Raw genomic sequence first — 72089 nt, 5'->3', positions numbered from 1 at the left:
ATAAATAAAACGTTTAACATTTAATTAATTTTTAATTTTTTAAAACATTTAAAATGTATTTTATATTTTTAATAATTTTAAGAATTTTTAATTTTAAAAATATTTTTTTATAAATTTTATAAAATTAAGTTTAAAATTTTAATTAAATGCTTACATACAATCCAAATGGCAATTCACATGTATGTCACATCAACAAAGTTAACAAACGTTGACTTTTCTATCCATCTTGTAGTGAGTTGATAAAAAAATGCAAGTTTAAAGATTAAAATAGACGAAAAATTAAAAAAGAGGTTTAAATGACCTTTTTTTTTGTAAAGTTGAAGGGTCAAAAAAGTTATTATGCCAATGAAAATATATAAAACTTATAAAAATAAATTTTGGTTAAGTGGTAAATTTAAGGTTTTATCAACACAATTAGGTGGGTTCAAATCTCACCATATGGATTTTTATTTTATTTTATTGATTTTTCTATAATTTTCCTGACTGAGTTATTGTTCGATTGACTCGTGACAACAATTTAGTGAGAGGCTTAAATAATAATGTATATAATTTTTTAGAATTAACAATATAAATAATTAAATAGGTGTAATAGTGTCAATAAACTATTGTCCAGTTTTGTTACTTAAATAATAACATAAAGAAAAGCTTATTTATTACATTATAATTAAATTACCTCTTAATACAAAAGGAATAATTAACCCAATGTTACTTCTATTTTTTATAGAGCTGGTAATCGATTGGAATCTCTTAATCAAATTTCTGCAAATATTTTGGGGTTTTATTAGAATCTTCTTGGCGCAATTGAGTCCAATGTTGTTGAGTGCCCAAATTCTTTGTTTCAAGAGTTACTGCCTAAACTATCTAACAATGTTCATTGTATGTTGACTAGCCCTATTACCAATGAGGAGATAAAGATAGCTATTTTTGGGCAAGGGAAAGAGAAATCTCCTGGTCTTGACAGTTTCATAGCTTTCTTCTTCAAAATTGCATGGGGTATAATGAGGCCTGATTTTCTTGAGGTTGTTCAGTATTTTTTTTTGTTTTGCATCCTCCACTCTATTGGCTTCCTTTAATGCTACTTCTGTAATGACCCAAAATTTACGGGTACCGAAAAAGTGAGTTATAGGGCATTCGTCTTAGTGAAATAAGTTTGAAAATAATTATTAGAAATATTTATGAGTTTAGTGGTGTGTCTAATTACGTTTTAATTAGGTGAAATTAACTTAATCTAGAGTAATTAGTAAAAATGGACTAAATTGAATAAGGGGTAAAAATTTAATTATAAAATAATAGAAAGTAGAAAGGCTAAAATGGCAATTGAGCCATTTGCAAAAGATGAGGCGGTATATGTGTTAAAAAAATTCTAAGATTTTATTATTATTATTATTAATTATTAGTATGGTTTTATATTAAATTATTATTATTATTATTATTATTATTATTATTATTATTATGGTTTCATATTAAGTTATAATTATTTAATTGGTATTATTATTAAATAAATTAAATAGTAGACAATTGTATGGTAACAAAAATATATATGTGTAATAATATGTATATGTACAAATGTAATATATTTAATTGATATTAAAATAGATATTTATTATTATTTTATATTAAGTTAAAGATATTTATTAATTAAATAATTAATTTATGAGATTTTTGTTTGACAAACAAATTGGATAATGACAATTGTAATAAAAATATTGGTACATTTGTAATAAATAGATATGTACACTTGTAATAAAAAACTAATTTACTTAATATTAAAGTAAAAGATATTTGTTAATTAAATAATTAAATTATTAGATTTTTGTGTGAAAAATAAAATAAATGGTGACAAATGTATGGGATTGATGGTGTACACTTGTGTATATATGATTAAATACTTAATAGATATTTAAAACAAATATATGTTAATATATGTTAATTAAATAAACAAAGTAAATAAAAGAATAAAAGAATGAAATAAAAAGAAACAAAGAAAAGAAAGAATCAGAGACATTCGAAATAGAGCAGGAAAAAGAGGGGAAAGACAAGAAAATGGAAAAACTAACAGCATGTTTGGTTGGCTGTAATGGAATAGGGCTGTAATTGAATAGATCTGTAATCAGTAATTCAATTGTTTGGTTGAATGGAATGGAATAGAACTGTAATAGTATTCTTGTGTTTAGTTGAATGGAATGATGTTGTAATAGCATAAGAAAAAAAACTGAAATGACCAGAATACCTTTAGCAGAATTTTTTTTAGGTAGATGATTATTGTTATTTTTATTAAATTTTAATAAGATTATTGTTAAAAAATTAATAAAAATAAATATTTTAACCATATTTTAACATAATTATTATTAAATATAATTTAATAAAATAATATATAATTTAATAAAATTCTTAATATAATTATTATTATATGAATTAAAAATCATAATATATAATACTATAAAAATAATATATAATCTACTTTCTTATTTTTAAACGCAATACATATTTAATATGCTAAAATATGATTAGTGAAACAAATAATTTAATTATTCTACAATAATAATAAAAACTAAAGTATTAGAAGTAATAAATAGCTTGTGATTAAAAAAATTAGACACTAAAATAGAAATAATGATAGAATTTAAATGCTAATTTATTAGTTAAGTAATAATTTTAATCGATACTTTGTTACATATAACAAACATTATAATGTTACATTTCACATTTTCATTTCATTTAATTGTGACAGAAAAAATGTTAAACACCACATACATATAAACTATTCTTGAAAGCTAGGCTGTTAAGTAATAAGCTTTTCACAGCTAATCTATTAAGCAATTAACTTTTCACAAACATAACTAAGTTTGTTAGAGTTAGAACAAAAAACATGGAAGCTAGACCGTTAAAATACTAGCTTTTCACATGCAGCAAAGACGCCTCAATAACATTAGCATTTTTGCTTTCATTGACCATACCATATTTAAGATGGTCCAAGAAATTGATCCACCTTACATATTCGAACTTGTGGCATTAATTAGATGATGAAACATGATCGTGCAGTATAGCACCACATGAAGTATGAAGTAGTGGATCCTAATGAACACATTCTCCTTGAAGATCATCCATTTAGATCTCAAACACAGTGCATGTGAATCCTTCTAAAGCAATCTTGGCACCTTTAAGTAACAATAAGCTTCAAAGAAACAAACTATCGAGCAGATAGAGACCAATAGAAAATAATTCAATAGCTACTCTGATCAAAGACAGTAGATTCCACAGCAGATCAAATCCATTTACCAAACTGAATTTACTCAAGAGCATCAATAATTAACAGATCAAACTATTTTACTAATCCACTAGCAGCAAAGAAATAACTAACTACATTTACATCACCTCAAACTTAGATTAACAGAGTTAATGTATTGAAACTAGAAGTAGCAAAAATGAACAGACTGAAACTCACTCATCAGACTAGATCATCAAGCAGCTGGCAGCAGATATCTAAGTAATTCTTCAGTTGCACTTAACAAAGACATAAAGCATTAAAGTTCTTTTACTTTTCTCCAAGCTCAAGCACGTTGAATATTAAACTACAACAAAAATTAATAAACATCAAATGACAAGAAGGAAATAGCATCACCATTGTCAATGGAGATTCCCATTATTTTGTAGTTTTTAAAGGTCACTTTCTCAATACAGGAAAATTCTCAGGACATGTATTATTCTTGTGATTTCATACCAACTCAGCTCCACCAAATCTCTAAACTTGTATCTACAATAGGTATCTTGGAGAAGTACTCACATGCATATCTGATTATGCACTTATCAGCCATCAAGTTGAATTTTTATCAGTATTGCCTTCTTGATATGCTTTAGAAGAATCTTCCTTTTTTATCCATGATCTGCTGGATACCTTCTTGATATCCTTCTATGAAACTCTTAAGAGCATCTCTATATGCAGAAGCCCTTGTCATGTATAACCTCTGTAAAGCAGACCTCAAAGTCTCCATCCCTCCTATTGCAGCAATTACTATTAAATCATTTCCATAGAAAACATCAAAACAATGTAAAATTCAACAAAATAAACTATAATACCAGGAAAATAAGAGAGGGAAAAATGTGAGAGGAGAGAAATTTAGCCTAAAAAATTTTAGTTGAAAATTTAATATCTTCCTTAACAACTGAACCTTGGCCTGGTGCCAACAACAAAATAAAACAAAATGCAGTCACAGATGACTCTGAGCAGCAAGAGGAAAAAGAAATCAAAGAATAAATTCCATGCTACCTCCAGACAAGTTCTACTAAAAAGGGAAATTGAAATGAAAACCTAACTGAACTCAAACATTACGGGACTTTGTTCCTTGACCTCCATAAGATGTCTCAAGCACGAATCTAACGTAAACCATCAAAAAATACAGTTCTACAATCCAATTCTAATATAGCTTCTCCATCATATAAACCATCCAAAAATACAATACTATTTAATCAAAATGCAATACTACTTCAAAAGGATTGCCTGATGGCTTAACCAAAATGCAATACTACTTAATCAATGTAGACTTAGGTTTAATAGTTGAAATGTAAATACTTCTAAGTTGTTCTCTAGCTTATTCTATAAATTGTTTTTCTCTATTATTCTCTTTCTTTGTTTTCCTTCTTTCACTCATATTTCTTCTCCCTTTTCACTCTAAGGTGCTTCCATCTATCTTTCTTCCTCTGTTGCTCACCATTAACAGTTTGTTTCCTTTTATAAGTTACAATGATTAAGCTCATATCTAGAAGAGATGATTATCATCCAAATTCAACCGTGATAAACTAATAATAAGAAATGGAGTTCATATAGAATGTTCACATGGCAAACCAAAATTTAATCTTATATTAACTTAAGCATGATATCTCAAGTCACCAAGGAATCTGCATAGCAGTCACAAAAATGAAAATCAAAAGACAAAATCTATGATACTAATATATGTGAGCATTGGATATGAGTACGTGTCTTACACAGGTATACTCATTTTTTTCCAAGTTTTTCCATATATTTGGACGATGATACTACATATTTGTGTCCATATATGTGTCAAACACAGGCATAAAGAGTTGGTAACACAAGACAAGATTTATAAACCGACTAAAGCATCTACATTCTTTTCAACTTGCAACAATCCCTATCCTATTCATTTTGATTTCCATAACAACAAATATGCATTTATAAGTATAAAAGCTATCAAACCTGTGGTCAAAGAAATCATTACCTTCCAAGGCCATAATGTAGTTATAGCAGTCTCGCCATCGAGAAGAAAGTGAAAGACCCAAAAGAGTGTCAAAACCGGACCTTGTTCCTTAAACACTTTAAGAATCATAGATGCCTTAGGCCAAGCATTCCTCAACAACAATATGCACTGCCCAATAACTCTATAACCAGCATTAGTGTAACGCCCCTAACCCGAATCTGTCACCGAAATAGAGTTACGGAGCATTACCGGAGTTACCGATTCATTTATCTGATATTTCATTAATCCGATATCTTTTCTTTCCCACGTTCAAGTCTCGTATTCAAGTCATCCGGATCTTTATAAAGAAATTTGATCGTCATTTTCATTTATTTCATGTTATAATACATTCAACTAATGCTCTAAACAAAATTATCATTTTACCCCTAAACTTTTAATTAATGACGATTTCATCCTTAGGTTAAAATAAAATAAAATTATTGCAATTTAATCCTTATTTCCAGCCGTTATTCTCACACAACCTATGAATTCTATATAAATGTCAGAATTTTTCATAATTTCAACACTTTTCAATTTAATCCTTAAAACATGTTTTTCCCTGATCTTGAGCTAAATTAATAATTTCATTCAATTTTGTAATTTAAATAATAAAATAATCCATTTCATGCAAATTGGTCATTTCTAACATTTTTTTTACAAAATTGCCCATAAAATTTTACTTTTATTCAATTTAGCCCATGAGCCTAAAACATACAAATTAGCCATGCTAGCTGAATATTCATACATATTTTCCTCCTCCTCCTCTCCATTCCACATCCTTAATTTATATAACATGCAACAAGTAACATTATCAATAATTTCACTATTTACTTATGTATATTCAAAACTGTCCATTTGCGTCATAGTCACTAAATTATTTATATCTTAAGCTACAGAACTCGAAATTAAGATCCGCTAATTTTACCTAAAACTAGACTTACTTATCTTATTACCATAAAATTTTCAGAATTTTTTGTTTAGCCAATAAATACATTTTATTCTTTAAAGTTGCCTTTGTTCTGCTATCTGACAGTTCCGACCCTTCTTCATTAAGAATTAATTATCTCATCGTACGAGATTCGGATGATGTTCCCGCTTATTTCTATTGAAAATAGACTCTTTAAGGATTTTAAACATATAAATGTAATCCCTTAATTATTTTTCTCCAATTTTTGATGATTTTCCAAGTTTAGAACAGGGGAACCCGAAATCATTCTGACATTGTCTCACAAAATTTATTATATCTCATGATTACAATTCCATTGCTTACACCGTTTCTTCTATAAGAAACTAGACTCAATAAGCTTTAATTTAATATTTTATTCATCCTCTAATTAGATATCTACAATTTTTGGAGATTTTTCAAAGTTAGACTATTGCTTCTGTCCAAAACTATTTTAGTGCAAAATGTTGATTTTCATTTTGCCCCAAATTTCACAGTTCATACAATTCAGTCCTTACTTAATTAACCCCTCAATTAAACTAATTTTCTCAATTAATACTTTTCCTAGACATTATAAGTTATTTCATAACTATTGAAATTCAGAATTTCCACATAAAACTCTAACTTCAAACTCTTTTACAATTTAGGTCCCAAACATTCACTTTTTATTCAATTCTTTCAATAAAATCAGCATATAAACAATTTAAAGCTCTAATTCTATATCAAATCATCATATAATTACAGCACATATTCATAGAAACTTTCAATTTCTTTCATAGAATCAAGAACTAATGAATTCAACAAATGGACCTAGTTGTAAAAGTCACAAAAACACAAAAATTTCAAGAAATAATCAAGAATTGAACTTACTTGTAGTAAAAATATGAAAAACCAGTTTAAGGGAACTCTTCCATGGTGTTTTTGCTGATGAGAATGCAGAAAAATAAAGAGAAATCTAGATAATTCCACTTTAGTCCTAGCTTTATTAAGTAAATTTTCCAATTTTCCAATTTTGCCCTTATTTTCTTGGCGATTCATGCTCTTGCCGTCCAGTACAAATAGACCTTGGGTCTATTTGCCTTTTAAACCCTCTTTCTTTTATCATTTAAGCTATTTAATCATTTCTCACAATTTTGCATTTGATACAATTTAGTCCTTTTGTTCAATTAGCTATCAAGATTTTAAAATTTCTTGTGAAACTTTAATACTAACTTATTAACACTCCTTAAATATTTATAAAAATATTTATGGCTCGATTTAAAATTTCGAGGTCTCGATACCTCGTTTTCAATTCTAATTATTTTAAAATATATATATTTTGTACATTTCACTATTTCAAAATTTTTCCTAACTTCACATTTAACTTATACTCACTAAATTAATAATATTTCCTACTCATTTGTCGGATTTAGTGATCTCAAATCACTGTTCCGACACCACTGAAAATTAGGCTGTTACAATTAGCCACTTCATCTATAGCAAAAACTCTTTTGCATCCAAACACCAATACACCACAAACCATTGCCACCAAAATACACTTTTTCACCAAAACCATTTTTTGATCATTCCCCACACCTTCATTTTCTTCCCTCAACGATCCCACGTGACCAAAACTACCATTTTTGGGGAATCCAAAAGCTTTCAAAGCTTGGGGATTTGAACAGGTGGAGATAACAGGAGATGGGTAGTGATTGGTTTTGGGTAAAAACTTTGATTGGTTCTTCAAATTTTGATTAAAAAAATGAAATATGAGGAATTTTTTGAATAAATGAAAGTGGGTCGGTTGAAAATTGGGTATTCAAGTGCCATTTTTATCAATAAGAATAAATCAATAATTAAAAAAAAAGAGATCGAAACTTGTTGAAGCAAAAAAAAAAAAAGAAGAAGAAGAAGAAGAAGGGATTTTTAGGTTTCAAAGGAAAAGTCGTTTGGTGAAGGAAAGATTCTAGTTAGTTGCAAGTGAGATGGCAATATATTGAAGAGAGAAAGAGTTGAAGAAGAAGAGAAAATGCAGATTGAGTTCAGAGGAAATGGGATTAAAAAAAGGTTTAAATTGATAAATTGGGAATTTGTTGATATTACAATGGAAGGAAGAAGCAAGAAAAAGAAAGGAAAATATGTCAGACGCGAGAAAGAAAGGATATGGTGAGGGTAAAATTGAAAGCTTCAGCTAATTTCTTACCCACCCATTCTCCGAATCGTCATTCCGTGGGGAGGCCACTGAATGCTAAACAGCATTTTTGCCCTGAATAAGCCTGTAACGAATAGGACTGTAATAGCTTATTACTGCCAACCAAACAATGGTTTAATAATGGGCCCACTGAATTGAGCTGTAATGCATAGGTATTACAGCCAACCAAACATGCCGTAAGAGTTTAAGGTTTAAAGTTTTGATTGGTAAGTCATTTAAGTCATTTCTATTTAATTTTGATGTTTTAGAAGCTTTAAAACAAGATTTTGGTGAAATTAAGTTGATAGTTCAAGAGTTCACATGTTTCCAAATAGGGTTCATGTTGGACAAATTATGGAATTAGGGATTTAATTGAATGAATTCTAAGTTAGAATCGATTAAGGGATTAAATTGAAAACTAGGCTATAAGTTTTATGTTGTAGGGACTAAATTAAAGAAAATTCGAAATTAGGAAAATATGCTGGAAATTTTATAGTTAAATATGAGTTTAGACAAAATTTGAATAGAAAAAGAGAGTGAATTGGATTAAGAAAGTAAGTAAGTTTAGTTAGGATTAAATTGGGAATAAGGTAGGAATTGTTTAGAAATTTAATTATTTATTTTAATTAATGTTGTAAATAATAATGTAAATTACTATTATCTTCGTAGCCAACAAAAAACCTGAAGTATTGGCACGAAAAGGGAAGAAGAAAGCTATCGAGGAGTAATCGCAAAATTCAGGTTCGTATTACTATAATTCAAATTATTTATTTATTCATTAAATGTTTGATTTAATTTATGTATATGGTAAGTAAATTATAAGGTAAGTATATTTGTTGAATTGTATAAAAATTTAATTGAATGATGAATATGTATTGAAATTGAATTGCTTGTGGATTGAAATGGAAAAGTGTATTGAATTGAGTTGAAATTGAAATTGAAAAGTGATATGGAATACCCTATTAACTAGTCGGGCTGAGTTGGATATAATTGGCATGCCATAGGATTTGGAAGAGTACAGGAATTATCGGCTTTGTCGATCAGACACTTTATGTGTCGTATTAGGCATCTTGTGTGTCGTTTTATGCACTTTTTGTGTCGTATTCTGATCAGGTACTATGTACCATTTTAGGCACAATGTGCCGCACCGATGTGTTTGGGTTGGAATCCGTGTATCTGTCAAAGTCCGGGTCTGTTAATAGGGTGAACATCTAAAATGAGAAATTTAAAATAAATTGATTGATTATATTATTGAAATATTGAAAGAAATGAGAAAGTTGAATTATGAATTGAAATGAAGATTGAAAATGAAAGGCATGAATTTAATATTCATGTAGTGATTGAAATTGTTACATGTGATATGTAATGGAAATTGAAGAATAGTTAAAAATTGTATTGTTATTATTAATTAATGAAGTTTAAGAATGATTTGATATTTGAGAAATTGGATAGTTACATGTTCGGTAATAATAATTCTTTATTGCTATTATAATTTGAATTATGGTAATACCACTGAGTATATTCATACTCAGTGTACGGTTGTTTCTGTGCGTAGGTTAGTAAAAGTCAAGTGTCTTGGCTCAGCATCTAGAGCATTCCCGACTCCAAGACAACTTGGTGATGTATTTTTTTCTTTTGAGTAAAAGTGGCATGTACATAGGTGTTGTGTGATCACTTGAATATGTATATTATTTTGGTTGTGACGGATGAATTATAAGGTTTAGATTGTTAAATGAAATGGTAGAAAGGTATATGATATTTTGACACATGAACATTAAGTTGTTAAATAATGAAGTTTTCAATCAATTTTGAATGATGCTATGATAGTTATTTAAGTTAAAATTATGTTAATGATATAAATATTAGTTAGGTGAATTTGAAACATTGGTATTGGTTGTTTTTGGTTTGAAATTGCAGGGGGTTTTAGGTAAGAATAAGCAGAAATAATGTCGAAATTTTTATAAAATAAAAAAAAAAATATTTACGAAAATTTTCCAGAATAATCGAACAAATCCCGTTCTACTTTTAATACGTGTTTTGGGCTTCGAGAGTCCAATATAGGGACTTATTTATTAAATTATACTATGAAAGTTGTATTAACTGTAAATTATTCGTAAATTATTCGATATGTTCGGTAATGCCTCGTAACCCCATTCCGGTGATGGTTTAGGGTTAGGGGGTGTTACAACTTCAATTTCCTTGATTCCCAAGTGTGATTATACTAGCTATGTAAAGGATTTTCGGCCTATTTCTTGTTGCAGTGCAGTTTATAAGTGCATAACCAAGGTTATGGTTAATAAAATAACTCATTTTTTGTTTGCTTTGATTTCTAATAGTCAGAGTGCCTTTGTTAAAGGACATTGTATCAATGATAATACCATGTTGGCTTATAAGCTAATGTGAGGGTATAATAGAAGACATATTTCTCCTAGATGTACCTTTAAGGTTTATCTTCAAAAGGCGTTTGATTCTTTGCACTAGGGCTTTTTGTTTTTAGTACTTCGAGGTCAAGAGCTCCTTGAAAAAGTTCTTGAACTGGATTAAAGTTTGTTTAACTACTCATCGGTTCTCCATCTCCTTTAATAGAAGCCTTGTGGTGTTCTTTCGAGGGAGGAAAGGTATTAGGCAAGGAGATCCTCTCTCTCTCTACCTCTTTGTGATTGCAATAGAGGTGTTATTTAGGTTATAGGATGTTGTTGTCATAAATGCTCTCTTCAAGTATTATCTTAAGTGCCTTTGAGTGTGGTTGACTCATCAAATGTTTGCCGATAATTTTCTTACTTTTCTAAGGGTACTGCTAATTCAATGGCTAGTGTTTATTGTGTTTTTCAGCAGTTTTACTTACTTTCTGGGTTGCAACTCAATGCCTCCAAATGTGAATTGTTTGTTGCTAGGGTGCCTCAAGAGGAGTTGGCTCTCATGACTACTTGCACATGATTTAAAGTTGATCAGCTACCGATGAGGTACCTTGGTGTTCCTCTTGTTTCTCAAAATTTGTCTCAATCTGACTATGCTGCTTTAACCAATAGGATTCAATGGTGGTCTACTAAGCACTTGAGTTATGCTTGTAGACTACAACTCATTAAGGTTGTGATATTTAGTGTGCAAGCCTATTGGAGTCATTAATTTCTAATGCCTAAAAGTGTTCTAAGAAGGTTTATCAATACTATCTTAACTTCTTTTGGAAATGGAAGGTTGGTTTGGGTTGAGGAGCTTGTGTTTGTTGGAAGGTGATTTGTTTACCTAAATCTGATAGGGGTTTGGGACTAAAAAATGTGGTAGAATGAAATCAAGCTTGTATTTTGTAGCTTATCTGTTCCTTGCTTGCAGGAGAGGGGTCTCTTTGGATCACTTAGGTTAGTAAATATATGTTAAAGGGTAACAGTTTTTAGGACGTGGCTCCTACTTCAATGAGTAGCTGGAATTGGCGAAGGATGCTTAAGTTGAAGCCTTTGGTTACTGTCACTTCTCAACAAATTGCTAATGCTAAAGTGAGTACTTCTCGATTACTGGAGGCAATTAGAACTCGTGGTATAAAGGTGGAATGACATTGTTTGCTATGGTTCCCCTTACATGTTCCCAAACATTCTCTTATTGCTTGGATGGTCATTCTTAATAGACTCCCAACTTGGGATCGTTTGCTTGCTTTTGGGATTTCAGTTGACACATATTGCTTTTTCTGTATAGATGCTGTAGAGAAACGTGATTACATTTTCTTTGAGTGCAATTTTTCAAGGAAGGTGTAATGACCCGAATTTTACTGTTACCAGAAAAGTGTATTTTCAGATCTCCGTTTCAGAAAAACAGATTCGTAAATATTTATTAAAAATATTTATGAAGTAAAATGAGTGGTTAATTAAAGTTTAATTAAGTGAATTTAATTTAATTAAGAGTGATTAGGAAAAGGATTAAAATGAGTATAATGTGAAAGTTTAATTATAGAATAAAGAAAATTGAATGGACTAAATAAGTAAATAAGCCAAAGTGAATGCCAAGTGTGTGATAAAAATAAAATACATGTGTAATAAATATTGTACATACATTTGTAATACATGTATGTATTTACTTATTATTTAAGTAAATATTATTATTTTATAATTAATTAATTCAAGTAAATAATTAAATAAAGACAAATGTGTGGTAATAATAATTTATATGTGTACCAATGATATATATACATTTGTAATATATATGTACAGTTACTTATTATTTAAGAATAATATTATATTATAATATAATTAAAACATAAAAGTAAATGAAACAAAAGAAATAAAGAAAAGAAAAAGAGAATGAAAGAAACAAAATGTTTAAACGAAAATGGGGGGAAGGAAAGGAGAAAGAAAGAAGAAAGGAAAAATTAAAGGTTTGAAGCTTGGAAGTTTAATAGGTAAGTCAATTTAGTCATTTTTACTTAATTTTAATGTTGTAGAAGCTTTGGAACAAGGTTTTGATGAAGTTAAGTTGATATTCGAAATATAGTTAATTATTAGACATTGTTCATGTTGAATAAAAAGATGAATTAAGGGCTAAATTAATAGAAATTCAAGTAAAAATTGATTAAAGGATTGAATTGTAAAGTAATTCATAAGTTTTGAATAGTAGGGACTAAATTGAAATGAAAGAATTTCAAAATTATGGTTTTATGCTGAAATTAGAGAGCTGAAATTAGTTTAAAGTGAAAATTGAATGAAAATATTGAGTTAAATGTGAAGAATAAAAGTTAGTCTCGGTTTAGGACTAAATTGGAATTTAGACAAAAGTTGAATAAAAATTGAAACATTCAATATGAAAATTTTACTGAATTAATGATTATAAATTGTATTAATTTCGTAGCTAACGGGGTGCCGGAAAATCCTCGATTAAGAAAGGAAAAGACGAGGTCAACGAGGGTTAGCTCAAAAATCACGATTTGTGTTTCTATAATCCGAATTTATTATTTAATGTATAGGGTGATGCATTGAAAAGTGAAATTTAATTGTTAATTATTATATTTTGATTGAATGTTATGGTAAGTAATTAAGGCAAGCATTATTGTGTTTTATGATTTTTGAAATGAATCAAAATGTATATTGTATTGCAGTTGAATTGCATGTAAATTGATATGGAAAGATGTAATAAATTGAATTGAAATTAAATTATGAATGAAATTGAAAATTTTAAAGTTTACTGATTACCCTATTGACAGTGTCGGGCTAGTCGGATATAATTGGCATGCCATAGGATTGGAAGTGTTCAGGGATATTTCGACTGTGTGTCGATGAGACACTATATGTGTCGACTCATCGTGATCGTTCGGATTTGTTCAAGAGGTACTCTGACTGATCGTTATCTTTATTATCGCCATCATATCGTTACCATTACGATGTATTCCAGCTTCGGCCGATGAAACACTGTATACTATCCCTGGTGTGTGGGTTGGATCCGTGTATCCATCCAGGTCTGAGTCATGTTAATAGGGGCAAATAAAGGTACTGAAAAATTTACTGCTACCGAATATTTGACTATTACTGAATAAATAAATGACTGATACTGAATAATAATGATTAAATGATTGTTATTGAAAAATACTAACTGTCATTGAATAATTGATTGATACTGAGTAAAGGATCGCTACTGAACGAATAATCGTTACTGGATAACTAATTGTTATCGAATGACTAAATGTTACTTAAAGAAACTGATAAATTAATCGATACTGAAATATGTTTACTGATATTTAATAGTGAACAGAAACATAAGACATATGAATAGAGAATATTATTGTTATGAATTAAATGGAAAAGCTAATTAAGTTATTAGATGATGAAGGTTAAATGAGTTGTAAAGAAATTATCTATGAAATAAATAAATGAATATTTATGATTATTATAGGATAATAAGTGTATGTTATATTTTAAATGTTTGGATTATAGAAATACCACTGAGTTCATACTCAGCGTACGGTTTGTTTCCGTGTGCAGGTTAAGTTAAAGTCAGATCGTTGAATCAGCATCCCATGCCGATCCTGAACTTAATAAGGTAAAGTATATTAATTGTTGATAATGGCATGTACCTAGGATGTCTTAAGTGTGTTTAATCATGTTTGGACTGATTGAATGGAGAAATTTTGAAATGCTTGTTGTCTACAATTTGCAGGATTGGTAAATTTTAAAATACAAGGTTCATTTTGAGTTCACATAGTTTGTTACACGGGCGTGTGCCTTGGTTGCCACAGCCGTGTCTTAAAGTCAGTTTAGTACCCGGGCAGGCCACACGGACATGTTTCATAACCGTGTTTGAAAGTCAGTGTTGCACACGGGTTAAGGACACGAGCGTGTACCAAGCTGTATGGGCATGTTAAACTAGCCACACGAGTGTGTGGTACTGTTCAAAAGAAGAAAATTTAAAATTTTATGAAAAAAGTTTATAAGCTTCCGATCGAATCTCGGTTTGTTTTAATTACACTTGTAAAGTACTGTGGACCCATTAAAGTTATATTTAGATGGATAATATTGCATTTATACTTGTTTATGTGCAAATGTACTGTAATGACTGGTAATACTCTGTAATCTTGTTCCGGTAACAGGACGAGGTTAAGGGTGTTACAGAAGGTGTGGTAGTCAATTTTGCTCCTTTCTTCCATTCATAGGTCTGTGAGAACTTAGAGTTAAGAATTAGCTTGGGCGATATTGAAACTTAAAGAAAAGTCCTTACTTATTGCTATACTCAAGCTCGCTTGGAGTGCATATTTGTATGTGATATGAAGACAAAAGAACAAGAGGTATTTTTGTGTATCTTTCTTGACTGAAAATGTTATTTTGATGCAGATTAAAGAGATTGTGTGGGCTTACTTAGGAGGAAGACCAACCAATAGAATTGATCCTGTTAATATTTTACTTTGTGCTTATTAAGGTATCATTGGTTAATTTGTTTGTATAGCTTAAAGTTACTATATGTCGAAACCATCCCTTTTTCAAAATATTTTAAAATTTTAAATTCGATGAAAATACGGGGGATCGACTCTTTGGAAAATAGAAATATGGAGTCGCCACCGATCTTTATTTTGGTGTGATCGGATCACCTAAGAATGAAGTTATTTCAATAAAACATTTTTATTTTACTAAAACAACGACTCTGGTCTACGAAAATTTTAGAAAACGGGCTCGGGAGTTGGTTACGCATGAGGAAGGATTAGCACCCTCACTATGCCCAAAATTGGTACCAAATCAATAAAATACTGTCCTTATGTCTAAAATTAAAAATGTTTTTGAAATGTGGTTCTTTTTAATAACAGTTGAATAACCCGAGTTGATTGTCAAAAATCTTCTTGTTTTGGCATTCGAAAATTTTTTATTTGAAACTCACAAGAGGATGCTCACTATTTAGTTCAACGGAAAACCGAAACCCAGCACAGTAGGGCACGATTCCTCGAATTACCAAACATTGACCATTGCCTTGCTTTAGAAAATACGAGTGAAATTCCAAAGAAATATTCGATTATTTTGAACAAACGGGAGATTGCAACCCAGCACGATAGGGCACTATGCCCCGAATTGCCAAACATCGAACGTTTCTTTCATTTTTTAGATTTTTTAAAAAATGTGAGTGAAACTCCGAAGGCATCTTCAATTGTTTTGAACCAAAGAAAATGCGCAACCCAGCACGATAGGGCACGATTCTCAAATCGCCAAACATTGGACATCACCTTCGTTTTAAAATGTTTTCTTAAAAAAATGAGTGAAAACCTAAAGGAATATTCGATTGTTTTGACCAAACGAGAAATCACAACCCAGCGCGATAGGGCATGATTCTCGAATCGTCAAACACCGAGTATTGCCTTCGTTTTAAGGGATTTTTAGAAGATACAAGTGAAATTTGAAGTGATATTTGATTATTTTGAGCGAACGCGAAATTGTAACCCAACACGTTAGAGCACGATTCCGCGAATTGCCAAATATCAAATTTCGTCTTCGTTTTAAAGAATTTTTGAATGAATGATGAAATCTTGAAGGGATATTTGATTATTTTCAGCAAACTCGGAATTGCAACCCAGCACGTTAGGGTACGATTCCGCGAATTGCCAAATATCAAATTTCGTCTTCATTTTAAAGAATTTTTAAAAGACATGAATGAAATTTTGAAGTGATATTCGGTTATTTTGAGCAAACGCGAAATTGCAACCTAACACGTTAGGGCACGATTTCGCGAATTGCCAAACATCGAATCTCGTCTTCGTTTTGAAGAATTTTTGAATGAATGATTATAAAGCTAGCTTAAGACATATTAACTCGATTTGAAATAAGACGAAATTAATCATAAAATTTGGGTTTTATAGAACCACATTTCAAAAATTAAGTGAAACAATGATATAGGGTAAAAGGCACATATGATGGTACGATGCTTGATGAATAATAATATTAATCGACTAGCAGAATATGCAATTAAATATAATTAATCCAGAGATCATAATCAAATCTCAATCACATACGAAAAACAATTAACAAATCATTAAGACAAATACCATGCAATGATTATATATATTCATGCTATAAGATATAAAGAAAACAGCAAGATATATGTGAAGCAAATGAAATGTAGAAATCAAAATGGTATAATATTAATAAGTTAGGTATATAGGTTGACAAGCTTAAAAATAGGGATATATATATAAATATTTATATAAAGTTATATGAAAATAATAACATGTACCATAGTAAAATAATTTAATATGTACCATATACATGTGAAGAAATGTTAGAAATAATTATATGTCAAGATATCATTTAATTAAAATATGAATTATAGAATTAAACACAACTTATATGCGTAATAATTTGAAAAAACAATTATATGAGTTTATTTAAAAATATATATATATGTATAAGAATATATTGGCTTTAACAATGGATACAAATTAAATATAAGTTCTAAATATATGTTTAATAATAACTTAAATTATACACGAAATATGTGGGATTTTCTTTTTAAATAAGAAAGATACGTGAATAAATCTAAAAGAAATTATATGTATAAAAATATTAATGTTTAAAATGTATTTAAATTATATATATCAATAATTTTGTATACGTATAGTTAAAATTTAACTAATGCATATAAAATGCGATTTCTTTTAAAAAAACAAATACACATAACATATATCTAAAAAATAGTTAATAATGTTAATAATGTTCATAGAATAAAGTCAATTTTATTATAAGGTATAAACATGTATAATAATTCATAAAACAATACATAAAATAGTATGCAACATGTGGAACTTCAATTACCCAAATTACAACAAATAAGTAACCAATGATACAAATGATACAATTAATATTAACATTACAAATAATATAAACAATAAAAAACAAAATGAAAATAAAATAATGATGAATATACATGCATTAATAAAAGGACCGAAAATATATGAGTGAATAAACCCAAATTTATAACATAAATCTAATAAAATACTTAATTGAAATCAAAGTAAAATAAAAAGATAATTTACCAAATAAGTAAACTACTAATAGAGACTCATATATAACACACATGAATTCACAGGGATCAAGATTGAAATAATCCTTGATCCTGAAACATTGTGTTGAGATGCGGACTACAACATAAAAGTATTTCAAATTTTGGGAATAATCTAAAAGAAAATAAAGCAAATCAAATGAAAATGGAAGCAGATTACAACGCAGCGCAAGGAGAAGGGACCTTCAGCACAAATATTCTATTCTAGGCGCAAAAGGGTGGATCCGGGTCTTCAAACGGGTAGACACGCGGACCTTACCCCTTTTTGGAGCGACGTCGTTTAGATCTACTGCTAAACCCCTCATTTTTCAATCGTTTTTTTTTACCTAAAACACAAATCCTTCCCCTTAGAAATAAATCATGCTATCAGCCCATTCTTTTAGGGTTTCCTTTAGCATGTCGCCGCCAATAATGAAACTTCTAGAACCCAGAAATCAGTTTGCAGCCTCAAGATCACTCCTCAGACTTCAATTTCAGCGAATCAAAGAAGAATCCGTGGCGAATTTGCAAAGTAAGATCCCCTTTCGTTTCTTTTTATTTTCAAGTATAATAACGAAAGATTGAAGATGACCCAATCAAAAGAACTAAAGCCAGTAAGAGACTGAAAATCACCTCTGTTTGTATATTGCTTCGTATATCCCGTAAAAATAAAACTCTTACAATCGAAATCAATAGGCTTTTATAGCCGAATGTAAAAAAAAAATAAAAATGAAATACAATTTTTTTCTTTCTTTCTATTTGCTGTTGCATCCTGTTTGTCTTTTTCAGTGCACGGGTCTGTTTGGTATGTGTACGAGGGTGTGGGCGTGGCGTCATGGCCGTGTGCTAGCGCTGGGCGTGGTCTGCTGGGAGTCTGAAGGCCGTGCATGGGGGTTGCTTGGTTGCGCAGAGGAAAAGGAGATGTCCTAGGGTTTTGTCCTGTTTTAGTGTTCTGGGCCTGTCGGGTCCTGTAGATTCGGGTCAGGATTTAATTATTGGACTTGGGTTAATAGACTGTGGTTTTTAGATTTATTTATTTGTTTTTGGTTTGTTTGTAATGGGCCCGGGCACATTTAGCCCACTACAGCTGCCCCTCTTTGCTCATTGTCGTGTAACGAGAATAGAGCAAAGACTATAAAAAGGACCAAATTTGCCCGGTCTAGCTAAGTCTCAAAATCTTGATCCTCATCTTTCACAAAGGTATTCTGATGTCTTCAGGAGTGTCAATATGAGGCAGTGGGAAATTGTCTTTCGGGCTGGCTTTATTCAAATCTCTATAGTCCACACACATTCGCACTTTTTCATCTTTCTTAGGGACGGGGACGATGTTGGCTACCCAATCTGAGTATTTTACCACCTTCAGAAATCCAGTGTCAAGCTGCTTTCGAACCTCCTCTTTTATTTTTAGCAAGACGTCGGGCCTCATTCTTCGGAGTTTTTGCTGAACTGGCTTACACTCTTCTTTTATGGGGAGTCGGTGCACCATGATGTCAGTGTCCAACCCGGGCATATCTTGGTACGACCATGCGAAGATATCTTTAAATTTTTGAAGCAATTCAATGAGGTCTCGCTTCATCTCCGTAGTGATACACGTTCCGATCTTCACCTCTTGTCCTTCTCCTAAGTTCACAATTTCAACTGATTCTTTGTGAGGTAGGATTTGTTTCTCATCTTGTTCTACCATCCTCAACAAATAAGGAGATAGGTTACAGCCTTGGTCATCATCAAAATCCTGAGAATCATCTATACACATATCTTACTCGAAAGGAAATTCTGAGTCGCTAGCAGTGTCACTCGTATCATTAATATCTGGGGACCTGTGATGAGGACGAAGGCAGATACAAAGAATCAAAAGAATTCGAAACATTTATTTGCGTGGTATGATTATGAATGACGAATGAAAGAATATTTAGAAGAATGTTTCAAGAATAAAAGAATCCGAAAGTAATCATTTGTATGGTTATGAATGAAATTGAAAGAACGAGAGAACATTTTCTCAAAATGATAATAACCGTGCATTTTATTGAAACAATATTTTTAAACATCGACCTGTTTCACAAAATATTCTTATCACTCCTAGGCTTAAAGCAATAAGTGTGTTTTGGACATTACTTTGAATCCGTTCTAAAAACTACAGGAATCTCTTCCGCAGTCCAGTTGTCCAGAAAACTTCCAAGTGTGTAGGGGCAAATGCCCGACAAATTTTCCCTTCCAGTCTCCTTTTCGTACATGACATTGATTTCCAAGCTTTCCAGCCTTTCTTCTATAGTTCCCATCATTGGCGTGTCTCTCTCAGGATGAATGATTCCCCCGGACATAAATGTTTTCGATATATAGGGGAATATAATTGGTTTCCACTTGATTTCCTCCCCCGTTAATCGTGCTCTTCTTCTTTCTTTCTTCTTTTCGAGCTCCTTTCTCCTTTGTTTCGCATCCGGCTTAAATCCTAAGTCGAAGCGGTCTCTCTTGTCTTTTAGCATTGGCGTTTCAACCCTTCCTTGCAGATGTCTCCCAAGTCCCCTTCCGGGTAGGGTCCCTTTTCCAATCGTCAGCTGGAGGCTCATCCTCGTGGTTTTGGACAATTTCGGCACCAGAATTTTACTTCCCTCGGCGATGAACGTCGCATTAACAAATTCCAAAGATTGAAATGAGCATTCGATTGCTTTGTCATCTGTCTCCAAATAGGGTGCGTTATTGCTCACAGTTGCAATAATATCCTCCTCAGCCTTGATCGTTATCAACCTCCCTTCCGATACTAGCTTCAATTTCTGATGCAACGAGGAAGGCACTGCCCCAGTTGAATGTATCCAGGGCCTCCCTAACAAGCAATTGTATGAGGGCTTGATGTCCATTACGAGGAAATCCACCTCATATGTGTTTGGCCCAATCTGAAGAGGTATCTCGATTCTACCCATCACCTTTCTCTCCGTGCCATCGAATGCCTTCACAATGTTCTGGCACTCCTTCATGTGAGAGCTGTCTACAGGTAATCTGTTTAGCATGGTCAATGGCAGGACGTTCAGAGCCGATCCATTGTCAATCAGTACGCCTGGCAGCGTATACCCTTTACAGCGTGTGGTGATATGCAGAGCTTTAGTCGACCCCATGCCCCCGGGTGGTATCTCATCGTCATTAAAGAAGATATAGTTATCGGCACTGATGTTGCTAACCAAGTGGTCCAACTTGTTAACGGAGATATCATTGGCAACATACGTTTCATTCAAGACCTTCATTAGTGCGCTGCGATGGACTGCCGAGCTCAGAAGCAAGGCCAGCACCGAAATATGGGCTGGTTGTTTACGTAGCTGTTCCACGACACTGTATTCACTATACTTTAAGAATTTTAAAAACTCATTGGCCTCCTCTTCGTTAACTGGCTCATTAACAGATTTGGTTACTTTTCCTTTCATTTCCTCGACCACCTGGGTTTTTCCTTTTGTGGGTTGTACCTCCTCATTCGTCGTATCGTAACGCCTCCCGCTACGTGTATAGGAACCCCTATTTTGATCCCCTCTTGAAGCGTCAACCGGGCTCTCTTTTCCCGACATCGTCACACTGCAATCATAATTCAATTGGACCTTTTTGCTGTCTTTGTAAGAGAAGACTACAGGTCTTTGTATTATGACCCTCGGTGGCATTTGAACTTCAGCTTCATTATTTTTGGGTCTCGATATGATAACCACAGGATAGTTGGTCGTTTGATTCTACGCTGCCGATCCTTCCTCGAATGCGCATATATCTCCCTCTACGGGGCTTTTAGCTTCTTCATAGAATTCCATTTCTTTATTATCCATCATGTTCTACACAAGGGCCCTGAATTCCACACATTCTTGGATTTTATGCCCCACCTCGTCGTGAAACTCACAATAGTTTCTCTCTTCTTCGGGTTCTTCCCTCAAATCCAACGCTATCAATCCTTTCTTAGCCATCTCTTTTCATATCCGCCTCAGCGGGGTCCTGACTTCTGCCACTTCGTATTTGGTCTTCCTGTTCAAGCCTTCACTTATCTCATTCACTCCTTAGTCGTTATGATTGGAGAGTGGGTTTTCTGCTCCATTGGGTGTGGCTGGGTCATCAAATCTCACGATCTCCATCTTAATGAGTCTTTCGACTAATTTTTTAAATGCAGTGCAGTTTTCGATAGAGTGCCCGGTGATTCCCATGTGGTATTCACATTGGGCGTTTGTGTCATACCATTTGGGGTACGTGGGCTACAGTGGCTTCAGGTAGAAAGGGGACACCACATGAACGTTAAACAGGTTCTGGTACAACTCCCTATACGTCATAGGTATAGGGGTGAATTGTGGCCTTTCTGTGTTCTCCCTCGCGTTGGATTCTTGTCTTATAGAACTTTGCTGACTGGTGGTCACCGTCTTGGGTTGATTTACGGTGAATGACTTGGACTGACCTTTGTTAGATGTGCTCGTGTTGTTCACTTCATTGTCTCTTTTTCTCGAAGCCGACTTTCTGGTAATTTCTTCTGCTTCTATCTTATCGCTTCTCACGGCATTTTCGATTATTTCCCCTGTCATCACTATACCGGAGAAGCTCTTAGTGGCGCTTCCCAATATATGAGTAATAAAAGGGGCTTTCAAGGTGTTAATAAAGAGCATTATCGTCTCTTTTTCTAGAAGTGGCGGTTGAACTTGTATAGCTACTTCTCTTCACCTTTGTGCGTACTGTCTGAAGCTTTCATTTGACTTTTTCTCCACATTCTGGAGAGTGATTCTGTCGGGGGTCATGTCCGTCACATGACTGTATTGCTTCATAAAGGCCTGAGCCAGGTCCTTCCATGAGTTAATTTTAACTCGGCTTAATTGGTTATACCACTTAGACGCCGCCCTGACCAGGCTATCTTAAAAGCAATGGATTAATAGCTGGTCGTTGTTAACGTATCCCGTCATTCGCCTGCAAAATATAGTGATGTGGGCTTCAAAGCAGCTCGTTCCATTGTATTTCTCGAATTCGGGCATTTTGAATTTAGAGGGAAGGACTAAATCTGGGACTAGACTCAGCTCTTTGGCATCAATCCCTTGATGATGATCTGCGCTTTCCATGGCTTTGAATTTCTCCTTGAGCCATCTACACCGTTCTTCCAATTGTTTTTGCGAATCCATCCTCGTCTTTTCTTCTTCAGCAATTTCATCCAAGTTAGGAACGGGCAGATAGTTCGGGTTGTTGACAAAGTTAGAGCCTGAGCCGGTTTGGAAATTCATTGGTATTGAAGCTCCAGCCTGAACCTACTGGAGCATGATTGTGACAGATGGTTTCGGTAGATTAATCTCGGGCTTCATCGGTACATGTGTCGGAGTGAAGCCAGGGGGGTATTGAGGATCCTCATTAGTTTCTTCAACTTTGTCTATGGCGCTCTTTCCCTTATCCGTTCCTCCCAACAGCAATTTGGATAACTGGGACACCATTTCTCTCTAGGACTCCAGCATTTGCTCCTTCATTTTTCATTGAATCTTGGCTAGCTGCTCTTGCATCTGAGACTACATTTGATCTTGCATGTCCTTTTGCATTTGCTCCAATTTCTCGAGTCTTTTATCCATTGATTTTTTCCTTGTACCGTAGGGGTGCGTGGTTGGTTGGTTTTCGTTGGTTTCCAGGTTACTGAAATAATTTTTAATTAATTAATTAGAAAACTCTTATGGCCTTTAATGCATAATAATATGATGTAATGCAAATGCATGAATGCAAAGGAGGCATCAATTTTGATTCAACTGCCCTTAGAAATTTTCACTTGAAAATAAAATCTTTTACATAAAGTCGAGTTACAAATAAAATTTCGCTCTAACACTCAAAGTCCTAATTTTTCTAAGCAATGAGGCCGGCTCCTGTCCGCGCTCTGACTTCAACTCATATTTCACGCTTAGTGTGTCTGCCTGAACCGCTAGAGTTTGCAAGTAGTCCGCTACCTCCTGGATCTGGGTTATGGCCTCCCCCATAAGGTAATCCCTGTTTCTGACTTGTTTTTGCACATGGTGATGTTATTCTTTCCAACGATCCTCGTTTGCTTCGAAAAGCTGGATCCGCATCTCGCAGTTTTATAGTGACGCCTCTAACTATTCTATTTTTCCATTCATTTCTTTTATTTTGCTCAAGCTTGCCCTCAATTCCATTGCGGTGTTATGGTTTCGGTATTGATGCAGAGACTTCTCGAGTTCTGCCACTCTAGCCCTTAATTCCCCTCGCTCATTTCTGCTTTCCGACAGACTCTTCTCCAAATCTTCGTTTCTTGCCTGAGCTTCTCGGAATTTCCTTTCCCACCGGTCGGTATTAGCCTTTTCTTCTCGAATTTTATGGCGCCATTGTTCAGAAGTTTTACCTAAACCCGCAGTCTTCATAGATAGGCGCAGCTTCTTGTAGTCCGTCTTCAAGCTGTCTAAATCCTCTTCGGCCTTAGTTTTTTCTTTTCTCCACTTTTCAGCCTCTGACCTCTGAACATCAGCGTCTAATCTCAAGTGCATCTTCTCTTCCTCCAATTGTTCGATCTTCTTCCCAAGCTTCAAAATCTTCTTCTCGAAATCTTGCTTTATAATCTCCAATTCTGATGGGGCGACTTGTAATTGTTCCCCGATAGGTCGAGCATTCTCCAAGCTTGGCCTAGGAATATTATCATTAATCCTCTTCTTAACCACTCGCTGTACTCGGGTGTTACCATGGGACCGATGACTAACCTCTTCATCCAATAAGTTTGCTTCCAAGCATCCGATAACTCTCGAACTCTCTTCTTATAATGAGCACCCTTAAAAGAGAATTCACTCTGAGCAAGTCCGTGGGTCGTGGGTACAAACTGCCTCGACTTATATTGCCTCAAGGCTATCAACGGAGTATATCCGGTAGGTCCCCAAATTCCTAACAACGGCACCCAATCAAAGTTACCACATCGGTACATGATCTCATCAGGAACCATATAATAAGCTCTCCACTCGATATCCTCCTCCTTGAGGTTCTGAAGAATATCCATCCACTTCTCCTCCGAGATATCCTCTCTCCTCTGTATAGCTGCTTCTTCTTTCAAAGGGGAATATCCTTCGGAGAAGACTCGATAGGAAACCTTGTCTACCTTCAAAAAGTTCCCATGAAACCATCCATCAATAGTTGAGCACATCCAATGAATCGCCCATCGCCTGTCTTCCGACATGAGCTCAAAAATCTGAACGTTTCTGCCAATATTGCCGGTACCGGTGTGATTCCCTTTTCAAGGCGATCGAACAAGTCAATGACCGCCTCGTCCACGTGCCTTAAAGCCTTAGGAAAGATCACTAATCCGTAGATGCTTAAGGCAAATATATCGACCCTCTTTTTTTCATCTGGATGCGTCAAGATCAAATCTCGTAAATTCTCACAAGGGATACATTTGCTATCTCCTTTTTGCTGAATCCGAGCGGTGACCCAAGGCTTGCTCATCCCAGAAATGCTCATCAGTTTCTTCATGAAAGTCTGACTACTAAAAACCCGGGCATAAGTCTTCTAGACCTGAATTTTGGGACACCTGAGCAAAGTAGTGTATTCCTCCATGGTAGGTACCAAATCCACTTCTCCAAAAGTGAAACACTTGTACGCAGAATTCCAAAACTGCACCAAAGCTCGGAATAAATGCTTATCCACTCTAATGTCTAGCAGGTAGGATATGTCACCGTAGTTTTGGTAAAACAACTGCTTGATCCCTTCATCCCAACTAGCCCAAATGTCTCTCAACTCTTACAGCTCATTCTGTACTATATTGACGCGAGTGAAATCCTGCAGCTCCGATACATACCCTTGTACCAAGCTATCCCCTCTCTCTGATTGTAGCCTCTCCGACCATGCATGAACGGCCGTATTATCCTCGACTTTACTAAGAAATTTATTCTCCATGTCAAATTTTCTAACTTAGTAATTGAATACGGATTAATGCCTCCTTTAGTATGCAATGTCATGCAAAAAAGACAATCAAAACAAAACTCCAGTTAGTATCAAATAATAGTGATAAAATGCAAGCACATAAACGATAATCATAACGCATATACGGGTAAGTACTAAGGCTCGACGCGGCTTCACCCAAGGATAGCTCCTAAGGTTCACTATATGTGGTTTAGTTCTAGGAAAAAGGGTACCCGAACCAGCAGATTCCTCAATCTTTACCCATTATAGGCTCATATAGATTGAGTTCAATTCGGGGGGTACATTTCCCTATGACCATGCGGAGATGAAAATCTCACGAAATCATAGGTACGGATGTACCTCAGAAGCAATCCACTAGCCCATGCGAAGGTGAAAACCTCACGAAAGCGTAGCTTCTTACTCCCACTTAGAAGGTGTGACCACAGTGGTCATGCAATGAAATGCAGTGCTATTCTACAAGACCCGCACCAAAACAAACATACAATTAAATGCAATCGAAAGATATATGATTTTTAAAACAGACTTTGATTTTTGACAAAAGGACAGCAAAAAATCGATTTTTATGGCTCGACTCAAGTTCAATCCCCAGCGGAGTCGCCAAGCTGTCGAAACCATCCATTTTTCGAAATATTTTAAAATTTTAAATTCGATGAAAATACGAAGGATCGACTCTTTGGAAAATAGAAATATAGAGTCGCCACCGATCTTTATTTTGGTGTGATCGGATCACCTAAGAATGAAGTTATTTCAATAAAACATTTTTAGTTTACTAAAACAACGACTCTGGCCTACGAAAATTTTAGAAAACGGGCTCGGGAGTTGGTTACGCATGAGGAATGATTAGCACCCTCACTACGCCCAAAATTGGTACCAAATCAATTAAATACTGTCCTTATGTCTAAAATTAAAAATGTTTTTGAAATGTGGTTCTTTTTAATAACAGTTGAATAACCCGAGTTGATTGTCAAAAATCTTCTTGTTTTGGCATTCGAAAATTTTTTATTTGAAACTCACAAGAGGATGCTCACTATTTAGTTCAACAGAAAACCGAAACCCAGCACAGTAGGGCACGATTCCTCGAATTGCCAAACATTGACCATTGCCTTGCTTTAGAAAATACGAGTGAAATTTCGAAGAAATATTCGATTATTTTGAACAAACGGGAGATTGCAACCCAGCACGATAGGGCACTATTCCCCGAATTGCCAAACATCGAACGTTTCTTTCATTTTTTAGAGTTTTTAAAAAATGTGAGTGAAACTCCGAAGGCATCTTCAATTGTTTTGAACCAAAGAAAATGCGCAACGCAGCACGATAGGTCACGATTCTCAAATCGCCAAACATTGGACATCACCTTCGTTTTAAAATGTTTTCTTAAAAAAATGAGTGAAAACCTAAAGGAATATTCGATTGTTTTGACCAAACGAGAAATCACAACCCAGCGCGATAGGGCATGATTCCTGAATCGTCAAACACCGAGTATTGCCTTCGTTTTAAGGGATTTTTAGAAGATACGAGTGAAATTTGAAGTGATATTCGATTATTTTGAGCGAACGCGAAATTGTAACCCAGCACGTTAGAGCACGATTCCGCGAATTGCCAAATATCAAATTTCGTCTTCATTTTAAAGAATTTTTGAATGAATGATGAAATCTTGAAGTGATATTTGATTATTTTCAGCAAACTCGGAATTGCAACCCAGCACGTTAGGGTACGATTCTGCGAATTGCCAAATACCAAATTTCGTCTTCATTTTAAAGAATTTTTAAAAGACATGAATGAAATTTTGAAGTGATATTCGGTTATTTTGAGCAAACGCGAAATTGCAACCCAACACGTTAGGGCACGATTCCGCGAATTGCCAAACATCGAATCTCGTCTTCGTTTTGAAGAATTTTTTAATGAATGATTATAAAGCTAGCTTAAGACGTATTAACTCGATTTGAAATAAGACGAAATTAATCATAAAATTCGGGTTTTATAGAACCACATTTCAAAAATTAAGTGAAACAATGATATAGGGTAAAAGGCACATATAATGGTACGATGCTTGATGAATAATAATATTAATCGACTAGCAGAATATGCAATTAAATATAATTAATCCAGAGATCATAATCAAATCTCAATCACATACGAAGAACAATTAACAAATCATTAAGATGAATACCATGCAATGATTATATATATTCATGCCATAAGATATAAAGAAAACAACAAGATATATGTGTAGCAAATGAAATGTAGAAATCAAAATGGTATAATATTAATAAGTTAGGTATATAGGTTGACAAGCTTAAAAATAGGATATATATATATATATATATATATATATATAAATATTTATATAAAGTTATATGAAAATAATAACATGTACCATAGTAAAATAATTTAATATGTACCATATACATATGAAGAAATGTTAGAAATAATTATATGTCAAGATATCATTTAATTAAAATATGAATTATAGAATTAAACACAACTTATATGCGTAATAATTAAAAAAACAATTATATGAGTTTATTTAAAATATATATATAAATATATATATAAGAATATATTGGCTTTAACAATGGATACAAATTAAATATAAGTTCTAAACATATGTTTAATAATAACTTACATTATACACTAAATATGTGGGATTTTCTTTTAAATAAGAAAGATACGTGAATAAATCTAAAAGAAATTATATGTATAAAAATATTAATGTTGAAAAATGTATTTAAATTATATATATCAATAATTTTTGTATACGTATAGTTAAAATTTAACTAATGCATATAACATACGATTTCTTTTTAAAAAAAAAACAAATACACATAACATATATATAAAAAAAATAGTTAATAATGTTAATAATGTTCATAGATAGAGGTGTGCATGGGCCGGGCGGCCCGGTCCTGCCCGAAGGCCCGCTCGAAAAATGGGAGGGTTTGGGTAAAAATATAGGCCCAAAAAACGGGCTTGGACAAAAAACGAGGCCCGTTTAGAAAACGGGTCGGGTCTCGGGTAAGATTTTTTTAGCCGGGCCCGCCCAATTTTAATATTAAATTATTTTTATTTTTAATTTTAAATAACTTTAGTACTTTTACTTTACTTTTTTGTTGTTTTGATGTTATTTTGATATTGTAAAACTTTTGTTATTAATATAATTTAATTCTTAATTTAGTTTTAATTTGTTTCAATTTTTAATTTTAATATAATTACTTTTTATTATATTTTTAATTTATGTATTATTTTAATAATTATTTTAGTCCCATTATTTATTTATTTTTGTTTTAACATTTGTTTTATGTTTTAAATGTATTTGATTTATTATATTTTAAAGTTTTTTATTTAATAAAAAAGCAAAAAAAAATTTAATATGACTGGCCGGGCTGGCTCGAGCCTACCATTTTTTCTCGGGCGGGCTTGGACAATTTTCAGGCCCATATTTCGGGCAGTAGGCCTGGGCCTTGAAAAAGGGCCAAAATTTTTATGGGCCTGGCCTGCCCTACCCATGCACACCTCTATTCATAGAATAAAGCCAATTTTATTATAAGGTATATACATGTATGATAATTCATAAAACAATACATAAAATAGTATGCAACATGTGGAACTTCAATTACCCAAATTACAACAAATAAGTAACCAATGATACAAATGATACAATTAATATTAACATTACAAATAATATAAACAATAAAAACAAAATGAAAATAAAATAATGATGAATATACATGCATTAATAAAAGGACCGAAAATATATGAGTGAATAAACCCAAATTTATAACATAAATCTAATAAAATACTTAATTGAAATCAAAGTAAAATAAAAGATAATTTACCAAATAAGTAAACTACTAATGGAGACTCATATATAACACACATGAATTCACAGGGATCAAGATTAAAATAATCCCTGATCCTGAAACATTGTGTTGAGATGCGGACTACAACATAAAAGTATTTCAAATTTTGGGAATAATCTAAAAGAAAATAAAGCAAATCAAATGCAAATGAAGCAGATTACAACGCAGCACAAGGAGGAGGGACCTTCAGCACAAATATTCCATTCTAGGCGCAAAAGAGTGGATCCGGGTCTTCAAACGGGTAGACACGCGGACCCTACCCCTTTTTGGAGCGACGCCGTTTAGATCTGCTGCTAAACCCCTCCTTTTTCAATCGTTTTTTTTACATAAAACACAAATCCTTCCCCTTAGAAATAAATCATGCTATCAGCCCATTCTTTTAGGGTTTCCTTTAGCATGTCGCCGCCAACAATGAAACTTCTAGAACCCAGAAATCAGTTTGCAGCCTCAAGATCACTCCTCAGACTTCAATTTCAGCGAAGCAAAGAAGAACCCGTGGCGAATTTGCAAAGTAAGATCCCCTTTCGTTTCTTTTTATTTTCAAGTATAATAACGAAAGATTGAAGAGAAAAGAAAATAAAAATGACCCAATCAAAAGAACTAAAGCCAGTAAGAGACTGAAAATCACGTTTGTTTGTATATTGCTTCTGTATATCCCGTAAAAAAAAAAGCCCTTACAATCGAAATCAATAGGCTTTTATAGCCGAATGTAAAAAAAAAAAAAAATGAAATACAATTTTTTTCTTTCTTTCTATTTGCTGTTGCATCCTGTTTGTCTTTTTCCAGGTACGGGGTCTGCTGGTATGTGTACGGGGGTGTGGGCGTGGCGTACGGAAACTGTGCTGGCGCGGGGCGTGGCTGCTGGACGGTACGGAGGCCGTGCATGGGGGGTTGCTTGGTTGCGGTGCAGAGGAAAAGGAGATGTCCTAGGGTTTTGTCCTGTTTTAGTGTTCTAGGCCTGTTGGGTCCTGTAGATTCGGGTCAGGGTTTAATTATTGGGCTTGGGTTAATAGACTGTGGTTTTTATATTTATTTATTTGTTTTCGGTTTGTTTGTAATGGGCCCGGGCACATTTGGCCCACTACACTATATATTGTGTTTTTGTTCTTTTGTCACAGTTTAAGTGCATTCTTAGATTAATAAATTTCATCATCATCCAAAAAATAATTAACCCAATATTGGGGAGGCATTTTAATACATGTATTTGACTTAGTTTAGTTAAACATATCAATACTAATGTATTATTTTATTAAATGTCATTTGTGAATTATAAAGCATACCTTGAAAAACTTATAAATTGTTGCATTTATTAATGTCAACAATGTAAACACAAACACAATACAAATTATTAAACGTGTCAAAAGTACAATTACAAATACGATTAAAATTACGGATCAAATTCGATTAAAAAATGTAAATAGGACTATAATTATAGATTTGTGAATACAATTATAAAGTTCCACTTCAGTCAACTAAAACAATTCACATCAAAGTAAAACTAAAATTATCATTCTTCTTTTCATTGTTTTTTACAAATACAGTTCAAATAAAATTAAATTAAAATTATACTCGGATTATTTAACATCAATATTTTAAAAATATAAAAAATGTGCATAAAACATAGTTTTAAAAATAACATGATGTCTTAAATTAATAATAATAATAATAATAAGTCTACATATATCCTCTGACCCATTTCAACTTTTTGATGAGCTGGAACATTCAACAACACAAGCATAGCTCCAACATCTTTAATTATCTTCCTTGAAGCAATCATCACTTCGTCTTCAATGAGCCCTTCAATATTGGGCTAGTCTTGAAATTGCTGGAGTTCCTAGATTTTTGGACAATTCTATCAATGAAGACTCCAATTATACTTCCTACCATCCCAATAAGATTATTCCTTTCTTTGGTCTTCCTCTTTTTATTGGACTTAACGGAAGAGTTGTCAACAGTTTTTGGAGAATTCAAGTCTGCATAGATTTTATCCTTGCTCTCATTTTGATTAATGTCATTCAAGATATCAATAACAGTTTGAGCATTCTTTAACAAGAAGACGATAGACTACTCAGACTCAAAAATGAACGTCGCTCTATGCTATATAGTTCTTAAAATCATCATTCAATATTTTAAGAAAAATTACAAATATTATTATAGGTTTGCTATGTGATTCTTTCATTATCATATGATGGATTTCTTAGGGTTATATGTAACAAGGGTTCAACAAATTGCAGGCCAAATTCTCTCATAATTTCTTTTTCATCTTAACATCGATAACTTTGTCGGTTTAATTTTTATCCCCAAAATCGAATACATTGAATTAATCGATTCAATCTAGAATCGAAATTTTTTATTCGGTTTGATTTTTTACTTTTAAATTTTCTTTTAGTTGGAAAAGAAAATTTTAATTGAAGTATTTATAAATTTATTTTCTTTATTTTTTCATATAACTATCTTCTTTCTTCAAATTAGTATATTGCATTACTTATAATTTTATTTCTACTTCATTATAAAAATATTAAAAATAAACAAAATAATTTTAATGAACTCAAAAAATACTTTTTTTCTTACATGCTCAGCATATAACTTTCACGTCTTCTACTATTCTTAATAGGTATATATCAATTTGGGTTTTTTATATATTAAATAATAAAATTAAAATGAATATTATAAAAAATTAATTATCAATTTGGATTTTAATTTTGAATGGGTTTAGGCTTTTAAGAGTATTAAATTTTAATTGATATTTGAGTTTAAAGTTTAAATTTAGATTTAGGTATGTAAATATTATGGACTCTTAGCCTTATGACTTATTCAATTTAAAATATCAAAACTAAAAATTGACTGATTAAACTAATTCAACCGAACATAAAATTGATTAAACTGAAAATTTTAAATTTTCAATTTAGAATTTTTACATAACTCTATTTTATAACACGTGTTGAAAAAATATTACTCTAACCCATATAAGAATTATTTTATGCGAATAGTTGAGCTGATATCTTTCTTAAAGCTGGGTTTGAAAGAAATTCAATGTTCTTAACATGGTATTTAAAAATGGTTCTGATTTTAGTTTGTAGTTTTATGTATAATTAATTCACGTCTATTAATAAATGATTTATGAGAGAAAAAAATTATTTATACTATTACATATAAGGCAAGTCAATTAAAAATGTTAAAAATAATTATAATTTATTATATGACATTTAAATGTTTTTAATTAAATTGAGTCGAAATAATTAAATATATGATAAGTTACATTTTTAATTATATACATGGCACGATTTAAACTATATATCTATTGGGATAAGCCTTTTATGATTAGAGGTTTTGTTTTTAATATATATTAGACTTTCGTATATGTATGGCAATTATGCTGTACGAATTTAGATAAAAGATATATGTTTAAAAATAAAACATAATAAATAATGAAATATATGATTTGAAATTAATTAATTATAGTAATATATAAGTTTATAAAAATATGTATAATATTAAAATAAAAAATTAAATTGTAAGTAAAATAAAATTAAACATATAAATACATTAAATTAACAATATTAAATGTACTATAATTGTTTATCATGGTGTCATCTTTAATTTTGACTTAATGTCAAGTTGACTTGTGACACTAATTCAATTAATAACATTATTAATATATACAACTGATGGAGATAATAAATCATGCATACATTAAAATAAATATGTATAAAACACATTAAAATGAAGCTCGGTTGAGTAGTATATTTTCATTGGTGTGAGTTCAAATTATATTTTCATTGGTTTTTGCAATATAATTTATTTTGATTACGGATGAATATTTTTGTAACTTTCCTAATCGTGTTGGTGCCTGGTTGACTCGTGATATCAACTCAATTAGAGGTTTAAATAATTGTATAAACATACAATTGATGGACATAATAAATTGTGCATATTAAAATAAAAATGTTTTAAATATAATAAAATAAAACTTTGGTTAAGTGATGAATTCAAGGTTTTATTAAAACAATTGGTTGAGTTCAAATCCATTTTATTTTTATTGATTTTTTAATAAAAAGATTAAAGTGCCATTGAACAATATACCTTATTTTAATTATAAAAAGACATTATCGTAATTTTCCAATTGAATTGGTGCATAGTTAATTCTTGATACCTAATCAGTCTGAAGTTTTAATAACAGTATATATATATATATATATATAATTTTGAAATTTGTCTAAATTGCTATATGTTGTATATCTTTAATTTTTACTTTGTCTTGAAAATTTATAAAATAAACTTAGACTTTTAGCAAAATTTCATATGATTTTTAAAATAATTTTTGTATTTTTAGTAAGTAAAATATTTAAGAAAACAATATATAATTACCTCAAGGATATATATTTGTGTATATATTATACATGCATGAAAATGGTTTATTTTTCTTTTAATTTTGTTTAATATGCATATAAATAATAAATAATAAATAATTATGCTAATATTTATAGTTTAATAGTAGCTAAATTAACTTATTCATTTTATTTTTGAAATCTTTAATTTTTGTTTAGAGATTTTCGATGATATAAAGCATAATATAAATTTTGTTAAATTTTATTAAATTAAATTATTTCAAATATAAATTAAAAATAAAAATATTATCTTTATATTAGTATTTAAATTAAAATAATTATAATCCATATTATATATAAAATGATTGAGTTGATATCATGACTCTACATCAACTTAGTTATAAAATTATTAAAACATCCTTAATTTAAAAATTAATTAGTATTATTATTGTTTGTTAAAAAATAGTATTACAATTATTATTCCATACTTTTATATGATAAATATTTAAAATAAAATAATTGCAAAATATTACTTAAGAATTAAATATAAGATGAACAAATTTAAATAAAAATATATTACTATTCCACCCATAATTATTTATTAAAATAATTTTATAAATATATATTTTAATATAAGATATTTTTGTTCATTTGAGTTTAAAATTATATTTTATTTAGTTTAAAAATATATGTAAACCAACTATTCGAACGGGTCATTTAAGGCTATGTTCCTAAACAAAATTGGCAATATTAATTTGATATTAATTGTAGCAGCACGCTGTTTACATTATTATTACTGTTGAATTAAAAAATTCGGTCTTAAGCCTGAACATTAGTTACATATATTTTAAAGGAAATAGTAGAACGATTCGAGATGTCAAAGTAGCGGAGTTTTCAAATTTTAGAAATAGTTAAGAAACAGGGGCAAAATGGGTCAGAAGAAATAACTAAAAATCTAAATCTAACAGATCTCTAAAAGCAGAAATCAGCATCAATTTTGTCAACTTCATATTGTATGTATTTCTCGTGGCATTTCATGTAATTTTATTCCAAAACGGAGACTATTTTTATCACCCAACTCGCCTTCCTCTGCGTGTATAAATTGGCTCTTACGCGCACAATCTTCCACTTCTCTCTGTCTCTGATCGCCGCCCTCTCTCTCCTACTCTGAGTTTTTTTTTTTATATTTAATTTAATTTTTTTAAATAATACAGAATAACGGAGCTTATCATCATTATATAAAGTCTCTCATTCTCCGTTCTTCGGTAGATCCAATAAGGAGTTTTCCTCGTTTGATCCAGGTAAAAGCCAAGACCGATAATTTTCGATTCTGGTATTATATTTGGCATTGTTTAATCTGATTTTAGATGAAATTGTTTCGATTTTGTTCTTTCTTATTCAAACTGTTTGTTATTTTTTTCATTGGTCTCGTTCGATGAAATTAATAGATCAAGGCCTTTTGAATTGATACTGTTATTAATATTTTAGTGTTCCGTTGATGCATGTAGCGTTTTAGAATATTCAAAGGATGGATTTTAGATCGTTTTGAAATTCCTGTGGATCATATGTTACAGATCTGGAGAATTTATTTCGAATTATGTTTCTTTAGAATGTTACCGATATTTTTGCTTGTTTGCGGAAATATTGAATTTTGAAAGTGAAGTGGTTGGCAATTTTGTTGTAGATCTTAGCCGTTGAGAATGGCGGCACCAGCAGCTGGGAGAACGGGATGGTACAAAGGGAGAGTCAAAGCAGTTCCATCGGGGGATTCCTTGGTGGTAACGGCGATGGCCAGTAACAGACCTGGACCTCCACCCGAGAAGACCATTACCCTGGCATCTCTCATTGCTCCCAGACTGGTAAAACTCATTTAAATATCCTTTTATGTCTCCCTTGGTCGCTTTTAAATTTATTTGTAATATCTGTTTGGCATTTTCTTGCTGATTAATTTAGTTTTGGTTTTGGATAATGATTCTGGGAGTTACTTTTGAGTAGGTTGGTATCTTGATTTCATAATTGTTAAGTTCTAACTTGTAAACTTTTTGTTGCAAGCTGTTTGAGTCAAACTTCCAGTCGATGCTTTTCTTTGTGTTTATGTTTTCCATCTTATTTTATTAATAGGCACGTAGAGGCGGTATTGATGAGCCATTTGCCTGGGAGAGCAGAGAATTTTTGAGGAAGCTCTGCATAGGGAAGGTGCTGTTCCCTTCGAATGATTCATGTAATTTTAGTTATTGATGATATTGCTTAAAATCAGGGTGACCTAAACAAATTTGTTCTTTACTCAGGAAGTCACTTTCAGAGTTGAATATGCTGTACCGAGCATAGGTCGAGAATTTGGCTCAGTTTACCTCGGTGACAAAAATGTTGCAATTTTGGTTGTCTCTCAAGGCTGGGCAAAGGTAATTCATTTGTCAATTTTTTTCGTGATACTGGGGAAAGTGATTCAGCAATTTTTAAAAAAATTGGTGTTTAGGTTATCTGAGCCTGGCTTGTGCAGGTCAGGGAGCAAGGACAGCAGAAAGGTGAAGCAAGCCCTATTCTTGCTGAACTGCTACGCCTTGAGGAACAGGCCAAACAACAAGGTGTGGGTCGATGGAGCAAGGTAATCTCTTTCCCCTTGTTATACGCCCAATTATATTTGGGCATCTAACTGACCTAGAAACAATGAGTAGCTATCAAATGAAAATGTTTATCATGGTTGTAGGTGCCTGGTGCTGCTGAGGCTTCTATCCGGGATCTACCTCCATCTGCTATTGGTGATCCTAGTAACTTGGATGCCATGGGTCTTCTGGCTGCAAATAAGGGTAAGCCAATGGAAGGTATTGTGGAGCAGGTTCGTGATGGTAGTACTGTTCGAGTCTATCTGCTCCCAGATTTTCAGTTTGTGCAAGTGTTTGTTGCTGGTATCCAGGTGCACTATAAACTGCAGTTCTGCCTTTTTATTTCAATTGCATGTTAATTTGTCTTCGTGAATATTTACCTTCTTTTCCCTGTTCGTGTAGTCCCCTTCAATGGGTAGAAGGGCTGCTGCAGAAACTGTTGTTGAAACGTATTTGACCTCCGATGATCAAAATGGAGATGCTTCAGCTGAGCCACGGGCTCCCTTAACATCTGCACAGAAGCTTTCTGCGTCTGCAGCAGCTGCTGCTGAAGTGTCCCCTGATCCATTTGGGCCAGAAGCTAAACATTTTACAGAAGTTCGCTGCTTGAATAGAGATGTGAGTGAAAAATACTTCAGGTCGACTTGTGTGAGTACATTTTGTATAGATATCCTAAAGTCAAGATTGATGTTGTAGGTCCGCATTGTTCTTGAAGGTGTTGACAAATTTAGCAATTTGATTGGATCAGTTTATTATCCTGAAGGTGAAACTGCGAAAGACCTTGCATTGGAGCTTGTGGAAAATGTAAGTTCCTGGATTTCTTTTGCTGTGCATGCCTAAAATATGTTTAATCTGTTATATTAGCATTGAGTACTGAACTATAGGGTTTCTATTATTCATGTTTTAGACTTGAATTAATTTTCTTTTGTTCTATTTTTGCTTGTAAAAACTTTTATTTCCAAAACATTAGTTTCTTGATAATAATTTGGCAGTTCTCCATTCGAGGAGAAGTTTGTACGCTTGAACTATCTTCAGAAGATCACCTTTATTTGTTAAAGAAAAGATTTCTTATGTTTGAGATTGTTGTTGGGGCTGTGTCTTAAGTGTTTATGTGCAATGAACTTTTTTTCTCTTCTATCTCATTTTGTTGGTCATGATTTATTGTTAAAAGAATATTTTCTTGATTTCAGATCTTTTACTGAGATTGGTTTTCTCTATATCTTTAATCCTCTCTTAAATATTTCTTTAGCTGTTTTCTCCAATGAGCTGTTTTAAATCTCTAGCTTACTTTGTTTTTCCTATCCACTATGCAAATTTAAAGTTAGAAGCTATCTGTACCTATATCTTAGTGTAGTTATGATACTACTTTATGTGATGCCTTGGGCATATAATCAATTAAACTGTTTCTTTGGTTAGCAGATTTCTTTCATACCAGAAATGGTATAAAACACTATGTGCATCCTTTTTATATTGAATTTTTGTTTACATATTCTGAATGATTGAATTCTTTTATGCTTGCTTCCCACCCCTCCTTTCTGAATCTTACAATCTCTTCTCACAATAAAGGGTCTAGCAAAATATGTTGAATGGAGTGCTAATATGATGGAAGATGATGCCAAACGGCGGTTGAAGGCTGCAGAGCTTGAAGCCAAGAAGACTCGGCTAAGGATCTGGACAAATTATGTACCCCCAGCTACAAACTCAAAGGCAATCCGTGACCAGAACTTCACAGGAAAGGTAACAGCAGCAGTTTTTTAATTACTTTTTCATGCAAGTTTCTTGTACCACTAGTTTATGGTTTTTGGCTTTTTTGTAACTATTTATAACAGTATGACTTTTCAACTTAGGTTGTGGAGGTTGTTAGCGGGGACTGCATTGTTGTGGCTGATGATTCTGCCCCATATGGCAGTCCTCTTGCAGAGCGCCGAGTCAATCTTTCAAGCATTAGGTGTCCAAAAATTGGCAATCCTCGTAGAGATGAAAAGCCGGCTGCTTATGCCCGGGAAGCAAGAGAGTTTTTGAGAACACGCCTTACTGGAAAACAGGTTAGTAATTTTTCTTTAAAATATTATTTTGTTAACTGTTAGGAACCTTTATTTATCATATGTCAACATACTTTTCTCAGGTGACTGTAGAAATGGAATATTCAAGGAAGGTTCCCATGGCTGATGGTGCTATAGCTGCTGCTGCACCTGCAGATTCAAGGGTAATGGATTTTGGCTCAGTCTTCCTAATGTCTTCTGTTAAGGGTGATGGTGATGATGCGCCTGCCGCACTCCCATCCACAGCTGGTAGTCAGCCACCTGGCTTGAATGTTGCAGAGTTGGTGGTTGGACGTGGCTTTGGCACAGTGATAAGACATAGGGATTTTGAGGAAAGATCAAACTATTATGATGCCCTTTTGGCTGCTGAATCACGTGCGATTTCTGGAAAGAAAGGAATCCATTCTGCCAAGGATCCTCCAGTCACGCACATACAAGACCTCACAATGGTTGGCAATTGTGTCTCTTTATGTTATTCATTTTCTTGTTTGTATATTGTATTTCTAATCTAAATTCTAATATCCATATACTGTCTTCCCTACTCTCAGGCACCAGCCAAGAAAGCTAGAGATTTCTTGCATTTCCTGCTTCACAAGAGGATACCAGCTATTGTGGAATATGTCCTAAGCGGTCATCGTTTTAAGTTGTTGATCCCTAAGGAAACTTGTAGCATTGCCTTCTCATTTTCTGGTGTCAGATGTCCTGGTCGTGATGAACCATATTCAGATGAAGCCATAGCAGTAATGAGACGGAAGATCATGCAGAGAGATGTGGAGGTATGGATTCTGTTTTAATTGCTTGTCTGCCTTGATCTTGTTTTTCCCTTTTTACAAATGTATGTTTTTCTACATAGATTGAAGTGGAAACTGTCGATAGAACTGGAACATTTTTGGGGTCTTTGTGGGAGTCCAGAACCAATATGGCTGTGACACTAGTTGAAGCTGGCCTGGCAAAGCTACAAACTTCATTTGGTGCTGACTGGATTCCTGATGCTCATCTTCTCGAACAGGCTGAACAATCTGCCAAGAGGCAGAAACTGAAAGTAAGTAGCTGATGGACTTATCTTTATCACGCATATTCTTTTGGTGCTTAATAGAACTTTTTGGCTTTATTATCTTTGAACTTCTAAATGCAGATTTGGGAGAACTATGTTGAAGGGGAGGAAGTTTCCAATGGATCTGCCCCTGTAGAGAACAAACAAAAGGAATTGCTGGAGGTGCTCTAGGAACTTAACTAAAAATAATACCTATCTGACTTAATCATGAACTTAACTAGAAATAACTTATTCTTCTTGTTATTTTCAGGTTGTTATTACTGAAGTATTGAATGGTGGAAAATTTTACGTCCAAACAGTTGGAGATCAGAGAGTATCTTCTATTCAGAAACAGCTTGCATCTTTAAATATCCAAGAGGCTCCTGTGATTGGTGCTTTTAATCCTAAGAAGGGCGACATTGTCCTTGCTCAGTTTAGCATGGATAACTCATGGAATCGTGCACTGGTTAGTTCAGTAAACTTGATTCTGAATATGTTCTCTTTTTTGTAATCCTTTATGTGAATGGTTTTGGCTGCAGAATTTTCAACTGGTTTCATATTGTGCCTCCTGTTATTGTTTAAAGAATGGTGGGGGTGAGGAGTGCCAAAATTTTCCTAAAGTCCGTCTGGCACAGTTAATTTTGAATCCATAACAAGATTTAAATACTGAAGGCATTCTAAAATATTTTGAAGCTAACAGGAGAAATTGTGAAACAATGGTTCTCAATGTTCTAAAATTAAGAATCATGGTTGTCCCTCATATTATGCATATTCGTGTGCCATTTGACATGTTTGTGCTTTCACCTTTCACTTCTCTTTTCATTTTTGGTACTGAATGCATCTTGTTTGACGTGTGAAGATTGTCAATGCACCTCGAGGAGGAGTTCAGTCTTCAAATGACAGGTTTGAAGTGTTTTATCTCGATTATGGAAACCAAGAGTTGGTTCCCTACAGTCAATTACGGCCTATTGATGCTTCATTATCAGCAACACCTGGGCTTGCTCAGTTATGCAGTCTTGCATTTGTGAAAGTTCCAAGCCTCGATGATGAATTTGGTACTGAGGCTGCCCAGTTTTTGAGTGAGCAGACACTAGGAAGTTCACTGCAATTCAAGGCAGTGATAGAGGAAAGGGATACTTCCGGGGGAAAAGTCAAGGGACAGGGAACTGGTACTTGTCTCGTTGTAACCCTCTTTACCGAGGATCCGGAGGATAGCATCAATGCAGCAATGCTGAAGGTTTGAACAATATATTATCCCTTCTCTGTTCTACTCAACCTCTGATTCTGTTAAAAATCCTGATATGTTTAAAGGTTTGATTTTCATGAATTTAGAGGGTCATATCCAGGTCATCGTTGCTGTGACAAAACAGTGTCAACCATTTACTAATTTCTGCATCGAATTTCTTTAATCTTACGGGCGTGTTATTTGTTTGTTTTATTTGCAGGACGGTCTTGCTAGGTTGGAGAAAAGGAAGAAATGGGAATCGAAGGAGAGAAAATTGATGCTTAATAAATTGGAAGAGTGTCAGGAGGAAGCGAAAACTGGTCGGCGTGGAATGTGGCAGTATGGAGATGTGGAGTCGGATGATGAGGATTTACTTCCGCCAATTGCGGCTAAGAAAACCGGAGGTCGGCGTTAGGTATTGTAATATATTTATCAATCACTTTTTGGGGTTAAACATCTAAAGAGTTCTAAGTTATAGGTGTGGATCATTCTCGTTTGAAGAGTTAAAGAGCTCCCCGAATGCAAAATCTCAACCATAACATGCTTAAATTTTGACACTTTTTTTTAAAAATCTTTTTGTTTTACATTACGATAGAATTTTTTTAATACATGTTTAAATAAGGTGAACTGTAGCATTTCTGTTTGGTTTCCATGTGGGAGACCGATAAGAACAATTTTTTTTTTAAATTCCCGTTGGATAGAGTTTTTAATCTATGTTTATTTTGGATATTTCTATGGTACGGAAATTCCTTTTTAATTATTTGTAAGTATTGGTTTGAATGTCAGAATGCATTTAGTCAACGTAACAGTTCGACGAGAGTAACTTAATTGTCATGTGATAATAGGTCAATGCGGGAAGCTCATTGATCAAATAATTGTGAATTGAGTAGATTTATTAATTTTAAAAACACGAAAATAGTACTGACATGTGATTACCAAGAGCACAAAATTAATTTTAAAAGTTACCAACATATAGTTTTTAGGTTGAAGTCTTGAAGAGTGTTTTTTTAGAATATAAATTATCTTTTGTGAGAAAGGGTGGGGGGTGCTTGTTCCTAATAAAGGTTTCTGTAGTTTTTACATATTCATGGATCAAAAGGCGAAATTTTGATCTGATAGTTAGTTTAATTCATTCTTTTCTGTTGGGTTCAGCAAGTTACCCGAAATTTTCTTCCTTTCGTATACCCCGAAAATTTTTAGTTATACCAATAAATTGACGATCTAAAAATTTTGTGAAGTTATATTATTTCGGAAAGCTCAATTTGGTGAAAAGTCTTTACAAAGAAAATTTAGATTTAAAAAAAAATCTAGTTGAAAAGTAACAATGTATGGAGTGCTCTACATTTACATCAAATTCTCAGCCATTTTGTAAGTTACCGTTTCACTTAGAAAACATTCATATAACTAACCAACGATCCTTTCCTAATTGGGGATTCCTCATGTCATTGAACTCAACAGCAAAAAGATATTACATGTTAAATATAAAGGAATTTCTAATATCCAAAAAGTTAAAAACCAAGGACCAAGGATGTTATGTTTTAGCTACAAAGAGAAAACCACCTAAAAGCCCAAAAATTAGCCGAAATTGGTACTGATGATCACCGACCACTCTGTTTTAAAGACTTTTTTCCTTTTAATATTATGTTTCACGCCTCCTTCGTCGTGCAGCAGCAGCAGCTTCATTTTTCTCTGCCTTTTCAACCTTTTCTCCATCGCTTCCTTGATCATCTGATGTTTCAGCGACCACGGGTACTGGTTTTGTTTCTATTCTTGGGCACTGCTGCACAAATATTAACCAAGGGAATAAGAACAACCCTAGTTCTTAAAGTATCCACTACGGATATAATCTTCCAAGGATTTTCAAAGGACCTTGCATTCTTGAAAAGGGGATTAAACATATCCATGTCGGGCACATTTCCCGACAAATATCAAATCCGAACTTGAATAACATATATACAAACAGCGGCAGAAAAGAGAAACATAAACCAACCTGATTCTTGCCACCAAAAATGAGCTTCAAGAAAATCGTGAGGATAATGGCGACAGTAGAGACTAGGACTCCCATGGTGAGATTTGGTTGTTTCTCAGCCTTCTTAATGTGATCCTAAAATGAAAAACTCAAAATTCAGATGTCATCCGCGAATCTAGGAGGGGGCTGGCAGGCTCTACCATTTAAATTTTTTAAAATTTTAAGTTAGTAAATTATTTAAAAATAAAAAAATTTTATTTAATCCTTTAAAAATTATATTGTAGCTATCATAAAAGTTATAATTTAATTTTCTCCGCTCCCCACCAATGAAAAACTGATATTGCATATGAGAAACAGCATATTACGTGAACTTACGAGAATTTGAGGCTTGTAGTTGCTTAAGAAAGGAATATCAGCAATCTGATATAGGGCATTAAACACCTTCCTCTGCAGATTAAGAAATCACCAACTTTAAGTTAAAATGTTACAAGATTGAGTAAACGAAAAATAATTCCATAAATAAACTTGCAAAAGCATGACCTTGATGCTTGCAAGGAAGTCTAAACCAGAAGCTTCTTCCTCAGCCTGCTGTCTTTCTTTCTCAATCTCAAACTTGGGTTTCCACTTGGTCTCTCGATATGACTTGGCAACCTTCTCGTTTTTAGCTATCACTATATTATCAAACAGTATTCCTTCTTGCATTGTCCAAATCTCAATACCAATGGCAGCAATAGGCTCAAAGTCAGGCTTGTCAAGCTCAAAGTAGTTGGGGTTTGGAATCTCCCTAGCCTTCCAAACACCCTTATAATTGGGGTTATCAATTAGTGGAGGAGACCATTTCCCTTTGTAAGCAGAATTACTCTTCATTGGCCTCTTCCATTCACCGCAACCAGGAGCTATTGCACACTTTGGGTTATACATCTTTGGGGGTTCCCACACACCATCCTCTTCATCATCCCAATCTCCTGGCTTGGTTGCCTCAGGGTCATCTATCTCCTCAGGCTCGTCGTCTAACCATCCTTCTGGTTTCACCGCCTCCTCGTCCTCGATTTCCATCGGTGCATCCTCGTCCCAATCATCCGGTTTCACAGCATTTGGATCAGGAATCTTTTCTTTGTCATCCCAATCCTCTGGTTTCCTATCATCAGGATCAGGGATTGTCTTGGCTGGGATAAGTGGAGGATCAAAATCTTCGGCTACTAATAAGTTTGCCTTCTTCTTCTCCTCTCCATCAATCATAATTTTAACCTCTTTGTCGCGTTTTAAGGTTGCAGTGTAGACATGAGTGAGCTTGTCGGATGGGACAGAAGGTGGGTATTTAAGATGGTGTTCAACATACTCCCCATTCTTGGGATTCTTATGCTTAAATATGAAATGCACCTTGTTTGTTGTCCCACATTTGTCAGGTCCAAACATGATGGAGTAAGGGGATTCATTGTCGAATTCCTCAGGCTTCCAACCCGCCTCTTGAGGACGAAGAAATTTAATGTAGGCACCACCACATTCGAGTCCACTCTGGAGCCGAGTCTCGAACTGAAGCACGGTGGTTCCATCTTTCAGACTCACCGGTTCATCAACCACCTTCACTATTGCATACTTTCTTGCCTTCTCACTCACCAGAAGACCATAGTCTTCGTGGCCCTCGCTCTTTGAATGCTTCCATAAACCTGCAGCTCCAAAAACAACATCAATATCTACACCCAACGCTACCAGCCCTACATATATTATGAACATCATACAACCATCTATCTTTTAAAACCATATCCATATCACAAAGCATATACTTTTTCTAGTTTCCATTAGCAATAACCTAACGCACATATTGATTGTCAATGAGATCATCAAATTTATGATTTAAAAACAAAATTAAGGATCCCATAAATGTTAGATTATAAAAATCATTAAGTACCCTCTAGTTTCCCAAAGATCAATTTTTTCATCTTGGTTTTATGCATATGTTTTTCAGGACAAACAACATGAAGAAATCAGACTATAAAATGATAAAAATCAATCCATAAGTAAACATCCCAATGAAGAGTTCCATAAAATTAAATAAGAAAATCTCACCTTTATAATCATCTTTATTAGAGACGATCCATCGACCCTCAAATGACTCTTCAAATGATTCATAAAAAACCTAAAAACAGAACAGAAGAAATCTTATTTTCAAATTTTACATATCAAAATATTCTTCACCAATTCGAGATTTTTTTTTAAAAAAATACCACATCATCGTCATTATTGTCATCATCGGCGACGCAAAAGAGCTGCAGTGACGCAAAAGCTAAGAGAAGAAGAGCAAAACGCCCCATCATCATATCAATCCAAGAACCCTTGTTCTAAAGACGATCGAAAATACTCCTTTGTTACTTCAAAAAAATTTGGAAATCAAAATCAGAACTTCAATTGCGTGTCGTTTTTATAGATCTTCGTGACAGTGATGCAATGATATTACGTGCTGCATGAAATCAACCAACCGTTTTTCGCCACGTAAGCAAATCATGCAACTTCGTTAATCGCTATGTACGATTTTAATCTGTGGTTTAACTTTTTTTATATTTAATTTACCTTGGAAATGGAAACCTTTTTATTATTATTTGTTTTTCGGAGCTTGACCCAATCTAGAGGAGGAAAAGGTTCGGGTCAGGACCCATTTGGCGAAAGTTGATTGGACCACGAAAGCGACACATTTCCTGATTCTTCGCTTATTATTGTTTTGCTTTTTCCATATATATATATATATAAATTGGTCCCACATTTTGTCACGTTGTTTAGGAAAACATTTGGTATGATAATTGATTTTAGGGTAAACAACCAAATTAGTCACTAAGATTTTATTAGATTTTATTGTGTTCCTGTTTAGGTTATCAAACTATCTATTTAATCATTAACTATTTGAATCTATTTTTAGTTATTGTGTGGTTAAATTTGAAACTACTAGATGACATATCTCTTTATTTCTCGAATAAATTAAAATTTTTAATCATCAAATTGTTAAGTTTGACCTAACCTTTTTTATTAATCTAATAACAAATTTAACCTTTCAATATTCACACATTCTATCAATTTAGTTCAAATTCTTGGGTTCAATCTTTGGCTTTTAAGTAACCCTTCTCGAGCAGGATAAGCCAGTTATACTGGAAGAGGACGCCTACGACTTTCAGCTCCAAAAATTTAGACTTAATGCGAAACCTGACGTTAGCCAATAATCGCTTTTGTGGGACTATCTTCTGCTAGATCATCACTTCCTAACGGCGAATACCACACCATTTTGTCTCTTGAATTCGTCAACCTCTAACGCAGAAAGCCAACGAACCGACTGTGCAACCTTCCCAAAACATACAAAGCGGCCGTTCCTTGCACAAGTTGAAAAGGTCACCTATTAAAGGACATGGACGGAAACGTCAGCCCCGTAATGCGGAGAAGCAATGAATACCCTGTTGAGGGAGAGGGAGTGTTTACATAAAAAAAGAGATATAAAATATGTGCCACTCCATCCCCTATTTATAGTACTAGAAAACCTAGTTTATTCCTAATTAAATTCTAAAAGATAAATATAAATAAATAAAGATAATTAAGGATAAATAAAGATAAATAAAAATAAATCATAAGATTAAATCTAAATAAAATCCTTAATAATTATCCTAATATAATTAAAATTAAAATAGAGTCTTGTGCTATAAAATCTCTTCTTTTGCATTTTTGTCCTTAGGTCTTCTATGTTTACATTTTCAGCACCACCCTTTTCTCCTACTTCGCATGTTGGCCCAATTCATCTTTAATTTCATGCTTTTCTCCTTTAAATTTACTTTTGCCTTCATTTTAGTCCCTAAAAGAGAAAAGACCATAAGTAGCCCAAATTAGTAGGATCATACTAAAAAAAAAACATGCAATTAGCATATAAAAATACGAAGTTCTAGAGTATTATAACTAAATTGATAGAACCTATAAATATTAAAGGAAAAAAATTGTTATTAGGCCAATAAAAAATGTTACATCAAACTTTTATTATCAATTTAATGCCATGGAAATTAAAGAATTTAATTTCGAAAACTTTAGTGACTAAATCGCAAAAAGAATTAGTTGGGTGACCAAAATAGAAACACTCATAGTTGAGTGACCATTCATGTAGTTTATCTAAGAAATAAATGGCCGTGTCATCCAATCATTTTAGACTTAATGGCACAATGACAAAAAAAAAAAACGAATCCAAACAGTTTGGTGATTAAATTGAAAATTTTCATAATTGGATGACCAAAACAGAAACATGGTAAAAGTTTAGTGGCTACTTAGGTTATATACTCTTAATTTATTATTTGTTGTTTTTTTATTTACTTCCTTTCATATAAATGTAACATCACGATTCCTAGTCTTTATTTTGTTATACAATGCCTAGAACTACTCATAGCCCCTCCCCTACTCTTAAATAGGAGGATAATGTGCTTCAGCGCACTCGAACCTACGTCCTCCTATACTGGAAACTAGAGATGATCATGGGCTGGGCCAACCTGGGTCCCAACAAAAAAATTAGGCCCATTTGCTAGGCCCAGGCCTTGACTGACCCAAAAATGGGCCTAAAAGTTTGCCCAAGCCCAACCCGGATAAAAATGCTAAAACTCAGGCCCAACCCAACTCGCTCATATTAAATTTTTTATATTATATTATTTTTTACATAAGTTTTAAATATATATAATACATAAAAATACTAAAATATTAAAATAAATATTTTTGAACAAATTGAAAATAAATTTAAAAAATATGTATACTTAAATAATACTAAGACAGATGCAACTTAATAAGAAAATGTCTCTAAAATAATAACAAAATTAATAATAAAACAAGCATTATATAATATCCAAACAATAACAGCATAATAGGGAAATTGTAGCAAAATAGGAAGAAAACAACAAGAAAATATCATTAAAATAACAAAAAATTAGCAGGTTTTTTTTTCATTTAGTAAATTTGGGCTAGGCTCGGGCAAAAAAGTCTTACCCGAGGCTCGACCAATTTTTAAAACATGCCTTATTTTTTTGCCCAAACCCATTTTTCGAGTTTATATTTTTTCCAAACTCTCCCACTTTTTGAATGGGCTCTACCCGACCCATGAACAGGTCTACTGACAACAATGCTGATACTAACTAAGATAAAACTCAATCGACCTCTTAATTTATGAGTTAAAATGTGATTTCAATGCTAGATTTGTAAAAAAGTGATTTATTTTTATTTTTAATTAAATGTTTGGTTTAAGAATTTTTATATCATATGTTTTTTGTGTGTGCATTTCAAAAATTATTTTGAGTTTGTCAGGATTCCCTAATATAGGATTGTCAGGATTCCCTAATATAGGAATAATCTCATTACCATATTTTAATGTAAGATTCTAAAATGATTGGTATTTTTGTTTCAATTTTTATCATTTTACCATTAAATCATATATTTATCCCCTAATTAACATGCTATGCAATTATTTTTAAGGTTTATCTCTTGGATTATATGGATGAAAATAATTTATGTAAAATTATCTTTATAACAATTTTATTACAACCAAGTTAAGCTCTATTGAAATTGTTAAATTAAAACTTTAAAACTTATGTGTTTCACCTCTCAAAAAAATGTGTGTCAAGTTTAAATATTATCATTGTATTATTTTATTGAAAAAATACAAAAAGATAAAAACACCCTCATATTAATATTTGTTACTTTGTATATAAAAATGAATTTTTTTTTTTGTAATTTCTCAAATAAATTGGTTCCCGGTTAACTTGTAATACCAACTTAATTAGAAGCTCATATATGTATAGATATATAATTTTTTTAATTTCTCAACTAAATTAATGCCCAATTAACTTGTAATACCAACTCGATTAAAAGCTTAATATAAATATACAATATAATTATTTTTAAATTTAAATTTAAATTTAAATTCAAGTATTTGCAATTTATCTCCTCATTTGTGAAATGCAATTCATTTAGTTATTCTAATAATTTTCTTGTTTTTTTTTAATTTTTACCATATTAAAATTTAATAACTAATTTTTTTCAATTCATGCCGGGACGGATTTAGGGTTGGAAGGTCACCAACCCCTAAAATGATTTTTTATTATTTAGAGTCATTATAATTTATAAAATTTTAAATTAGTAATGGTAAAATTATACTTTGGCCCCTAAAAATGATAAAAATTAATTTAATCATTTAAAATTATAAAGACATAGGCTATTAAAATAGTAAAATTGAATTTTTACTATCATAAAATATCTGATTTAATTTTGGTCCCAAAATTTTTTTAGGTTGGCTCTTAAATTCATGTTATATGCAATTTATTAAGTTGGAAATATTTTTATTTAAGATATAAATTCATTTTCTTTAGAACCTAATAACATATGATAACGAAAACCATAATTATTATTTAAGAAAATTATACATTTGTTTATTGTATTACATTTTATTGATTATATTTTCCTAATTTTTAATTAATTATTATAAGTGTGTTTTCATTATTAATTATTTATTAGTTGAGAAAAGTTAACATTTTGTAAATTATTATCTTTTTTTTCTATATTTTCATGGTTAATTTTCACTTTCAATATAGTTTAATAACTTTTTCATTCTTATTTAGTAAAATATGCTTTTAAATAATCTTACCTTCAATCAATCAAATAAAAAGAAATTACATTACATTCTAATATACTAAATAATCTTACATTTTGGTAATACTATTATAATAATAATTTTACATTCAATGAACCAATCGCTCTTGGAATTTACTTTCCTACAAATAATAAAAATTATTCTCTTAATAATTAATAGAAAAGTTACATTTCCATGTAAATAGAAAGAAAAAAAATACCAAGCTAAAATTAGCCTTTCTTTCATTCGAGTTTTCGGTATTAATTTATTCATAGTAAAAAATATAATTCATGCTTCTTCTTTTGTTCTCTAGTGTTAGCTTTGATATCTTAAGTTTTTATACAACAATATTTAATATAAATTTTATTACTAAGACATTTAATTAAAACATTATTGAAACTATCTTTTAAAATTTTCAAAACCTTATAATACTCAAACATGTTTTAAATGTGCTTCATCTTACACCAAATATTTTAAAGTTAATATCAAGTTATTTTAGAGTGTTTAAGTGTTTCTAAAACAACTTGGTGGTCAAGTACCGATACATGGCAAATCAGTAGTCATAGAACAAAACAGAAGGCAAGGGTATTGATACTTGTTCATGTGGTATCATTACATGCTCTAGAGATATTGATACATATCTCAAAATATCGATACCTAAATGTTACAATAATAACTAAAATCTATTTTTTAAAGGAGGTATCAACACCCATGTTGAAGGACCACTTTTCTGCACTAGTTTTTCATTTGCAATAGCTCTATAGACTATTTCCTCCCCACCAACTCCAAATAACTAGATTTCATTTGATACAAACACTCATCAAGAATGTTTCCATACATAATAGAAATTTTCAAAAATCAAAATCAAAAGAATCAATTTTATTTTTTCATTCCCTTACATATAGTCTTAGAGCATATTATTAAATTTTCATAAGTTTCAATCCTTTATTATTATATTGAAATGTTGTTATAGTGTGTGATTATTGTATACGACTAAATGATTAAATATTTTACAATAAAATAAGTTAAAACATGTTGGTGCTTATCATTACACAATTTAGGGATGTAAAATGTGTAACACCCCTTAACTCCTATCTATCCCCGGAACAGGAATTACGGGGTATTACCAGTCAATACAGTTCAATTACGGTCATTAATTAAAATAATTGTTTACACTTATCATAAATTTAATATCGTTCCTTTAATGGGCCCACAAAGCCCAATATGAACAGTAAAATCAATTCGGGACTAATTTAAAATCACTACGAATTTTTCTCAAAATTTCAAAATTTTCCTTATGAACAGTACCCACACACCCGTGTGGATTGCCCGTGTGACTAACACGGTTGTGTCACTAGATCAAACGGCGATGTCGCTAGGTCACACGGCCATGTTGAGAGCCCGTGTAACTCTCTGACTTGAAAGTGTTAAGGTGCAGCTTTCACATGGCCAGTCCACACGCCCGTGTGCTAGGCCGTGTGGACTCGAAATGAGCCTTAAACAACAAATTTACCAACCCTGCAATTTAAGATACCAAACATTCCAATAACCATTCATTAAATTACTTTAAATTACATTCAAACCTACTTAAAACATGTCAAATTAGATATTTTATGTGCCTATATGATGAATCTTTTAAGTATTTCACATACATTATTAAATAGTTCAAATTCTTTCCAAATAAGCCAATTCCTACCATATACTGTTACTAAATCTAAACTTACTTATTTCATCCTTACATTGACAATCCAAAATGAAACATATAGACATTTTAGGTACATGCCATTACCAATAATTAATATACCTCTTCACGTTGAGTTCGGGATTGGCCTAGGATGCTGATTCAACGGTCTGACTTTAACTTATCCTGCGCACGGAAACAAACCGTACGGTGAGTATGAACTCAGTGGTATTTCTATAATCCGAACACATAATAATATAAAAATATAACGTTCACTTAAAAATCATATAACATTCACAATTATATAATTGTTCAATTCATAGATAAATTCTTTATAACTCTGTAACAGCCTAATTTTCAGTGGTGTCAGGAATAGAGATTTGAGATCACTAAATCCGACGAGTGAGTCAAAATTTTAATAAATTAATATCTATGAGTCAAATGTGAATATAGAAGTATTTTTGAATTAATGAATTTGGTGATTTAAAAGAATTAATTAGGTAAATTGGTTCGAGAATGAGGTATCGAGACCTTGACTTCATAAATCGAGCCATAAATATTTTTAAAAATATTTATGGAGTGTTAGTGAGGTAGTATTAAAATTTCGTCAGAATATTTTGACGTTTGGATGGTTAATTAAATAAAAAAAACTAAATTGAAAAAGGTTTAAAAGTTGCTAAAAGGATTAAATAGCTCAATTGTCAAATGAGGAAGGACCTAATGTGCAAATAAGCCCAAAGGAGATATTTTGGGCGGCAATAGCTGAGCAAAAATCAGGAAAAGGGTGAAAGAAGGGAAAAATTGTAAAATTACCAAAATTAGCTAAATAAAAATTGGACCAAATTGGAATATCTAGAATTCTGTTTATTTTTTCTTCATTCTCATCAGCCAAAACACCATAGAAGGGGTTCTATAAGCTGGTATTCCATAATTTTTGCACCAAGTGAGTTAATCCTTGCCTTTTTCTTATAATTTTTGTATTTTTAAGACTTTTACAACTAGGTCCTACTATTAAATTCATTAGTTTTTGATTTCATGGATGAAATTAAAAGTCATCATGGTTGAGTTCTGTAAGTTTATGATGAAATAGCATGAAATTGAAGCTTTAATTTGTTTATGAGATGATTTTATTAGGTAATTTCAATAGAAATTGATTTTTAGGACCTAATTGTGAAAATGTTTGGAATTAAAGTCTAGTGCTGAAGTTTTGATTCCCAAAGGTTATAAAGTAATTTAAAGTGATAGCATAAAGTGTTAATTAATAAAAATCAGCTCAATTGAGAGGCTAATTGAGTAGGGACGAAATTATTATTTATTAAAAGCTTAGGGAAAAATGGTAATAAACATCTTGCAATAAAACAGTTTTGGACAGCAGTAGTAAGCTAACTTTGAAAAATCACCATAAATTTTAGAAATCGAATTAAAAGATGAAAAAATATGAAATTAATCTTATTTAGTCTAGTTTCTCATAGAAGAAACGGTATAGCAATGGAATTGTAAATCATGAGATATAATAAATTTTGTAAGACAAGGTCAGAATGAATTCGGGTCCCCTGTTCTAACTTTGAAAAATCATAAAAAATTTAATAAAAATAATTAGGGGCTTAAATTTTTATGTTTAGAATCCTGAATGAGTCTATTTTCAAGATAAACAAACAGGAACATCATTAAAATCCTATACGATGAGGTAATTAATTTTTAGTGAAAAAGGGTTGGAACTGTCAGACAGCAGAACAAGGGTGATTTTAAAGAATAAACTGTACTTATTGATTAAACCAAAAATTATGAAAATTTTATGGTAAGAAGATACATGAGTCTAGTTTCAGGGAAAATTAGCGGATATTAATTTGGAGTTCTGTAGTTCAAGATAAAAATAATTTAGTGACTATGACACGGATGGATAGCTTGAATATTCACATAAGTAAATAGTGAAAGTTATGGATAATGTTACTTACAAGTGTGTTATTTATACTAAGGATGTGGATGGAGAGGAGGAGGAGGAAAATATACATATATATATATGAATGACTTGTGTATAAATTGATCACATGCCCGATTATAATTGATAAATGTTGAATTAGAAATGATATAATGTTTTATTTGGAATATTTATTATGAAATTGTGATTATCTCTATAATACAAAAATCGAACTTGTGAGTTTATATAACTAAATTTTAGTGACCATTTGTTTTATTAAATTTCAATATTATTTTATGAATGGTGACTAATATTTACGTATGTTAATTGTTGAAAATAAGTAAATTATGTACAAAAGTTATGAAATTGAACTGAGTATTTCGGAGGAACGGAACGTAAGAAATGAGTACAATCTTTCAGTGAAAAAGATGAATTGACGGTAAATTACCCAAGTAAACCGAGATTCAGCATTTGTTGCGAATTCTCGTGTTTGCTTTCCGATTAGCTCTTACGAGCTTTCGTTAACTCATATGAGTTTCAGTTAACCCTTTTAGGGTTTCGATTCACTCGATGAGCTTGATTAGCCTTCAAGCTTTGCTTAGCACTTGTGTGCTTCAGTTAGCCTTCGGGCTTCCGCTTAGCACATGTGCTTCAGCTAGACTTCGGGCTTCAGATCACGATGTACTCAAATCCGTAAGTCATTCCTTGAATGGACAAGTTGGTAAGTCGTAAATGTAACGTGTGGAAAAAGAAATGCAAGTAATATTATCATTATTATTATTAAGCTCAATTATGTGATTTCGTCATTCAGAGATTGGTGTTTGACAGGATATGTTAGTAAATTATAAGTATGTGAATCAAAATGACAGAATTTAAACACCTAATGAGGTTGAGCTCATTCACATGAATTTGTCATTTGAAATTGTGATTGACAGGAAGAAACAGTGAATTGCATGCTTATAAATGGCTACATATAATTATCTGAAAAACAAGAAAAATGATGGTTATTGATATATAGAGACATGAGACATTGATATATGAATGTGGAATATGTTTGATAAATGTGTTCATTCATAATTATAGAATTATGTACCTCATGTGTTCTATTTGCATAAAGATGATATTTCAAATACTTTGGTGAATAAAGCTTAAATATGAAATAGTATGAAATCGAGACAAGTTGTTATGAAAACATATTTAAATTATCTGTAAGTGTTTCGTACTCCTAGGTAATGCCTCGTACTCTATTCCGGCGACGGATACGGGTAGGGGGTGTTACAAACTCAATCAATTCTTTCATCTACTAACCTGTATAATTTTCCACAATATGTTCACAATTCATTTGAACAATAATATTATTCACTTATATCCCATTTAGAGTTACATAATTCATGTGTTTCAATCATGTTTCAGTTCACTGTTCATTATCAACATATAATATTCAACAATTTACATTTCAATCAATAATCCGTTTTATTCCAAGCTCAATATCAGTCAATATTTTTCAATATCAATCAATTTATCAATATCATTCAGTAACAGTTAGTCATTCAATACCTTTATTTACCCATATTAACATGACTCGGACATTGACGGATACACGGATCCAACCAACACACCAAGATCAAGACTTCGATGCCTCATCGGCTTTGTCAAGTAAATAAAGAATAACGATGGTACTCAAGACTCATCGGATTAAACCAAAGTTACAGTTGCAGTAAGATATACATGGTGCCTCATCGACTCGAAGTCGAAGTAATAGTACGACACTTATAGTGCCTCATCGACTCAAGGTCGAAGTATTCCTGAACACTTCCAATCCTATGGCATGCCAACTATAGCCGACTTAGTCCGACACTATTAATAGGGTATTCAATTCACTTTCAATTTTTCAACCAATACACATTTCAATTAATCACATATATTCTCAATTCAATACAATTCACTTTACTTTTCAATAATAAATATTCAAATTTCACAATAATCACATGTTCATATTAATTCATCACATTCTTAATCAATATACTTTTCAAATATAACATACATCCAATATTCAATTTTCACATCAATCACATATATCCATATAAATTCAATTCAATAACAATTACTAATACTTACCTTAATTACATACAATAACATATAAACCGAATATAATAATTAATAATTAATAATTAATAATTAATAATTAAAATTCGGATTAAATATCAATTCAATTTAAATTCAATACCAATGCTCAAATATCACATAAATTATAATTTCATAAACACTCAATTCAATATCAAATATACTACACTTACCTTAATTTTCTTACCATAAACATTTAAATTAAAATATAACAATTAATAATTAAATTCGGATTATAAAAATACAAACCGTAATTTTCGAGCTAACCCTCATTGACTTTGCCTTTTCCTTTCTTAGCCGAGATTTTTCGAAACAACGTTAGGACTTAAACTTGGAACCTTGAAATCCCTAATTTCCCTTTCTTTTCTTCTTTCCTTTCTTTCCTTCTACCTCCGAAATGCTCTCTGTTTCTTTTGCTTTGTTTCTTTATTTATTTAGTTAGTTTTATAATAATTTAATATAATAATTATTATAATAAATATCTATTTAGTATATAAATAGATATATTACAAATGTACACTTATATATCACTATATTTGTATATCATCATTACCATCCATTTGTCACAATTTAGTTTATTTCATAATATAATAATATTTAATAAATATTTTTACTTATTACTTAAGAAAATATACCAATATATTGCAAGTGTATTTTCATGTATTTTACACATGTTTATTATCATTACCATACATTTGTCACTATCTTAATTAATTTAATAATAATAATAATTTAATATAAAACCATAATAATAATTAATAATAATATATAATCTAAGAAAAATCTTTCTTCTCATTTGACGCTAAATAGACATAATTTCATATTTAATCCCTTTATTTTATTTTAATCTATAATTAAACTTTTACCTTTTATTTAATTTAGTTCTTTTATTAATTATTCTAAATTAAGCTAAATTCACTCACAAAACTTAATTAATCACTCAATTAACTTCGTAAATATATTTAATAAATATTTATGAATTCATTTTCTAAAAACAAAGATCTAATGATATACTTTTCCGATAACCATAAAATTCGAGTAGTTACAACATATATACCACCTCTATTAAGTTTAGGAAAAAAAAGAATATATCCAAAGCTCTTCAAACTTCAATTATTAATCCAAGGAACCAACCAAATGAATTAAATAATGAAGGGAAAAAAGTTGTTTTATATTTTCAAATATTATTTGTTAAAATCTCCCACTAATTTTGGATTAGTGCCAATCCACAAAGATTCTCAGATCTCACCATTTTCCAAGATAGGGTAAGACTAAAACTAATAAGTGGACGGTCCAAAGTAAAAGGGCATATCTCCTTCAATATTCTTTTCCCCTTTAGACTTGTATATTATATATTTACATTTTTTTTATACATATTCTTTCATTTCTGGCCATGACTTTGCTTTAACTAACTTTTCCATTTGTTTATGGTTTCAGTCTGTTTTTTGGACCTCTTCATTGGAGAGAGAACCTTTTCTCAGCTATCTTTTACATATTATTATACAACTCCCACGTTACTACCATATAATTTTAGCCATTTCAACTCACTACATGAATATAAAGATAAATTTGCTTAATTACTGGGCCGGCCGTTTGAGTTGGTATTTGTATTATTTTTCAAATGTGTATTATATTTATGATATTTTACATTTTTTTATGATATTGCTGCTTTTATATCTTTCCTAGTCATTACTTAAAAAATTATGTTCATGTTTAGTGATGAACAATTATAATAAGCTGGTATATGTAGAAGCATAAAAAAAGTGAAAACCTGATTAATATGTATAAACCATTATCAAAGTTTTGTACTTTCAACAAGTGATAAGTACTTGACGAGATATTTTTACTTCATAAATTTTTTTGTCTCTTCATGCATTTAGATTTTCAACAAAATTAAGAGAAAACAACAATACTAGAGTTGAAACCCTCAACAAAACTAATATAAGAAAAGAGTAAATCCAAGGAGGCTATGCATGTAACATGAAGTTCTCACCATGATTTATGCAAAAGCAAGAGAAAAGTAAATATTCTTAGTGGAAGATAAGATCACCCAATGAAGGAATTATACCAAAGGGGACCACAGCAAATTTGACACGTTGGTTTGATCTGTTTTCCTTTGTCTTTTTTCCTCTTATTCTTTTTCCTTTTTTTTTTTTAAAAAAAATAAAATAAAATCCAAAGAAACCTGAAATGTTGGACTTCTGACACAGGTTTAAACACTTCTCAAAGGTGTATATAAATATACAGGTTGTTGCACAAACAATGGCAATGCAATGCAATAAGTTGTTTTTGTTTCTTCTGTCTGAGTTTTGAGCTCAAACTTTGAGACCAAAAACATGTGGAGAAGAAAGAAGAAGAAGAAGAAGACCACTGCAACCATTAGTAACCATCCCTCTTCTGCTTACTCCTCGTAGAGGATTTGAAAGGGGGCTCAAAAGGCAAGTCATTTGAGGCAAAGGGAAGGCCATGCCTTTCTTTCTATTTTTACTTTATTGTGTCTTTATCTTCATTTCTGCATCTTTGTTTTCAATCAGAGTTCAGATCAAAATGAGCATAAAACACATGAAGAAAGTCCAAATTTGTAGCAGATTAATTGGTTGTTCCAAGCTGTTTTATGTTTTTTCCCCTCAAAGTTTGTTGAACAAAAATGGTTGGTTGTACGTCTGCTATTTCATCTGAATAATTAGTGCTTCATTGCTTGGATTTCTTTCAGCTGACAAAATGGGTGGGTTTGAAATGTTTCAGATTATGAATAAATTGTTCTTCATCAAAACATGAAATCTTACAAAACATCGTCAGGTTCATTAATTGTCAGTTCAGTCTTACATAAGTTAGCAGATACTCATGGCGGCTATAATGTGCAAGACAAAATCTCCACTCTTTCGTTTATAAAAGACATGAATTCTTGCTCTAACTCTTCGCTTCTCTTTAACTACTACTCGTCCTCAACAAAACAAATTAAACAGAGACTCGTCCGGGCATGTTGGGTGTTTTTCATGAAATCTAACAATATCTGATTTCATGTTAAATGGAAAAAATTGTGATTAAAACAGCCATAAAATCAGTTATATAGTCAACAATATCATTAAGAAAAAGCTATGTTCTTAACAAATAGAATGCATATCAAATACAGATCAATCCATTTCATAACCTATAACTTCAATAAATCAATTTCTATGAGATGAGAGATCCCCTTCATCTCCTGCATCCGCCTTGAACAATATTTGAACAAGAGGGGCAAAAGAAGAAAAAATTGAACAGTATCATACCTATTGATTTCGAAGACCGACATAATTATGTCATATAAACCCGATTCTCAACGTTTCGTTTTGATAAACCTGGTCTAAAAAAATTTTACTACAAAACTATGCACCTCATTCTCTGAAGGGGAATTATCACCTAACTCAAAATAATCATCTTACTTATTTAATCATCTTATTATCATTGTATTCGTCAACTCTAACTTCAGTTCTGCGATAAATATAAGGCAGCTAGACCCGACTGCAGAACTTCAGTGGACTCTAGTCAAGTTCTAGACTCTTTTTCATAGCCTCATAAACCAAATATGTAATGCTTGCAGCTGGGACAACTTTGAGAAGATTAGGAAATAGTCCTTTGTAAAAACCTCTATAACCTTCATTCCGAAAGGTTTTCCAAAATACGTCAGACATTCCATTATACGCAACACCTGAGGTAGTGCGTTGAGCTTGCATTCTGTGAGAACAAAAAAAGAAACAAGTTACGATGATGTACGGATGAACCTGAATGACCACAAAAAGAATTTCTACATGTTATAATCATACCTCGTTCGAATAACCTGCAAAGGATAAACACATGTTGCTCCTAAAGCTCCAGAAATTGTTCCACAGCCTAGTTGCACAAGAGGACCGGGTTCTATAAGATGGAGAAAGAGTCATCAGAAAGCAAATTGGGTAAGAAATTCAGAAGAAACACACAAATTAATGAAATATGAAAAACCCGAAAAGAAGATATAAGAAAAAGAGCAAAAAACAAGCATAAAATAAGAGAGACAGATAGTATAAATACCACTATCTTGAAGAATATATGACCTCGAAAAATCTTTCAAGGTCTCATAGACAGTAAGGTCGATGCCAGCATATGGGATAATCCCAAGAAGAGATGGCACAAGACCTTTATAAAATGCTCGAGGACCCTCTTGAACCCATATATCCTTAGTTAATTTCCCCAGCTTTGGAGGCTTTCCACCTTCCGAAGCACAAGTCTGTAATCGAGTTTTTACGAGATCCATTGGGTAGATAGCACATTGTGCCACAGCACCGGCTACTCCACCAGCAAAAAGTCTCCCACTAGCACCTATATCACCCTTCTTATCCCCTCTACTGTCTCCTATTACAGTCTTTAACATTTCATATGCATAGAACTTTATAGCACTTTCAGGAGCTACTTTCACAACATTTAACCCATTACCACGGAAAAACCCCAAAATACCATCTTCCTTCAATATTTTTCTTACAGCTGGTAGAATATCAGCATTTGTGGTTTGCACTTGTAAAACAACCTTCAGGCGATCGAGAGGAGCAGTTGCAGTGCGAGAAGCTGCTCCGGCTATTCCTCCTGCAATAAAATACTTGCTTCTCTTAACATGTGTACTGATGCCCTGGGGAATAACAGCTGTTTCTCCGATATCTACAAGGCAAACCTTTTCCCAATGATGATAGATGTTCTCCATAGTAGCTTCATGAGGATAAAGTAGAAGGAAATCTCTCCATTCTTCAAATGTTATAATTCCATTGTTGTCCTTATCAACATGCTCTACAAATCGTGCAAGTTCCTCATCATCGATACAAATCCCTGCAAAATACAAACTGCCAGGGCTTATAAGATGAAAACAACTGTTATTACAACCATGGAAACAACCAGCCCCTCAGCATCCAGCAAAAACAAACTGACACAACTTTTATACTGACAAGAAACTGTCTCTTGATATCAAGCCAGACAAACACTTTCCTTAAATGGTGGCAAACTCTCTTGAAAGCTTGCATAGATCCTTACCGGCCAGACTGTAGGATTTGCCGAGGCACCTCAACAAATGCAGATGCATTCATAAAGGAAATATAAACAAAAAAAAAGATGCAGATTCTGGTCTGACAGATTTTGGAGGAAAGAAAACACCCTTTAGAAGCTCCTTTAAAATAGAATGGACAAACCGTTCAGATTTCAGCTCAGCAAAACTTTGTCTCAGAATAATTTGTAAGAAAAAGAACACAAACTTGAACAAGAGAACATCAAAATAATAATAATAAAAAATTCCCAATTACCTTCTTTTTGTTTCTGTTGATTTAAGAACTAAAATATGAAAGTTCAATATATCAACACCATGGCAAACACATCGGGCATGTGAAGCTTTATAACCTCTCATAATATTAGACGGGTTTTGAACAGTCCCAAGATACACCATTGCAAACATGGGCTTTTACATAACAAACCGGCAGAGGCAGCTTCCTAACACCTAACTGTAAGTTACTCCAAATTCGGTTTAGAAATTTGAGCAAGACAACGCATTCCCACAACTCGCAATGTAACCTATCCCCAACAACACAAACATACCGGGAGAATTCAAATTGCCAACCGAAGTAATGCATTTGGATGAATAAGGCTATCTACTTTCCTTAAAGGTACCAAACTGCGGTTTGATTTACAAAACACTGCAAAAGCAATTTCTCCAATCTCACAATGATGGCAAGTTTTTAGAGCAAAAGGGGCAATAGGAAGATTGAAAGCAACATACAATTTATCAATTTATAAGCAAACTTTATAATGATTTCACTATCAATCCCAATTAATGCAACTACCTCACCACACCAATCAAACATGTCAAGATAAAGAAAACAAAACCAAGAAAAATAAATTAATATAAAAAATACTACAAAAAAAAGGAGCATAGCATACCAGCCTTAACAAGCGCATCCCAAAGCTCCTCAGGCAAAATGCACCCATTGTGCTCCACATCAATAGCTTGGAAAATCCTATAAAGTTCAAGCTCTTTGTCATCCATATACCTTTTAAACTCTTGATAATCCACGCGCCCATCTCTGTTTGCATCGCAGACTTTCAACAGATCGTTGGCGTACTTATACTCGGCCGGAATCTGCAAAGCCGAGAGACCCTTTTCGATCTGACCGTAATCCAAGAATCCCACATTGGCTGCATCGAAAAAGTTGAACAAACTCCGAATCCTTAAATCCCTTTCCTCCTTCGTCTCGCGTAATGCCAAAAGAACGTGATCCATTGAGACGGGTCCCTTCTTTTTGACGGGGTTGCTACATCCAGCTTTGGATTTCGCTTCCATTTTAGGCAAGCCTACATGTTCTACGCCCTGCCCTGCTGCGCCAGGCATAACAACAAACAGCAAAACGATGACGTTTCTGATTTACCTTTAATCCAAAAATCACTTATTTTTCTGTGAATGTTGTTGTATCTCGGCACTGTTCTCTGCAATCATGGAGCTTCGAAGGGAAGATCTGTTTTTTTATTAAACCGGAAACAAACAACATAAATAAATAAGTAACCTTTATTTTTTTTTCCTGCTTTTTTTTTTTTTTGAAAAAAGGGGTACAAATAATATACCCAAGAATCAATTACGGAAAGGATACAAAAAAATTGACTGGAATTAGTGAGAGAAATAAAAGAGGTAGACTTTTCTTTTGGGTAAGGGAGGTCAAAAAAGAAGGAAAAATAGAGTCTAAATTCGAAAGGAACAGGCTTATAAAATCAAAAAGAATGGAGATGAATTCCAAGTAGTTTGAATGCAGTGTTTTGTTTTTCTGTTCCAAATATCAAATTCAATCAAAGAAAACAATAATAGAGCGGGATTGAATGAAGGAAGGAAAAAGAGGGCGGTTCTAAGAAAGGGAGAGAAAGAGAAATTGGGAAAATACACGTGCAAGATTATTGAAGGTAGAACAAAGAGTATGGTTCAAATTCCCAACTTTGAAACCCAAGGTCCAGATAGTGAGATAACACGTATTGCCCCCCCAGAAAACCTCTTTAAACATTCAAAATTAATTAAATTCTATTTTTTTTTATGGAGTTTGAGAGCATTAACTTAGTCGGGATAAAATTAAAATATCTGGGCTTTGCCTTCCAGGAACACAACCACCCCAGCTGCTCTGTGCTTAAATATTTTAGAAATATATTACTTGATTTTTTCATGTATTTTTAATTTCGTTAACTTCTCAATTAAAATACTGTGTAATTATATATAATTTAAAAGTGATTTTTTAAATAAAAAATTAGAGAATTAAATTTTTGAAAATAAAAATAAGAGAACTAAGTTTTGTAGAAATTTAGAGTTATGATTCTTTGAACCAAACAAGTCAATCAAACTGAAATTTAACCGATGTATTAATCCGAAAAAAGACATCAGACTGATTAATCCATGAATTAATATAGACCAATTGAATTAGGATAGAAAATTGATTAATGATTTATTTAATTCAATAATACAAAGGAATGAGTGAGTAAACTAATTTTAAAAAATGGTTTAAAATATATTTTAATTTTAAAATTTTGACACTAATATAAATAAATAAATAAAGTAGTAGGAGTTTTTGAGCTTAAAAATGGCTCACCCGTGTTGTTACCATCCTTGATCAAATTCGAGTTTAATATCCTGATAATTTGGGCTGACTACACTCTCAATTTTATTAATGTAATCTTAGGGTTTTTTTTTTCATTTAATTACGATACGTTTTCTTTTGCATGATTTTTCTGGAAATGAATTGTAAACGTTTCAGATGAATTTTAAGCAAATAAATAATACTACGTTATGACACGAACGAAAATATTTATTAATTTTTAAATGAATTAAATTAAATTTTGTTTAAAATAATAAAATTAAAAGAATTAAGTTTAAATTTAAATTTAATTTGTAAACATATTAATATTTTAATCATTTCTCAAATAAGTTCAAGTAATGGAGTAGGGTCCAAATCCCTTAAGCTAATTTGAATTTTATTCTCATAAAGTAATAAAAGGTTCACAATTTCTCCAATCTATTTAGTAAAATAATTTTCAATTTACTTGAAATTTTTACTTGAAGTGATCTTTCACTTGGAAATTTTTGATTTTTTATTCAGTATTTGATGTAAATAAAGTTTTTGAGGCGAGTGATTTGTAATTGTTGGGATAATGTTGAGCAGTAAATTTTTTAAATAAATGGGCTTAAATTAATAGATAATTTGGAATATTATGAATAAAAATCATTAAAGCCATATTAATAAATCTCTTATGTTTATTTCTTTATTTTCTTATTTGCTTACTACTTGTGTTTTGTTTGAACTTGTGTTCAAACATTTGTTTGAATAGTTACATACTTGTCTAAACATCTATTTGAATGAGCTAGATAGAGAAAGTAAATTGGAGTTTTTACTATTAGTGATTTGTAACCGTTGAGGTTGGTGTTGGGCTAAAATTATTGTTATTATTTATTTTAACATTTGAATTAAAATATTTAAAAGAAATAATTTGTTTGTTTCTTTTACCAATCTTAAAATAATTAAAGATTTTAATTAAAATAAAATCAATTATTATTAGATTTATGTTCAAAATTTAACACTAAATAATCTTTATGCACATTTATTTACCTTAATATTGAAACAAAATATTTTAGGTTAAAATTTATAATTATATATTAAATTATTGTTATCCACTAAAATCATAATTTAATACTTAAAATTCCAACTTCATTTATTCAAAATTTATAAATTCTACATAATATAAAATATTTTATTATAATTTTTATCTATTAAAATATTTTCAATTTTTTCCATTATTCAATAATGGCGTGACTATTAATTAGTTAAACATGATTACTCTTTCCAAATAAAATTTTAAAAAGTGAATCATTTTAAAAGTTACTTATTGGAAGTAACTTATCAATTAACAATTATAAGTTACAATATTGAACTATTTAAAAATATTTTAGTTTATATTAAAACGAGTAAGAGAACTAATTTATTTTTTTCACTCACTATAACCTTTCATTTTGTTTGTAATGTTATTCCCATCAAATTTTTTATTATTAAAAAGCTTATTTCTCAGTAATCCAACAATATTTTTTAAAAGAATTCATAAATTATAAAAAAAAATCAATATTTCTTACAAAGTTAAAAATATTTATTCTGAAGTTACAATAATGCTAAGATTATTAAAAAAATACATTAAATGCTTTTTTATGAAATCACAAAATGTTCTAAAAGTTTCAAAAAAATTTTTAAATTAGATGTTTTAAAATTATAAAATATTCTTCTAAAATTATAATTTTAAAGGTAAACCGAACTTCAAACTGAACTTGAGCTTAAAATCCTGATACAGGAGCTCGATTGAGATCCACTGGACTACTATTTAAATTCATTAATTATAAAACGTTGTTTTGCTCTCCTTATTTTGCGCGTGATTTTCCAGAAATTTTTTTCTGCATGATTTGCACAATTCATCTGAACATAACGTTCAAAAGTTGCTAATGTATGTATGTATGTATATATATATAATACATATCACTATTTTTGAAAGAAACTATTAAAGCTAAACTGGTAACAATTGAATACTTGTATTCTGAATCATTTGGTGTATTATTCATGATTTGATTATTGTTGATTAATACTAAGGTACATGACCTTAACTGCTATTAACCAAATAGTAACAACCTACTAACAAGTTGAACTGCCTAACTGATTTGCAGCTGTACTCTTAACAATTTTGACAACTAAAATATATATGATACATATATATCACTATTTTGACAACAAAGTTACTGGAACTCTTAGATGCAATACAGAGCGTAGCTCATAAGAGCACCTTCACATCCCAATTGCTTCATAGCCATCTTCTCCCTCGCATTTAAATTGATAATGAACGGCAAGAGCGATAACAGCTACCACACCAATCAAAGCTGCCGCAGCCCAAAGGATTGCTACCACCATAATACTGTCCTGTGTCTGCATCAGATGATTGGTTCATTAAAACATTATTGGTTTCATCGAAGTTAACATTTGTATATTTGAAATAATGAATGATCATCTGGTTGGACTAATGGATTTTCTTCGTCAATGTTCACCATTTGGGAGTTGGAAACCTACTTGAACAACAGTGCGCAATCTATGCATTGGCTTGGGCAAGTCATCTGCAACCAAAATGTAGAACAGCCCCATGACACCAGTATGATGTCTGATTCTACTGTAATTGAACTCCAAAATCAAAGTCTCCCCTTCAGATATCTCCACAGTTCCGGGCTTAGGATAGCAGGTGGTCATTCCTACAATGTAACCAGCTTCGTTTCCTGGTTCTTCTCCTTCCCCATAAGTCGGTAATGAAGAACACATAAGTTGGCCATCCTGAAATTCACCAAAATCAAACAGACACAGCTCGTCATCATCAGATCGCATGTATGCACACATACATATACATATAAATTATATAATGGTATAAAAGTGTTGCGCAGAAATAAGACATTTCAATACCTCTCTATAAAGAGCAGAACCAGTGCCACCTGAATGTTGGTGTGCAACACCGTATATGAGATAACCACCAAATGGCATGTCAAGGCTTATCCTTTTGGTGTCGATGCATCCATCATTGCCCAATCCAGTGGCATCACAAGATTCAATATCATATTCAATCTGCATCAAATGTATTCAATGATGAGATTTCACTAGAAATTTTTTTTGACAAAACAGAAATGGTGTTGCAGCACATAAACAAGACAGTTCATCTACCTTGCACTTGTGCTCTGCATTAATCTCCGTTGAACTAGGGGTCCTTTTCCAACTATCAGTGATATCAAATATATAAATTTTAACAGGCAAGACGGACCTATCCATATCAATCCACTTCACAGTGTATCTAAGGTAAAGGGTTCTTCTAACAGCCTCAAACCCATGTTTCACCTTGCATTGTGTACGATCGTAACAACATAACAATCCTCCTTTATAGTATGGCCTCAAAGGTCTTCCATATTCATCGACCGTAACATTATACAGATCACAACGACATTCTGTACATCCCAACTTGTCTTCCGCACCCCTTGTATCAATTGCATGAACATTAAGCATCCATTGCTCCTGAAAGCCTGAAGGAACTTCAGCAGGATTACCTACTTCTATTCCATATGGATCGGGAATATGAGTTGAAGTTTTCCGTGTCTCAGACCCGAGGCCAAAGAACTGACTAAGAATTCCATTCTGACAAATCCCACTGTTTCCCCCAGAAATATAGTCCGACCTGTTAAGCTTTTTAAGGTCATCCAACTTCGATATCTCCACGCCTTTACGTACATAGTATCTAACAACAACCCAATGATGCAGGTACGTCTCGTGCAGTGGAACAGGATACCCGGCCTCATCAATTACTTCTGCATCAAAACTTTTCAAGGCAATATGACCTTTCGGAAAGTCGACATTGAAATAGAACCTATTTTCCACGGATCCTGGTCCGAGCACGAACTCGGGTGACAAGAAAACAGCAGTATGTATCTTATTTTCGTTTCCCCAAAAGGCATGTGAATATGGTAAACTTAACGTCACCAAAATCCCAACCAAAATTAACCATCCCGAATTATAACTTGCCATTTCCCTGTCATTTCAACAACTTGAGTCAAACCATACAATCTCTTCAAAGCTAACTATATATTTCACGTATTTGAACTAAAAAATAAATGTAATAAGACAAAGAGTTAGTTCTATGGGGGAGGGGATGAATTATCAGCAAGTTAATAAGATTACGTTGTAGTCACCAGTGCCCGTGATGTAATCATTCGTACCAGATATATACATGTATCCGACCTAAATATCTAAGTACAGAAGCAACATAGTTTTTGGCAACAGTTCATTGCAATAAAAAAATTTTAAAATAGTCAGTTGATAACTATTCATCTTCACCCAGTTTATTTTGAAAGTTCTGAGGAACAATTTTGAAAGCAATATTTTTGAATCAGTATGCCTGTGTGTATACTATTAATGAAAACGAAATCAACCACCCAAACTGGAAAATTCCACTGGGGATTTCAGCAAATTACGAGTAAGTGCAATTGGGGGGAAGAAATACAGACAAGGGCAACTACCAAATCCATACATGAAATCAATCCAAATGAAAAAGAAAACCCAAAGAAGGAAAACAAAATTTAAAGCTGCAAATCTTCAGAAAACCTGGAAACAAATAGGGACGATCAAACAAAACAAAGCGTACCAAAGCGTTCTGAGTTTACTGCTACTCGCCCTTCAGCCACTACCCCACGAGCCACTCGTTTCTCTTCACATATTTAAGTTGAATATCATACACATCGATATGGGATGGGAATGGGAAATTGGGAAATTGGGAAATTGTACGTAACAAAATGCAAACATAAGCTATGAGTTATGACGCCAATAATTTGATTTTCTTTTTTAATATTTATTTAAAGTTTTTCGGATGATTTAGCCATGACGATTTGGGATAATTGGACTATTATCAAGATAATAGTTTTTCGGATGATTTTCTTTTTTAATATTTATTTGAAGTTTTCATATATAACCAAGATAACTAAATTAGTTTATAATCCTATTAACCAACTCCAAACGGTAGTAGCAAGATTATACATAAATTATAGAATAGTGGTTATGAGATAAATATTTATTTACCGATTGATAGGGTGAAATTTAAAAAATTAGGGTTCAAATTAAATTATAATTTTATGATGATAAAATATAATTTCACTATTTTAATAATTTATATTTTTATAATTTTAAAAGATTAAATCAAATTTTTATATTTTTAGGGGACAAAGTGTAATTTTACTTTTATTAATTTAAAATTTTAAAAATTTTAAAGGGCCTACGTAACATTCGCATTTTAACTCGAAGTTAAGTACAATAATGGATCAGATCAAAAATTAGTGCAAAATTTTTGAAATAGAACAAATAGGAATTTTGAGTATCTAATTAGGAAGTATTTTGACCGAGTAGGAGATTAAAAGTATTGATTTAATTAAAAGAATAGAGAATTTGTTGTGGCCAAATAAGGAAAAATAAAAAGTTAGGAGATACATAGTAGTGGTGGAAAGAAAGGAAGGATTAAGAATAAATTTAACCAGGGTGAGATATGAGTCGTCCTAGGAATTATAAAAGATGAAGAAGGATAAGATGATAATTAGCCAAGTAGATATTTTTAGACAATAATTAGGGCTAAAGTGAAAAGACGGATGACTTAAGGACCTATTAACAATTTGACCTTTTTTAATACAAAAAAGATGAGATATTTTTATGAAATGGTGTAAAAATGGAGAAAAAATGAAGAGTTGTCATCTTTTCACCAAGCCTACCATCACTCACCCCCCCCCCCCCCCCAAGTTTCTATCAAACTTTTCTTTTATTTCCTTTTGTATCGTTCTCAAGCTCAAAACCTTTTTCTTTGAAATTTCTTTAGTAAAAACTATAAAGAAGTAGTGGCGGAGCTAGAAAATTTTTTGAGGTGGTGGTTCGGAATTAAATTGTATATTTTTATGATAGTGAAAATGTAATTTCACTATTTTAATAGTCTATATCTTTATAATTTTTAAAGGATTAAATCAATTTTTTATCATTTTTGGGGGCCAAAGTGTATTTTTATAATTACTAATTTAAAATTTTATAAATTATAAAATGCCTAAATGGACAATTTCCATTTTGGGGAGGGGGCCAGGGCCCTTGCCAATCCCCCATTGGCTCCGCCACTATAAAGAAGGCTAATGAGCATATCTCATGAGAAAACTTCCATAAGTGTGTTAAAAGAGAGAAAGCAAAAGCTAGAGTTTTGGGTTTTCAAGGAGTTAAGGTAAGACATGATGAGATTATCATGTCATACATATTTATTTTCATTAACTAACATAGAAAAGTTATATGATATTAGTTTTAACTTATAAATGATATATGTTTTATATAAAATTGAAGAGAAAGAAAGGAAGGGAAAGGATCAAGTTGAAGAAAAAGGGAAAGAAAAGGCCAAGGAGTGAGAAGAAAAGAAAATACATCATCTCAATCATTTTGTTGTAAGTACTATAAGATTTTATTTTATTTTATTTAAATGCTTATGTTGTAATATGAAATTTCTTAGGATAGAAATATAAATTATATATATTTATAAATAGATATTAAATAAAGGGTTAAATTATAAAATCATGAGATTTGTAAATAGAATTATAGGGAAGAATATGAAATAGTATATTTATTTGAATACTAAGTAATAATGTTGTGAAAGAAATATATGTGTGAAAAAGATGTTATACATGTGACTTATTTATTAAGTACTAAATTGTGAAATAGGAAAAATGTGAAAAAATTTTCAAGACATATATGTAATAGCCCGTTTTTAGTGAAATCGGAATAGTGGTTTTGGGACCACAAATTCGAGTTCAAAAGAAAATTTATTTTAATATTATTTTTTGGTCTATCGTATAATAGGAATGTCGAATAAAATTTTTTTTAAGAAAATTTTATCGATTTCATGATTAATTGAGAAAAGGACCAAATTGCATAAAATGAAAAAGTTAAATTCTAATAGCTAAAAAGATCAAATAGCTATGGAATTCAAAATTTGAGGTCATTATATGACAAATAAACCATTAAGAGGAGTTAGTAGATAAGTTTGATGATTCATCCATAGAAATTTAAGAAAAGAAAAGGACTAAATTGGAAAGTGAAAAAAATAAAAATGATAATTAATTAAAAGACAAATAGATATGGTCTTATATGCATAAAGTTGTAATAATAAAAGATGTATATTTATTTTAGTTTTAAAGTCCCTTTTATATGTATCATATATGTATAAATGTACATGTCTTATATGTCGTGTATGTTAAAATAGTATGCTAGTAAGCTAAATATATTATGAACTTATTAATTGTGATCGAAAATGGTGATTGGTATAATAGTAAAATGGATGTGAATTAATGGAGAAGCTTATGGTTACTTTGGTACATAGTTAATGGCTAAAGTTGGAAGAGAATTATGGTTAAAATTTGGTTGGTGTTTTGGTTATACATTTGTAATTTAGGTATGGTAAATTGGCATGTGAATTGAGTGTACTCGTAGTTGTTATTTGTTCTCAAAATGGTTTAAATTAATATGGTCATATGCGCATGGTTTTGTGACTAGAAAAGAGGTAAGATCAGTCTTAAATCATATTTGCTTAAATGAATTATATGTAAATGTATGACCATGACCAATGCCGCATATGATATTGGACATAAAGTTTTGTGATATGATTTGTTTGGTCTTTTAATTGTATGTGTATAATTATGAAGTTAAAATGTTTGATTATTTATTAAGTATTCAAATATTATTTTAATAATGAGCATATGATTTGTGTATATATTTATATAGCCAAACATGTTATGTATGACTTTTAGGTATGCTTATTAATGTGCGAATATAATTCTATGATTGATAGGGATTCAGACAGTTTTGAGTTATGATTCGTATTTGCAGTATGACTAATAATGTACATTTAATGTTTAATATTTAATATTCAATTAGTCTTATGCTTTTTATATGTGAATAAGATCTGTGTGAATATGTTATGTTCGGTAATACCTCTAATCTCTAGTCCGGCGACGAATACGGGTTAGGGGTGTTACACACACGGCCTGACCACACAAGCGTGTGTGCTCTACACCTAGGAAAAATTTTAAAATTTCACGAAAAATTCTCTGAGTACCTTGATTAGTCTCGACTTATTTCTATTCCATATTTTAGGCCCTGAAGGCTCATATAATGGACAATATGATTGATTTCTAATATAAATGAGAAATGATATAAAATGTCTGTATTTGATCTGCTTATTCCGGTAATGCTCCGTAACCCTGTTCCGGTAACGGATACGGGTTAGGGGTGTTACAATATAATTATTATGAGAAATTGTACTAAATCCGATTTTAATGCCCAAGTAGACAGAATGTAAAACTACTATGATATTAGTGGCATGCCATTAAGGGACTTTAACGTGCTCTCCAATTATTAGCACATTCGTGCTCTTTGTATATCACCTTAGTGCTCTCTGTTCATTAGTGCATAATAATGCACCTCTGTATTTGTTCCGTATATCTGGTATGTTCTATAAAAGTCAACTATGGGCTAAGGATATGAAATGTAAACAAAAGTGAATCATCAGAGTTTTGAGGTAAGTTTAATACATTTAAAGGTAGGTTGAATTTTGTTAAATTAAGGTATAGTTGTAGAAATTTGTATGTGTGTAAGTATGTATTAATTGAATAAGATTAAACATTATGTTATGATTCATTTACCTATTTATTCTTGTAGTGCATACTAAGTCTTCATCGGCATAACGCGTTTATTTCAACGCATAGGTACAGTTAGACGTGAAGAGCTAAACTAGAGTTAGGAGTCATTTCATCTCATCACATCTTCAAAGGCAACGAATGTAGGTACTACATTTTGAGTTAAAATGGCATGTACATAGGTAGTCCAAATATGTTCCCAAGTGTTATGGACTAAAATGCAAACTCTTTAAACTTTATCTATTTTGGTATTTTAAACTGAAGTATTTTGATTCTACATAAAATGAATTGTTGATGGCTATATGTATGCTTGCGTTTGTGGTTGAAAATGCGATAATTTGGTTGATTCGGAGTTGTTTTAGATAGCTTGAAGGCATTTTGAAATGGTTTTAAGTGTTATAAAGAGTCCAAAATTTTACAGGGGATTTTTAGCAAAATTTTCAGTTGAGTTTTATCAAAATTTACTTAAGGTACCGATGCATACCTATACCTAGGCTTTGAAACTTAAAATTTCTAAAACAAAATATAATTTTGGTATCGTTTTTTATGTTGGTATCGATATTGAAGGCTAGGTATCGATACCTAGGCCTCAAGTAGCGATACCTTCATCAAGAATACAATTTTTGGAGTTACAAAATGC

General features: G+C 32.0%; 5 protein-coding genes across 8 annotated transcripts; 2 read left to right on the top strand and 3 right to left on the bottom strand.

The window, feature by feature from the left end:
• The first annotated feature begins 29912 nt into the window (after positions 1-29912).
• On the top strand, positions 29913-30774 carry LOC108477178 (uncharacterized). The gene is made up of 2 exons (XM_017779647.2): positions 29913-30118; positions 30394-30774. The coding sequence occupies exons 1-2, from the start codon at positions 29968-29970 to the stop codon at positions 30561-30563; spliced, it is 321 nt and encodes a 106-aa protein (XP_017635136.1). The 5' UTR covers positions 29913-29967; the 3' UTR covers positions 30564-30774.
• A 4097-nt stretch (positions 30775-34871) lies between these two features.
• LOC108479515 (ribonuclease TUDOR 1-like) lies at positions 34872-41567 on the top strand. The gene is made up of 17 exons (XM_017782170.2): positions 34872-35236; positions 35620-35794; positions 36057-36131; positions 36224-36337; positions 36436-36540; positions 36643-36849; positions 36941-37156; positions 37235-37342; positions 38105-38275; positions 38386-38583; positions 38664-39029; positions 39129-39356; positions 39434-39622; positions 39716-39796; positions 39885-40079; positions 40473-40850; positions 41059-41567. Exons 2-17 carry the CDS (start codon positions 35636-35638, stop codon positions 41251-41253), a joined length of 2985 nt encoding a protein of 994 aa, XP_017637659.1. The 5' UTR covers positions 34872-35236; positions 35620-35635; the 3' UTR covers positions 41254-41567.
• Positions 41568-42256: 689 nt separating this feature from the next.
• LOC108478338 (calnexin homolog) lies at positions 42257-45320 on the bottom strand. Of its 2 annotated transcripts, none has more exons than XM_017780790.2 (6): positions 45033-45320; positions 44875-44944; positions 43348-44474; positions 43183-43254; positions 42829-42942; positions 42257-42618 (listed from the first exon to the last, which is right to left on the bottom strand). In XM_017780790.2, the coding sequence occupies exons 1-6, from the start codon at positions 45123-45125 to the stop codon at positions 42478-42480; spliced, it is 1617 nt and encodes a 538-aa protein (XP_017636279.1). In that variant the 5' UTR covers positions 45126-45320; the 3' UTR covers positions 42257-42477. The 2 variants fall into 2 exon arrangements, with proteins under 2 accessions (XP_017636279.1, XP_017636280.1); XM_017780791.2 differs by having other exon boundaries at positions 42257-42615; positions 45033-45319.
• Positions 45321-57428: 12108 nt separating this feature from the next.
• On the bottom strand, positions 57429-62356 carry LOC108479806 (calcium-dependent mitochondrial ATP-magnesium/phosphate carrier protein 2-like). 2 transcript variants are annotated; one of them, XM_053022840.1, is made up of 5 exons: positions 61093-62356; positions 59209-59994; positions 58965-59055; positions 58787-58875; positions 57429-58174 (listed from the first exon to the last, which is right to left on the bottom strand). In XM_053022840.1, the coding sequence occupies exons 1-5, from the start codon at positions 61538-61540 to the stop codon at positions 58107-58109; spliced, it is 1482 nt and encodes a 493-aa protein (XP_052878800.1). In that variant the 5' UTR covers positions 61541-62356; the 3' UTR covers positions 57429-58106. The 2 variants fall into 2 exon arrangements, with proteins under 2 accessions (XP_052878800.1, XP_017638094.1); XM_017782605.2 differs by lacking the exon at positions 57429-58174 and having other exon boundaries at positions 58227-58875; positions 61093-61664; positions 61797-62345.
• Positions 62357-64751: 2395 nt separating this feature from the next.
• On the bottom strand, positions 64752-67616 carry LOC108476693 (uncharacterized). Of its 2 annotated transcripts, none has more exons than XM_053023281.1 (5): positions 67387-67616; positions 65919-66774; positions 65664-65822; positions 65283-65537; positions 64752-65141 (listed from the first exon to the last, which is right to left on the bottom strand). In XM_053023281.1, exons 2-5 carry the CDS (start codon positions 66768-66770, stop codon positions 65004-65006), a joined length of 1404 nt encoding a protein of 467 aa, XP_052879241.1. In that variant the 5' UTR covers positions 66771-66774; positions 67387-67616; the 3' UTR covers positions 64752-65003. The 2 variants fall into 2 exon arrangements, with proteins under 2 accessions (XP_052879241.1, XP_052879242.1); XM_053023282.1 differs by having other exon boundaries at positions 67347-67592.
• Positions 67617-72089: the final 4473 nt, after the last annotated feature.

The sequence above is a fragment of the Gossypium arboreum genome, chromosome 12 (genome assembly GCF_025698485.1).
Source record: "Gossypium arboreum isolate Shixiya-1 chromosome 12, ASM2569848v2, whole genome shotgun sequence".
NCBI lineage: Eukaryota > Viridiplantae > Streptophyta > Magnoliopsida > Malvales > Malvaceae > Gossypium > Gossypium arboreum.
The sequence above is the reverse complement of the archived record's forward strand: the minus strand, read 5'-3'. Positions and strand labels throughout refer to the sequence as shown.

What these genes read in the sequence shown, in the direction of transcription:
- LOC108477178 (XM_017779647.2), top strand. Translation starts at nt 29,968, where the DNA reads ATGCTATCAGCCCATTCTTTTAGGGTTTCCTTTAGCATGTCGCCGCCA. An exon ending in ACCCGTGGCGAATTTGCAAA is followed by an intron (nt 30,119 to 30,393) that starts GTAAGATCCCCT and finishes GTCTTTTTCCAG; the next exon opens with GTACGGGGTCTGCTGGTATG.
- LOC108479515 (XM_017782170.2), top strand. Translation starts at nt 35,636, where the DNA reads ATGGCGGCACCAGCAGCTGGGAGAACGGGATGGTACAAAGGGAGAGTC. An exon ending in CTCTCATTGCTCCCAGACTG is followed by an intron (nt 35,795 to 36,056) that starts GTAAAACTCATT and finishes TTTTATTAATAG; the next exon opens with GCACGTAGAGGCGGTATTGA. An exon ending in GGAAGCTCTGCATAGGGAAG is followed by an intron (nt 36,132 to 36,223) that starts GTGCTGTTCCCT and finishes TTCTTTACTCAG; the next exon opens with GAAGTCACTTTCAGAGTTGA.
- LOC108478338 (XM_017780790.2), bottom strand. Translation starts at nt 45,125, where the DNA reads ATGATGATGGGGCGTTTTGCTCTTCTTCTCTTAGCTTTTGCGTCACTG. An exon ending in TAATAAAGATGATTATAAAG is followed by an intron (nt 44,475 to 44,874) that starts GTGAGATTTTCT and finishes TTGGAGCTGCAG; the next exon opens with GTTTATGGAAGCATTCAAAG. An exon ending in ACTTCCTTGCAAGCATCAAG is followed by an intron (nt 43,255 to 43,347) that starts GTCATGCTTTTG and finishes CTTAATCTGCAG; the next exon opens with AGGAAGGTGTTTAATGCCCT.
- LOC108479806 (XM_017782605.2), bottom strand. Translation starts at nt 61,540, where the DNA reads ATGCCTGGCGCAGCAGGGCAGGGCGTAGAACATGTAGGCTTGCCTAAA. An exon ending in ATATATTCTTCAAGATAGTG is followed by an intron (nt 59,056 to 59,208) that starts GTATTTATACTA and finishes TCCATCTTATAG; the next exon opens with AACCCGGTCCTCTTGTGCAA. An exon ending in TTGCAGGTTATTCGAACGAG is followed by an intron (nt 58,876 to 58,964) that starts GTATGATTATAA and finishes TTGTTCTCACAG; the next exon opens with AATGCAAGCTCAACGCACTA.
- LOC108476693 (XM_053023281.1), bottom strand. Translation starts at nt 66,770, where the DNA reads ATGGCAAGTTATAATTCGGGATGGTTAATTTTGGTTGGGATTTTGGTG. An exon ending in GTTCTGCTCTTTATAGAGAG is followed by an intron (nt 65,538 to 65,663) that starts GTATTGAAATGT and finishes GGTGAATTTCAG; the next exon opens with GATGGCCAACTTATGTGTTC. An exon ending in GATTGCGCACTGTTGTTCAA is followed by an intron (nt 65,142 to 65,282) that starts GTAGGTTTCCAA and finishes CATCTGATGCAG; the next exon opens with ACACAGGACAGTATTATGGT.